This window comes from Lichenostomus cassidix, chromosome 23 (assembly GCF_008360975.1).
Source record: "Lichenostomus cassidix isolate B80296 chromosome 23, HeHo_3.0, whole genome shotgun sequence".
Lineage (NCBI taxonomy): Eukaryota > Metazoa > Chordata > Aves > Passeriformes > Meliphagidae > Lichenostomus > Lichenostomus cassidix.
Genome location: NC_139503.1, coordinates 967,122 through 1,027,912, shown reverse-complemented (window position 1 = coordinate 1,027,912; position 60,791 = coordinate 967,122). Strand labels below are relative to the sequence as shown.

Genomic DNA, 60,791 nt, shown 5'->3' with positions numbered 1-60,791 from the left:
GGGACGTCTCAGCTCCTTTGCCTACGGCGAAGGGCTTGGCAGGACCTCGGGAATGACTTTGTCAGTTTGCACACGGAATTCTTATTTTCAAGAGGCTGATGAAAGCGATACTGCTCCTCCTAATGAGTCTGAAGGTTCAAACATCCCTGGCCACGCGCTGGGGGAATGTGGGGGAGAGGAGAAATCCCTGCTGGGGCTGAGCTCTGGGGGTAGAACACGGCAATGCTTGAAGTGAGGTGTGATTGAAAAAGCTGATTGTGAGCAGGCAGACACTGGGAGGCAGCAGGGCTGAGAGGGTGCCAGGAGGGAGCTGGGCAAGGGCGAGTGGCGCCAGGGCAGGGGCAGCTTTGATCTGAGCATTCCCAGCCTCCTGGGCCATTCCCTTCCTCCTGGGGAGATGAGACCCTGGGCCATGGCAGTGGCACTGCTTGGTGTCTTAGAGAAAATTGGTGCTTGTAGCAGATGTTATTTGTAATTTTCTTTGGTCAGGTTTTCCAAGGGACAGGGGCTGGTGTTGCTCAGACTCCTGCCCAGCATGGACACTGCCCAGTCCTGCCTCCCCATTCCCACCAGCAAGGACCTTCCCTCCTCAACAGCTTCTCCTGTTTCTCCTTTGCTCCATGACGTTGCTGCTGCCTCTACCCAGCTGTGTTTCTGCTGCAGAGCAGCTCAGCCTCCTGCAGGGAGCCCAGTGCCTCCAACAGCTTCTCCCAGCTGCTCTGTGCACATCCTGCTGCGTGCAGCTCTCCCAGGAGAGCTCCAGCTCCTGGATGCTCCTGCTGCTGGTGTGGGATGCCAGGAAAAGGATGAAGACCCCCCAGTTGTCTTCCTGAAGCATTTCCTGCCTGCGGCTTTGAGCTGCTATAGAGGCTTTGCTGCCTTTAAACACAGAGCAGGAGAGCCCTGGGAACCACGTGGAGCTCCTGCATGGTTGGTGGAGGTTGTTTTGGGGTGAAGGTCTCATTGGGAAGAGCCTAATGGGATGATCTGGATCCCTGGAGTTGACTTTGGAGGCCATGAGTTCATTCCTTGTCTGTGCTAGGCAGGCTGTTCCCATTTGTAGTGAAAATGTGGGGTAATTAAATGTAGGGTGAACTATTCCCCTTTCCTTGATTGGGTTTGTTCGGTTTTGTTTTTTGTTTTCATTTCCATCAATTTAATTTCAAAAATTCAAAGTAATCGTTTCCATTGGAAGATTTTGGTAAGATTTCCCATCTGTAGCTACCAAGGACACTTGGAGGATCATGTCCCTGTGAGGTGTGAGTGGAGACCTTTGGAGAGCACAGCTTGGCTGCTGAACCTGCTGTGGCCCAAACTCACCTGTGTGGCTCCAGAGAAGAATTTCCTGAATTCTCCTGGCAGGAGGTTCCTGGGGTGAAGAGGGGAGCTGAGGTCACTGCCCTGCAGGCTGTGTGAGGACAAGGACAGCTGCCCTGAGGAAATTGCCTTTTGTTCCCAGAGCTGGTCACAGTGACTCCAGTTTATCAGCTTTTCTGGCTGCTGGGAATGAAGTTCCAGCAGGGTCAGAGCAGTGGGAGCACTCAGCCCCACTCTGGCTTGGAGCTGAGCTTTCCCACCCCACCTGGCTGGGTTGGTGTGGATCTGTGAGCTCCTGCTGGGGATGAACTGAGAATGGAGCCTGTGCTGCTCTTTTTGTCACTCAGGCCACCTGCCACCTCAGCCTGGCTACCAGGTGGTGTCACCTGTGGCACAGCAGCCAGGACAGCCCTGGCAAGGACAGTGCTGGGAGCTTTCACAGCTCCTGCTTGTGGGGATTGCAGTGTGGGCAGACATGTGCTGCTTCAGCTACTTCTGGCTTTTAATTCCCTCGGGCAATATCTCTTAAAGGGACTGGCAGTTCCTGCAGTCTGTGTTTGGTTGTTTTTTAAGGCAGTGGTTGGCTCTTCATCTTGCTGCACCCACTCAGCCAGGAATCAGATCCACCACAGCACAGAACGTTTACTGCAGGCTCTCTGCATGGGCTTGGTGGGTTTGAAGTGTTCAGGGTGAGATTTCTTTATGGGGCTTTAATTTCCAAGCCTTTTGTGGCCTTGGAGCCACAGTCAGCAGCCAGGGAGGAGTGTGAAATGATGCTGCTCTGACCTTTGGGTGAATTCTCTGTGAGATCCCTTCAGGAGGGGAATTCTGCACACTAGCTGGCAGCTCACAGGGTGGAGATTGTCCCTGGGTCCCTCCAGGCCCCAGAGTGTGACAGCCCAGCTCAGGGACTCTGAGATCCTTTTGTCCCAGTGGGCAGAAAGATGCTCATGAGCAAAGTCTCACAGCATGACTTGCCTGAGGAGGTTGTGATCCAGAGGGATCAATGTCCAAAATCCTTCTCAGGCTCTTTCTGTCCTTCCTTCTCCTCCAGCCCACACTTCCCTTATTAGCCAAACTTGCTCCTATTTCCCATGAAACTCCTGGGTTTGTCCTGGCTGCTGCTCTGCCCTGGGTCAGCTGGCATTTCATGTTCTCCGGGGCAGGCTGGGGTCAGCAGGAAGGTTGTGTGTGAGTGCTGGGGGTGATGAAAAACCTCCTGGGGGCTCCTGAGGGCACCTCCTGCTCCAGAGCTGAGCTGCAGCTGCTTGACTCTGCCTCCAAATGGTTTTCAGCCTGTGCTTCAGGAGGGAGAGGCTGCTGGAAGTGCTGGATGGCTGGAAGAGAAGATCCCGAGGATCCCAACGCGACTCTGTCTCTGAGCCTTTGAAGTGTTCTCTGCCATCCCTCCCCGAGCTGCACCTTTCATCCCTCGCCAGCTCTTCCCCAACTGGAGCCATGAAAGGGAAACTACAGAAGCCATAAATCCTGGCTGCTAACATCTCCAGTGGGGAGATTTCACAACGAGCCTGAAAGATAAGAGAAGGCCTTGAATCCCAGGCAAGTCGGGACTGGTTCTGGGAATAGCTGAGCTCCGCGGCGTCGTTGGGGGTCCCTGGGGCACTGTGGGTGCCTGGGCTGAGTCCCCAGCGTGGGGCAGAGCTGCCCAGCCCTGAGCCAAGGGCAAGGCTGAGTTTGGGGTGCAGTGTGGGTGAGCAGCCCCTCTGCAGGGCTGTCCTGCCATGGTTCCTCTACTCCCAAGGGTTGATTTTACCTCGCTGATAAAATCCCCACACATGTCCTCACTGCAGCAGAAAGGCCAGGAGGGAATCCAGGAGAGTCCTGACCCCCCAGGATCCCTGCTTTGGGCACAGGGGATGGAAGGTGAGGGATCTCTGTCTTCACACTCAGCACAGCTGGAAAGCTCCCAGCTTTATCAGCAGTGTTGGTTCAACAGAGGGGAAAACAGCCTGAACTGCCAGACAGCAAATGGGAGCAATTCCTGGGAATGTTCCTGGAGTGAATGGGAATGTTATTAGTGGGCAAGCTGGAATCAGTGCTGCACTCCTAATTGCATTTACTGCCCTGCTTGCTGCTGATGTGAGCCCAGCCAGGCTGTGTTTGTGTACAGAGTTCACATCGGAGCAAACCCTGGGCTCTGCAGGATGTGTCTGCACATCCAACTGTCTGCCAGGGGAGAGAATTCCTCAGCTTCCCATGCAGCCTTTTCCTGGTGCCCTCGCAGCTCCAGCCCAGCAAATCCCTCTGTAAGGCCAGGAAGAAGCCCTGGGTCAGTGGGGACACGAGAGGGGTGGCATTGTGGCACAGCAGTCACAGAAGGTCCCGAGGCTCCATTTCAGAGGATTTGTTTTCCCCTTGGCATTGTTTGTTCCCACACTGAGAGGGGGAAACCTGCTCCTGGAATGCTGGATGTGGATTTGGGGCAATTGGGAATTCTGGATCTGCCCAGGGGTTTATCTCCTGTGTGCAAAGGGCTCAGAGAGATCCCTGTTAGCTCCAGTCACTGTGATCCTTCCCTCTCTGCAGCATCCCTCCTCTTACAGCCTAATTTCCAGAACCAGGGATGCAAACAGGAGGGGAGATTCCCAGGAAGAAGTCCTGGATGTTCCAGGAGGATGGAGAGGAGAAACAAACCCAGGATCTCCTGTGTCCTGAGCCAGCAGCTCCCCGCAGAGCCTCCCTTCCCGGGATCCAGGAATTCCCAAACCCCAAGGTGTCCCCAGCTTTGGTGACACAGAGATAGTTCAGCGAGGAAAAGGCTCTGTCCCTGTCGGCCTGGTTTGGGAATGTTTTCCCGGCGCTGCCGGGCTGTGATGATCCCGCAGGCCTGCGGAGGTCAGCCTTGGCTCGGGGAAGCTCCTGGCAGCTCCTGAAACCCAGCCGGGGTCACCTCTGGGGCTGCACCTTCCACCCAGCCGGGCTTTGCTGGCTCTCCTGCAGCATCCCGTGGCTTTTTCTTCCTGATCCCCAGGGGAGAATGCAGCGAGATTGGCCTGACGTGGAGAAATGTTTGTCCCCAGATGCCAGGATGTGCCACACCTCCGGCGAGCTGAGCTGTGCCTCGTGGTCTGAGGGTGCAGAGATGACCACAGATGGACTCTGGGACTCCTTTTGGTGCTTTTTGGCGTTTTTTGGGGGGAATGTGCCTTGGATCTGAGCCCTTTGGGTGTCACCAGGGCAATCATTCTTCTCATTTCCCCTCCAATCCAGCCAGGAGAGCAGCTGCTGCCAGGCTCTGCTGCTCCCAGGGTCATTGTCCCCTCTGGAGCTCCCTGTGCTCCATCCCAGCCAGGAACACCTGCAGAAAGGTGAATTCCTGTTCCAGACGAGCTCCTGCTCTCTGCCATTCCCAGGTTTCTCTGGATGCCACAGAGAGCATTATTAAGGCAGATGAAAGGCCAAGAAACGAGTTTGCTGTGCTTGTGCTTGCCCAGGGCTGAGCCTTCTGCTCCTCCCCAGGCTCTCAGTGCATCCTTCCTGCATCCAAGTCACTCCTAGGAGTTCCAGGAAGGGCCTGTGGTGGGGATGATGGAGAAAAACCCCCGAGGGCTTTGCTGCCTGAGTGGTGGCCAGGCTGAGCCGAGTGACAATTCCATCTTTGCTCCCTGCAGCCTGTCCTACCCAAAAATTGGGCAGCTCATCCTTCCAGAGCCTCCTCCAGCTGCCCTGCTCTTTGCTGACTGTGCATTCCTTCTTCCACGAGTCACAGGGATGAACAACCCCAGCTGGAGTGTGGTGGGACTGGGCAAGGGGTGACATCCCCAGGTGACACGGTGTGACATTCCCCAGGTGACACGGTGTGACATTCCCCAGGTGACACGGTGTGACATTCCCAGGTGACACTGCCACCTTGGATATGGGGTTTGGGCTCACCCTGGCCAAAATGGGTGGGCAAACCCTTGGAGCTGGGCTGATCCTTTTCTGGAAAGGGAGAGGAGCCCCTGGCAGGAGGGATTGCTCTTCCCAGGATCTTTTTTCTCTCTCTGTCTGTTGCAGATCTCGAGGTTTTGCCCTGCAGGGGAAGTGGAGCAGCTCTGTCTCAGGGCACACCTGGAATCACTGCCAGACCTCCTGGCTCTGCACCTTCTCTCCAGACCCAAATCAACCCCAGAGCCACCAGGGATGTTCCTTCAGCTCCATCCCTCGGGATCTCCAGCCCCAGAGGCAGGAATGGGACTCCAGCTCATCCTGAGGACACCCTGAGCACGGCAGAGGCTGCAGAGGTTGTGCCAGAGCTTCCCCAAGGCCTCTCCTGCCCTGAGCAAGGAGCCAGAGCTGCAGGCTGCAAGGTCAAACCTGAGAGGTTCGAGTGGCTTTTCCTGGAATTCCATGGAGGAGAGGAGGGACTGGGAGCCTGGAGCAGGACAAATGAGGGAAAAGGAGCATCACCTGGGGAAACAGCACTGGGCAGAGGCACCAAAGCCCACGGAGGGCACTGCTGTCCGAGGGAGAGGAAACCAAAGGTGCAGGTAGGTTGAGGTTGGATGCCTGGAAAAGTCTCCAGTTGCTGGGAAGTGTCCCTGCTGGGGTGAAGGCCGTGCTGGAGCAGCAGACATCTGCTCTGGGTGAGCAGCAGTGCCTGGGGGCAGAGAGCAAACAGGTTTAGTGACTCCAGCCCTGCTGCTGTGGGATCTGTGGGATCATCCATCCCTGTCCCACCGAAAACACGCGCTGGATGTGGGACAAAAGTTCACATCCATATTCCTTGGCTTCTGTCATCTGCTGCTCCTGTTGAGAGCTGCAAAACAGCCCCTGGCCCTGAGAGGGATTATACAAATGAAGCTGGTGCAGGGCTGTAATTTCAGAGATTTTTTTTTTCCTTTTCTTTCTCCTTTACTAAAAAACCTCTTGTGCACTTTGGAGCTGGCTTGTCATATTTCTTGGAGTCTCCAGTGACTCCTTCATCCTACAGACTTTCTGGAGTCCTCCTTGTTAGGCTGAGGACTGCATGATTCATTGTGTGCTGGAGATTTAATACTGCACGTAAAACAGCCCCAGTTCAAATTTGTTTTCTTTCTTTCCCCCTCCCCTCTTTTTTTTTTTTTTTTTTCCCTTTCTTGGCTTCTCACTTACATCCTGGAATTTCTATTTTTTTTCCCCGAGATATAAAATAAATACGTTCCCAAATATGTCCAGGAGGAAATGATCCGGTTGGATTTTTCAGCTGCTGTTTCGAGGCCTTTCAAAACAGTTTGGTGCTGTTCAGCTTTCTCAAGGGCCTGCTGTGTGTTGGGAAGCTCCTCTCCCATCTCCCCTGGATCTCTGGAATTCCACGAGGCTCCATGAGTGGCTCAGCCTCTGCTGCATTTGGAGACGTTTATCCCCAGCCAAAGGCTTTTGGGGTTGCTTTTCAAGGGTGAGACGTAGATTTTTAATGCCAAAAGGGGCTTTTTTGGTGATTGACCCTAGCTGAATGCCACCCTTTAGGGTCACCAGCCCTGGGGTGACATGTCCCACCCTGGGGTCAGCCCTGTGCTCAGCAGCCATCCCAAGAGCAGTGGTTGGGATTGGGATTTTCCCAGGACAAAGTCCTCGGAGGGGCAGTGATGACCCTGGGAAGAATTAATGGAACCCTTTAATTAGAGGTTGCCTGCAGTGAGGTGTCTGTCCTACCCGAGCTCCTCTTCATCTGCATTCCCCAAATCCATGGTAATGAATTCAGGTCCCTCTCGGCCATGACTGGAGAATCAACGTTTCGGAGGAGCCCAAGGCTGGCTTTCCTGGGATTTGGTTCTGCTGATGCTGATGAGCTCATGACCTTGCTGCAGCTCTCCAGGAGCCTCATTTCCAGAAGGACCTCAGCTGTCCTGCAGCAGGGTCAGCCTGGAGCTCATTCCCAGGATTCAGGGTCAGCCTGGAGCTCATTCCCAGGATTTAGGGTCAGTCTGGAGCCCATTCCTAGATTCAGGGTCAGCCTACAGCCCATTCCCAGGATTCAGGATCCCTGCAGGAAGGTGGATGAGCTGCCTGAGCCCTGAGGGTTCTGCTGATCCTCTGCTGTTTCCCGGGGGGCTCTAATCCCCAGCCTGCCCCCTTCCCCAAGGTTTGGGGCACAGCTGCACCTCGGGATGCAGAACCATCACTTCAGCTCCATTTCTCTTCCCTCTGTGCAGTCTGGGATTCCTGACCGAGGAAAAAGGGTTCCAAAGGCCATGACCACCCCAGACAGACAGGAGGTCACAGCCAGGATCCTCCTGCAGGTGCATCATCCCCACCGCATCCCCACAGCGCTGCCGCCGCCCCATCCCAATCTGCAGCCATCTCGGCGGGGCTCTGCGGCTCCCCGGGCTCTGCTTCCATCCCTTCCATCCCTCCAGCCCCGAGCCGCGCTGCTCCCTGCGGTTTGGGCTACCGGGGGCTGCAGCTTCCCGGCGGGGTGTGGCAGCGGCAGGATTGCTTCAGCCAGCAGCCTTTAATCCGCTCCGAGCTGACTCAGTGCCCGCGGGGACTCAACTTAAGCTCGCTCCATCCGCGCTGTGTAAATATATATATAAATAATAAAAATAGGCAGTGGGGCTGCGGCGGCGATGCAGGGCTCTGCCCCTCCCCAGGCACCACAGGCGGCCAGAGATGCCCGAGATGGGGAGTCAAACAAACCTGTTTTCCCCAAAGCTTGGCCCAGACAGGGAGCCCAGCCGCGGTCTCTGCTCGCAGCTCAGCCGCGGCTGAGGCAACAACTCCTCCAACCCCCGCGATTTGCTGCTCAGACAGCTCTGCCTCTGCTCCTCCCAGCCCAGCTCACCCTCTGCCCTGATCTGGGGCTGCCAGCCTGTCCCCTCTGTCTGTCTGGGGACTCCAGCTGTCCCTGTCACCCCCGGCTTGTCCCCTCACCCCACAGCATCTCCCCAGCCGCTTTTCATCTTGTTTTTCCCATCTGCAGAGGGCGAATCTCTGAGCTGCTGTCCCCAGCAGAGCCACCAGCGCAGGTGTCCCTGAGGGCTGCAGCTCCCGAGCGCCAGCAGAGATGTCCCAAAGCTCCAAACCCAGGCTGCTCTGTGCCTGCCGAGCACACTCGGCTGCTGGCAGCGATGGAGCAACTCCCCAGCACACATGTTGGTGGTTTTGAGGGCTAAATTGGACCCTGAGAATTAGCAGCCTTGTAAGTCAATAACAACATGTCCTAATGAGTGCAAGATGTCCCCAGGAAATGAAAGCTCTCGCTGGACTGGGAGCCCGGCGGAGAGGAGCAGTAAACAAGCAGGAATGCTTCAGCTGGAGATGAGCAGGAGATACAAACTCGACATCTCGGCGTTGCAAACACACCCCGAGTGTGGGCGGTGGATGGGGGGAGCTCGAGCCATCGGTGGTTGTGAAACGCGACAGTGTCTGACTCCTGAATGTCCCCTGGGATGTCCCTGCTGTCCCTCAGCAGCACGGCTGGGGTGAGTCCAACAGCCCCGAACCTCCAGAGCCACAGCAATCTCTGTGCCCACCGGGCAGCCTGGACGTGGCTGTGCCACAGGGAGGGCTGGCTGTGGGGTGGCAGTGTCCGAGGCAGTGTCCCTGCTCTGTCCCACAGCACTCCACAGGGAGTTCCTCCCTGATCCCGAGCTCTCCTCTCCCACACTGGCCTGCTTGGCTCGCAGGAGGAACTCACCCGGAGGGATTCATCCTCCCGAGCTGTGACCAGGGGCAGCTCCTGGACAGAATCAGATCGCGGCAGCCCCAAAACCAGTCGGGAAGGGAAAAGTCCCAGTCTTGGGACAGCCCTGGAGCAGCTGCAGTGGTGTGTGGCACACCCTGGTGCCCCGAGCAGCTGGGCACAGCAACCCCTGCTCTGGCTCGGAGCATCACCAGTGCCATGTCCTCACGGGACAGGGGACTTTGTCCTCACTCGACAGGGGACTTTGGCCTCACGGGACAGGGGACTTTGTCCTCACGGGACAGGGGACTTTGGCCTCACGGGACAGGGGACTTTGGCCTCACGGGACAGGGGACTTTGCCCTAACAGGACAGGTGACCTTCTGCTCTGGCCATTGGCATGAGCCTCTCGTGGTCCCCTCTGGGAGATGTCACCTCGTGGTTTTGTCCCTCAAACCAACTCTTTCCCCAAAACCTTCAGGAACCCAAAACCTGCGAGATCTCACCCAGCTCCACCAAACTGGAAATGGGCTGAAATCACCCCATTGCTGTGCTTCCCGCCGAGCTGGACTCGGGGTGAACCCGAGAGCCCCAAGAGCTGCTGTTGGCCCGGGAAGGGAGCAGGAACGGCTTTGTTGCCCAATCCACGCGCATGGAAATGAAGTGCTTTGTGCGCAGAAAAAGCCCTCGTTCTGCAGAGCGCTGGGTGTGTGCGCGTGTGGGAGTTCAGACTCTGCAGGAGCAACCTTGGATGCCTGGAAAAACCTCCTTTGTGCATTTAATTAGCGGTAAATGCCATTTGCATGCGAGATGCCTCTCGGTCTGAAGCTGCTCGCTGATCAGCAACTGCAGCCCGGCTGTATTGTGAGCTTTGTTCGCCTCAGACCACAACGGCCCTGCCGGAGCGCTTTGCATTTCAAAGGCGGGCAGGTTGGGGTGATTTCACAACCCGGAGCTCGGCTTGCCTCGCCTCCCACTTTCCCTGCGAGCTGCGGAGGAATCAGCTCTGTGCCCGACAGGGATCCGGCCGAGGAGAGCCGAGCTGGGGTCTGCGCTGCTGATGTGCCAAGCAGACCCCAAAACACTCGGGGTTTGCGGTGAAAAGCGGCGCTGGGAGAGGGAAGGAGCTGCTCCGAGCAGGAAAAGTCCTGCTGGATCTCGGTGCCTGCAGGAGGATGCAGGGAGGGATGGAGATGCTCCATGGCTGGGTGTAGAAGGGAAATGATGGCTTTGGGGTCAGCGCATCCCTGCTGCCATCCCGCCCCGCGTTTCCCCCGCAGTGCCAGCTGTCCCCAGGCCGGGCTGTGACCCGCCAGGCTCCTCGGTGGCCTTGGCCCTGCAGAGCCCGGCCGGGGCAGCTGCCCAGACCTGTGTGTTTTTCCTGTGGTCACTGCAAACCCTTCCCAGAAACCAGCAGGGTGTGGGGTTTGGTCCAGGCTGCCTTTTGCCTCCTCTCTCCCCTCAGCTCCTGTGCCAATGAGCCAGGGAAGCTCCCCGGGCTGTGCTTTCCTCCCGTCCCGGCAAACCCAGCGGGGTCAGGGACAGCCAGGTCCCCTGTGGTCACTCTCACTCGCCCCAGACAGGACTGGGTGCTGCGGCAGGTCCTGGCAGGTGGGAATGGGCAGAGCAGGGCTGGAGCAGAGCAGAGTGTGAATCCCTGGGGTTTGGATCCCAGAGAGAGCTGCTCCTGTTCCCAGCTCCTGCTTCCCGACATGGCCAGAGGTGCTGCTGCTCCTTCCCCTGGAGATGGAGTGAGGAGGAGGCTGATGGCGAGGAAAGGAGATTCCCTCTCTGATGCCCAAATTTCCCTTCCCTACCCAAAGCCGGGTTGGGATCAATTCTGCATTTGTCCCCTTAGAGCACACAGGTTTGGGGATGTTCCCGGAGCGTGCTGAGCTGTGTTGGGACACTCTAGCCCGGTGGCTCCCAGGCCAGCCTGGCGCTGGGGTGGCTCAGCCCTGGCACAGCCCCGTGCCAGCCCAGCTCCCCCTCTCCATCCAGGGGCAGAGTTTCACCAGATCCGCCAGACGCAGCGAGATGAAAGCGACGCCTGAGGTCAGTGTGGGGCAGAGCTCAGAGCTGCACCTTTCCGTCCTCCCGCAGCCCCGCACGGCCATCGGGCAGCTTTCTGTCCGCTCCCCCTCTCCAGCTGCCTTGTCCATCGCTCCGAAACCTCCGGGGAGCTTTGATCTGCGCCTCGCCCCTCTCGGGGCCTCGGGCGGCACCTCCGGGAGCTGAGCTGAGCCGAGCCGAGCTGAGCTGAGCTGAGCCGGGAGCTGCCGCCCTGCCCGACCCCGGAGGGACAGCGACCCGAGCCCGAGATGCCTTTTGGCTTTTCCACCCGCTCCGTGCCCTCGTCGCTGCGATTCAAGAGGTGCCTAGGAGGCGGCCGAGGTCCCTCTGGTGCAGGGACAGGACTTTCTCTCCGGCGAGGTCCCAGCTGGTCCCAGAGGGGAAAAAATCCATCCCTGGTGGGAAGGGAGGATGGGGAAGGAGGCTTTCCTCCTCTGGGAGCCACAGAGTCTCCGGGGATGAGTAATTCGCTCCCTCCGCAGCTGTCGCAGGTCCCTGCAGGCTGGGAAAGGACTCTCTGTGCCTTGGTGGCCCTGGAGCCGAGGGACCAGCAGAGCCACCGGACAGGATCCCTGCAGCCCTGCCAGCTCCTCCCGGGCAGCTCTGGCTGCTCCTGCTGCTCCTGGGAGGCTGCGGCAGCTCAGGGACACCTCTGTCCCTCAGCAATGTCCTGCCTGTCACATGTCCAGTGTTTCTGTCCCTGTGTCCAGCGAGGCCAAGGCTGATCTCTGGGACTGGAGGGGGAAATGCTGAGTTCAGCCCTCCATCCCGCTGCGGATGTGTCCTTCCTGCCCCTGCCCTGCACATTTCTTACCCAGCGCTTTCTGGGCACCTCCAGAACCTCCTGCGGTGGCAGCTGGCACGGAGGGGTTGGAATTTCCTCCTCCTGCCTGGTCCAGGCCCAAAAAGCCTGGCCGACGTTTTTAATTTGTTATTTTTGTCTAATTATTATTACTTTATTTGCATTTATTTGGCTTTCCAGCGGGGCCACTGGCATTTGTAGGGAATTAAACTGGGCTTCCCGTTCCCAGGTTTTCCTCCATGAACCTCAGCCAGTCCAGACCTCCCTGAGCCTCACAAATCTGGCATTTGTGGATGCTCCCCTATCCCTGACCATGTTCAGGCCCAGCATCCCATAAATTATCATTATTTCCCTGCGTTGGTTTTTTATTTCATTTTAAAAACAGAATAAAAATTCCTTTGCAGCTGTGAAGCCTCACGGGGCTTCTTCAGCTGCTGCCAGCCAGGCAGCATTCCGTGGCCATGGAAAGCCTCTTGTCCCCAGGTTTCCTCCAGCACAGGCAGTGGGAATCTGGGTTGGAACCTGACTTCCAGCCCTTTCCTTTAGTCCCAGTTCCCATTTTTCTCTCCAAGCCCATCTCCCTGCGCTGCTGAGGCACAGATTTGTTCCCACCTGGGAACTCTGATCCCTTCTGGAGCAGCGCTGAGCTCCTTCTGCCTCGGGGGGGTGAGCCTGGGGAGCAAAGAGTTAAATTCCCTCCTCCCCCACCTGTATATTTTCCCAAGCCTTCCGATAGCAATCGGGAATGCAGGAAACGGCATCGAAGGGCTCTGGATTTGCCAAAATCGTGCCACGAGTCAGACTTAGAAAGCAAAGTTTATTTGTGAACTTGCAGCAGGCTGAAGTGTCTCCTGTGAAGGGCTGAGTTCTTTAAACCTACCCCAGGGTTGTGTGTTTTCGGTTTTTTTTTTTTTCCATTCTGCCTTTTAAAGTCACCGGGCTTGGGAAGAGGGAGAGGATTCATGACGAGGGGCTTGGTTTTAATCTAATAAGGGGTTTTTCCCCCGTAGGCAAACGCTGGAGCTCATCAAGGCACAGATCAACGCCGGGCTGGGCTATAGAGGAGCCTTTGACGCCTGACTGGGAGAATTTCAGCTTGTTTGGAGCCTTGGGAGGGAGCTGAGGGGCTCAGAATCTGTGGGATGCTGTTTTAGGATGCTGTTTTGGGATGCTGTTTTAGGATGCTGTTTTGGGATGCTGTTTTAGGATGCTGTTTTGGGATGCTGTTTTAGGATGCTGTGATGGCCCAGGGCCACACAAGGACCACAAGGTCCTTGCCCATTAACCCAGCCCAGCTCCACGTCCTAATTAACAATTAACTAACCTCCTCAAATCCATGACAGCTCCACGGAAGGTATTTTATAACCTCTCCACTCCAGCGGCAGCCACTGCGCCCCTCGTGCCAGGGGAACGCATTAAAACTCCTTAATTAGACATTAAAAAATTAACGATGTTTGCATTTCTTGAGGCAGGAGGGGAGCTGAGCGCTGGGTTTGGCTCCTGGCTCGGCGGCTCTGGGCATTCCCAGCTTGGAATCAGCGTGGCCGGAGTGAGGGGAGCGTGTCCTGTCCTTGTCCCGTGCTTATCCCGTGCTTATCCCGCCCTGGAGAGCTGCAGCTCCTCCTGCCTACGTGAGCTCTGACACACTGCTGCTCTGCTCACCTGCCGCAGCCCCGGAGCGGGGACGGGAATGGGATGGAGCGGGGATGGAGCTGGGATGGGAACTGGGATGGAGCGGGGATGGAGCTGGGATGTACTGGGATGGGCAGAGCCGTCACGCCTGCCACAGATCCGGCTCCAATCCTGGCTCCAAACCAGCTCCAGCTCCAGCTCCAGCTCCAAACTCAGCTCCAATCCCGGCTCCAAACCCAGCTCTTCCCGAGGCTCTGGGGCAGCAATGCAGGGCTGCAGCTGGGTTTGGCACTCCCTGCTCACCTCCCGCGGGTTCATCCCAGTCCCCCCGGGAGGGATCGGGGATGCAGGCAGGCTGGCAGCGCTGCAGGAGCTCCCGGGGCTCGGGGCAGCCTGGCAGGACACCCGCGGTGGCACTGGGTCACCACAGGCTGGGTGGCCCTTTGCGGGGCGGTGATTGCCGAGCGGTAACCGAGCCGGGCTGAGCAGGGCTGAGCTGCCGCCTGGGGAGGGGCAGGACGGAGATAGGGGCGAGCACGGCGTGTCTGGGTGCCACGGGCACTGCTCAGCCGGCCCGACCGGTCCGACCGGGCCGGGATGCTGCCCGAGCGCCGCACCAGCCGCCCAGGGCTGGGTGGCACCCGAGCCGCGTGCCCAGAGCCCAGCGAGGTGCAGCAAAGGGGCTGGGCTTGGGTTTTGCTGCGGGGAAAAGCGCAAAGGCTCCCCAAAAACGCAGCTCGGGTGGGGTTGGTGTGAGGAGAGCTCCTGGTGAGGTGACCGGGTGGTGACAGGGACTGGCTTGGACACCGCGCAGAGAGAAGGGGCAATAAAGCTCTGTGCAGAAGGGGCAATAAAGCTCTGGGGACATTCCCTGGCTCCGGAGGGGACACTGGGCTGTCCCGGCCTGGCGCTGGAGCACCTGCAGCACCCTGGGGCTCCTCGGGCATCGCCGGCACCAGGCAGAGTTGGGGACAATGGCCAGGAGCACCTCAGCTCCCTCCAACCCTTTAAACATCACCTTCAAAACCGCCGAGGCCAGAAACCTACTTTGCACTCACTAAAAGAAAAAAGGAATTAAATTACATTAAAAGGCTGATCTCCTATAAAAGGGGATTTAGCAAAGCCACCAGCTGGCGCATCCCGGAGCGGGGATGGAACACGGCAATAAAATCATCTCTTTAGGCAAAGGCAATCTCCACAAAGCTGGAGATGATTTAGAATGTTGGAAATGCCTCTCAGCTCCCCCCAAAAAGGGCTCAGGGAGGTACGTGGGTTCCTGCATGTGCCCAGTGACCCTGCTTCCTCTCCATGGAAAAAAAAAGAATAATTAAAATCCCCCATGAAGAAAATTCCTGCAGCGATTTCCACCCATTTCTTTTCCCCCCACGTGGATTATCTCCCCTGGTTCCAAAGCCACAAGAAAATATCCTCACATTTTTAAAGCGAAACCTCAAGGTAAATAAAGGAAAGGGTTTGGATCTGCATCCAGCCCTCGCCACTTCTATCAGGGAGAAAAACGCCGGCGCAGTTCCCCGCCGATATAAGATAGAAAGGTGGAGAACATTTTTTAAATGTTCTGAAAACATTCCATCATCTATAGGAATCAAAGCCCCATTGAAAGCTACAGAACCCCTCACATTCGAGGGTTTTAATGAAAACCAAATTTTTTTTCAGGCCCCGTGTTTTTCTTTGCGAGGATTTCCAGGGGAATACAACTGGAGCAGGGGGCGGACGTGGGGAACTTGGCTGGAGTTCCTCCTGCCCCAATAGGGCTTTCACTGTGGGGCTTTTTAAAATGGTTTAAAGATAATATGGCCTCGTATTTTTGGACTTGTCAAAGTGCTCTGGATCAGCGCTGGGTTATTTTCCACTGGAAAATAAATGATGGAGCAGGGGCAGGAGGGGAGCTGGGGGTCTTGGGCTCTTGCCACGAGAGGAGCGCTCCCGAGGTCGGGCTGCCGGGCGGCGGGCAGGAAAGCAAAAACCAAATGTTGGGCTTCATCTTTAATGGTGTGGAGCTGCGCAAACCTCCTGCCTTCCGTCCCGGGGAAAAACATCCCCCGAGCCGCCAACTGCCCAGCCCCGCGAGCGGAAAGCTCTGCCCACCCTCCTCGGAGAGCAGCAGGGGTTGTGTCCCCGAGAAAAAAATCCTGCGTGAAAACCCCAATGGCTTTGGGTCAGCTGAAAGGTTGCTGGTAACAAACACCTCTTCGGTTTGGGTTTCTTTTCCCTATTCCTTTTAGTCTATCCCAGCGTGGAATAGATTGTGAGGATGAGGAGATGAGGATGAGGATGATGAGATGAGGGGTTGGCAGAGCTCCCCACCAGCCCCATCCCTCACCACGGACCTTCCCCTGGGTCTCTCCCTCAGCCGCCAGTGCCCCAAAATTCCTGGACTCTATCCATGCCCAGAGAGGTTCCCTATGGGGTTCGGGTGAAGCTCTGTTGCCCACCCAGGAGGGGACAGAGGTGGCTTGGCCGGGGGGTTGCAGGCACTGGACCACACAGGTCCGAGGCAGCACAAGTCAGGGGTGCAGGGAACCCAAAAATCCCAGCCTGGGGACCCCCAGGATTCGCAGGAACATTTGTTCCCCTCGTTAACGTCCCCCATTAGAACAATTCATTCTTTCACTCCGGCTTAAACACCCAACTCTACTTTACAGCTCATTTCATTTATGACTGAGAAATGAAATTACTGTATCGATTTCATGGCAGACAGCGAAAGAAAAAAAACCCTGGGTGTTCCCGGTTGTAATAAACCCACCGTGTGCAAAGACAAACTGCAAAACCTGCCAAGGGGGTCTGGGGAGCCCCGGGAACTGCACCGGGAACAGAACCGGGAAAAGAACCTGGAATAGAACCGGGAACAGAACCGGGACAGGCAGCTCCCTCCGCAGCCAAACCCAGCTCTGCCGTGGTTGTTTTCCTGCCCGAATTAAACCCCTCGCTGTGTATGTTTGCAGGGACCCGGGGGCTTTGCAAATCGCTGGGATGGAAAGGAAATACTGCGCCTGGTAGCGCTGGTGTGAAATATCGCTGCTGGAGCGCCGCCAGAGCCCGGGGGGCTGGGGAAGGAGGGAGCTCACGGCATCTCGGGGGGCAAGCAGGGAATCGCCGTGCTGGGATGGAGACCCCGAGCTGACCCTCGGCCGGACACCCCATCGGCATCGCGGGGTGGGTGAGACAGAGCCAGGATTTGGGTGATACAGAACCAGGATTTGGGTGATCACACGACCAGGATATGGTCATCCAGCCCCAAAAGGTGGCTCGGGTTTCCTTGCCCTCCTATTCCCTGCACGATGGTGCTTTGGGCAGGAGCTCAGGGCAGTCCCCGCTGCTCCCAGCGCTCTCCCGCTGCCCCGATGCCATCCCGGCGATGATTTGGTCGCCCAACCAAGTGACCAGCGGCTTTTCCAGCCCCGTCGGGATGAAGGCTCGAGGTGCTGCCCGCCAGCAGCCCAGCGAACATCCCCCAAATCCCCAGCAGCCCAGAGAACATCCCCCAAATCCCCAGCAGCCCTGCCTGACCCTCGGGGGCTGCAGCAGCGCGGGGGGAACATCCCAACCCGCCCCGCCAGCGCTGCCCATCCCGGGCGGAGCGGCACATCCCGGGCGGAGCGGCACATCCCGGGAGGAGCGGCACATCCCGGGGGGACCCTGCGGTGCCCGGGCGGGGCTGGCGGGACGCTCCGGGTGCCGCGGTGCCCCCGGGCCGCTCCGTGCCCCGCCACGCCGCCCTGCCCGGCCCGCCGAGCCCACGCAGCAGGTGGCAGCCCGGGGCGCTCAGCTGGGCGCTGCTCCGGGACAGCCCCGCGCTCTCAGCCCGCCGCGGCTCCCCGCCCGCCCCTCCTGCCCTAATTAGAGCCCTATCGGCCCATCGAACGCAATTGCAGGGTTAATGAGGCCCCGCTCTCCGCCCCGCGCTTTGAAGTGGGGCTGCGCTGTCTGACAGCGGGGCGATCGAGGCGCTGCGTCGCTGAGCAGCGTTTTTAGCCTCTGTGGGCCAAGCCAAGAATAAAGAGTCGCATGAGGCTATTTTAATTTAAACTCTTCTGATCTCCCGGCCCGGCCCAGCCTCTGCGCGAGAAAACACCTTCGCTGCATGCCGGGCTGCTGCTGGCAGGAATGAACAGTTACACGGGGGCCTTGCTTTGCATGGGCTAAATGAAAATAAAATATGCGATTAAATCACGGAGCAGCACACGAGGCGCTTGGTGAGGGTTTCAAGATGTGGTTTTTTGGGCTGCCAGCAGCGGGCTGCAGGCTCAGGTGCCATCAGAAGGTGACACGGCCCTGCTCGGTGGCGTCTCTGATGTGGTTGGGGGCTGTGTCAGGACAGGCTGAAGGTGGGGAGAAGGAGCTCCCTGAAAAATGGAACATCCTGAACAAAACAGCTCCTGTGACCTTGGAGCAGTGCTTTTACTGCGTGGTTTTGTATTGCACCAAGCTGGAGAAATTCTGAGTTATCAGGAATGAAGGATTTTTTTTCTAGTTTTCTACTTTGGGCACTGGACCAGCCCTGCAAGCCCTGCTGCTCTCCCAGCTCCCATCCTCTCCCAGCTCCCATCCTCTCCCAGCCAGCAGGTCCTGCCCTGGCCATGGATTTGCCCTTTACAGCTCCGGGGTGAACATCTCCTGATTTTCCAAGCAGTGAGAATGGCACTGCTCATCTCCCAGGGCTGGGAAGGGCACAGAACCCAGCAGGCCTGCGAGCCTTGAAGAGCCTGTGAGAAGCAAAAAGTCTCATTTTCATGCCTGTCTGGGAATTAAATGGAGGCAAAAAAAACCCCCAACAACTCCTCTATATAAAATCCACGGATATAAATGTATATAAATATATCTCTCCCCCAAGGCGCGAGGTCCCGCTGAGTAAGTGGATGTGAATGACGTGTAACCCAACACTTGCCCAGACACCCTAATGAATTTTCCATGTTTTCCATCATTTCGCTTCTAAATAGGCAGCATTCACAAAAACAGCCACCCCAGCCCCACAAAGCCCCCATCCCTTCCAGCCCCGCAGGATTAGCCCCCCGTGGATGCCCACGGAGATGATGCCACAGTGGGAATTTCTCTCTGCTCCAGACGGGTGCCCATAGGGGTTTTTTTGCAGGTTCAGGGGGTGCTGGGTGGGTGCTCTGCACCTCTCAGAGCCATCTGGTTTTATTTCAGAGGATCAGGATTCCATTCCTATTTCAAAGGAACAGAATTGGGCCTTAATGATGCTGATTGTTAATTCGGGCAAGGCTCGTTGAGGGTTTGGCGTGGGCAAGGCGAGAGCCAGGATTCTTCCCCTAAATCCTGTGCAGCCCCAGAATTTGTGAAGTTAAAAGGTTATTTACAAAGCCAGTTTGGACACAACAGAGTCGCTAACACAGAGGTTGGGCTTTCGAGTTTGGCCTGGAATGAGAATAAAACTGAGACTTTTGTTAGCTCTGATCTCAAAGGAAATAGTCTTCATTTTTCCTAGGAGATTTTTTAGCCCAAACTCTGCGCAATTTAATATCCAAACGTTCAAAAAATAGCTTTCCAAGCTCTAGATATTTTCTTTTTCCCTTCCAGTTTTCTGTTGCAAAAGAAAACCCAAACATTCCTGCTCTGACTGCCCCACGCTGTTGCTTCCAGCCCTGTTTTTCAGCATGGCCCTGGAAATATCCCCTGTATAAAAATATCAGTCTTATAGAAAAATGATGACGATGATAATAATAATAATAATAATATTGCCCATATAAAAATTACACCTCTCTGGCCCTCAGGTGCTGGGCACATTTAACACCATCAGCTCCCTTGGCCCGCCATCAGATCAGGATTTTAGGTGCTGTTTTGTCCCCCTGGCACTGGTTTGGTCCAGGATCTTCCTCTCCATCGCCAAAACCACGCAGAGGGTTTGAACCCCACAGATCCATGGATTCCATGGATGATCCACTGCATGTCAGGACAAAAATGTCCTTTTTATTTGTCCTCTTTTTACTTCTCTCTTCCCACTGCAGCTTCAACGGAGGCTGCGAGAAAAGCTGGGCTCCGTTTGGAACGGAAAGTTCCCGTAAATAACACAGCTACACCTCGGGGTGTTTCCTCTCCCAGTAGCTGTGAAGAAAAGGCGGCTATGTCTCGGGTTTTCCTTGGAACAAATTCCCGCTGGCCAGGGCTGTGGAGCTGGGTACGAGCATTTATTGTGGTTTGGTTTGGTTTGGTTTGGTTTGGTTTGGGCTCTTCCTAATTTTTTTCCCCCCTTTTTTTCCCCCCTCTTTCCACGCAAACCCCGCTGCCCGCTATGCTCACGGAGATGCTGCAGAGGAGAGGCAGAGCTTTGGGAATGACCTTCCCGGGGCTCATGAATAATTCTGGCGTTGAGTTCCTCGGCTCCTCGGGAGCTCCGGCCCGCAGCGCCTTGGCACCGGAGCTTAGTGCGGGCTGGGAGATTTTTGGTTTTGCCTTTCAGCTGTCATTTGGGGTCTGGAGGCGAGCGCTGAGTGCTGAAGGCTTTGGGAGTTTGGGTCCTGCTGGGTTGGTGTGCAGCTTTTGCGGCTCGGGGCGGCTCTGCCAGGATGGAGATGCTGGGTTGGGATGCAGGGATCACCCCGCCAGGCTGCCCTGGCCAGGGCGAGTGCTCCAGAGCCCCCCGGAGAGATTTAAAAGGGTTTTCAGGTGGTTCAGGTCCCCCCAGCCCAGCCCATCCCTGCCTGCCCTCCCCCTGCTCACCCCTGTGGTGCCAAACTGCGGCCAAGACACCGGAGCTGGCACCGGGGTGCTCTGAGAGGGACAAAAATCACAGAGAGCAGCGTGAGGAGCTCCCCCCGCCCGGACACAGCCCCTGGCGACAAGTGACAGGCGGGAGGCAGAGGTGACACTCGTAACCATTGGTTTATTGTTCCACACGGCACGGACAGGATTACAGGGCGGCCCGAGGCCATGGCCATCGCAGCGGAGCAGAAGTGACCCCACACCAGGAAAGCACAAGTGTCCCCCGAGCCGTGGCTCTGTCCCCACGCCATCCCCACGGGATGCCGGAGCAGGGAGAACCCTCCGGCCACAGCTTTTCCAATGACTTCTCCAGGAGCAGATCCTCCTCTTCCTCTCCCCCCTCCCCGCCTCCCCCCTCCCCAGTGACAAGTGCTACAGGTTAAAAATTGGGCTACATATTAAATATAGGGCGTTACCTTCAAGTAGGGCTGGGGTGTTACACAAATAACCACATTTTTTGGTATCACTAGCATTTTTTTTTTTTAATGTCCATCGTAAGACACCGTTAAAAACCCAACGATTTTAGCCTTCTTTATCTACAAAGATCTCTGATCTCGTCTCCTTGGTCTGGTGCTGTTTTACCCTGCACATACAAGTATTAGAAGCATTATTAAGAATCGTATCCTTCAACACATTTAAGAATTATATTATTATAACAAATAAGACCAAAAATTAGATTTTATAGTTAAATATTCTGTGAGCCAGACAAAGGGGCTTTACTGTACAAGCGATTGTGCATTTTTTTTAAAAAGCAAATTATAGTGCAAAGCAAAAAACATTGGCCTGTCTCATGACCATTTGCATACAACAGAGGTGCATCTATTTACACCTTCACATGACAATATGTCATAAAAACAACATCGTTGCCATTCTTTTTATTATTTTCTCTTTTAAAACTCACTACAAACAGTCTTAAATTAACCTAGAACTACGAATGCCTTGTTTTCCTTTGTGCTTTCAACCAGTGGGATGGGCTGACAAGTGTAAAAAGGCATCAAAACACAGGCTGCCCTGTCCAGCTCCAGAGCTGGCAAGTGCTGGCACTAAGGCAAGTGGAGGTTGCAATTTTGCTGGGGTAAGGCTTTAAAAAAATTATTATTAATTATTATTATTATTTCAAAGAGTTGCTCTTTGTTGCTTAGGGAACTCTGAGTGGTCATGACAGCTCTGCAGGGCAGCCAGGGAGTGTTGCTGCAGCCTCGCCGCGGTAGTGCAATTACAGCGCTCTGGGCTGAGGGTGCCCAGCTGGGCTCTGGGGACAAGTGACAGGGCTGGGGTGGTGGCACTGAGGCACAGGGGCTTGGAGGCAGCTCTGGGGGTTCCATTTTTTTATGTTTATAGGAATTTTTTTTTTTAAAGGCATGGTTTCTGGTGGCACTGGGGCTGGGACTGTCCTCTTGCTGCAGGGAAGGCTCTGCAGGGCACTGGGTACTGCAGGTTTGGATTCCCTGGAAAACGGTCTGTGCACTGCCAGCCCTGCCAGCACGAGGAATCCCGAATCCAGCCCCAGTTCCCATGCCAGCAGAAGGCACAGCTGGCTCTGGGAGCTGACAAGCCCTGTGTTGTGCATCAGAGCCAAGTCCCTGACCCGGCCTTGGAGGAGCCACACCACCCCTGGCTGCCCACGGCCTCCCAGCATGGCCCTGTTTGCTTGCAATCTCTTTGGTATCAGCTGGGTGGTGCTTGGCACACCTGGTTCTTCCAAATGCCACCTGATGCCACCACCAATGGCACCCTGAGTGGCCCTTTGCAGCTTATTCCTCTCCAGTGAGATCACTGTGCTCGGGGCCAGCTGGGGGGAAGGAATGAGGGTGAGGGGATGGGAGAGGCTGCCCAGCATCAATTCACAACATTCCCACCTCCAAGAGGAGAAAGTGCTCCTTTCTCCAGACCTCAGTCAGGGCTTTCAGGATGAGCTGAAAGGTGTGAGTCACAATAAAAAGTTGTCTTAATCCTCTCTGGGTGAGAACATGGGAAAGGACCACAACAGAATTATGATGCTTTGCCACTCAGAGGGGAATAAAGCAACATCTGGAGATCGGTGGCAAGGCTGTGCCAAAGGCTCCTGAGGCCCTGGGAAGTGCATCTCAAACATCTGGGATTGTCCTGAACGCTGCCTTCACTTCAGCTGCCATCACTGAGGTTTGCTAAGGGGAGCAAAGAGCTGAACGGTGAGGTCAGGACGAGAGAGCAAACAAAGCAAAACATCTCCGTAAAAAGTACATCTCGTGTGTAAACATAGAGGGAGGGGTTGGCCAGGCCCGGGGTCAGCCACGTTACTGATTGACAGACGACGACAATGACACGAAAATGAACAATACAACCTCTGTCGTCAACAAATAATAACAATAATCACATCACAGCTCTTGTTCACGTGGCTGACTGAGCCCCAGTGTCCCTGGCTGTGCTGCAAACCCCACTGCCCTTTGGTGCTCAGGGACCCTTCACCAGCGGGGAGGGAAGGACAGGAGACAATGGGGTTTTTTTTCTTTTTTTTCTCCTTTTTTTTTTTCAGTTCAGTCCTCCTGCACTGGCAGAGAGATGCCTTGGACGACTCCCTGGTGTTTTCTGTTCTCTGAACCATTTTGCAGAGGAAGGGTGAGCTGTTCTCTGAACCATTTTGCAGAGGAAGGGTGAGCTGTTCCTCACTTTCGAATGCTTTGTGTGGGGAAGAGGTGTGAGTGAGATGAATGAGAAGTGTTCTCCAAGTACCAAACATCTGATTCCACACGTCCTTGGGGTTTTTTTTTTCCCTATGTACAATCCACATACCTAAAACACACGGAAGGAACCACATCAAGCGACACATTCAAGCCTCGTGGGTGTTCACCTTGAAATGTAACACAGCTCTCGGTCCATCTTCGCTTGATGTTTGCATGCAGAGGATCCTGGTTTGCTTTGGGTTTGGGAGACTTCGGTTTACCTTTTCCCTTGGCATCAACTTTGGTCACTCCCAAAAGGAGCAACGGTGGCTGCTTAAGTTAGAGAGAGCTGAGCTGCTCCTCAGTAGGGTCTCCAGACGGACTCATCCATCCTGCCCGTGGTGGTCATGGCGGTGGGGGAGTTACTGTGGCTGCCATCTGCATCCACACCGTCGCTCTGAGCGCCCAGGTTGGGGTTCATCAGGTTGTTCCCCGCCGAGGCGCTCGTGCAGGACGACAGCATCCTGGTGGGCGAGCGCTCGCCTCCCGCCACCATGGAGAACTGGTAGGAGCCCGAGGACGTCCCGTAGTACAAATGGTAGGGAGAGGGGTTGGCCTGGAAGGGCCCGCTCTGGTTCTGCGTGGAGCCGGGGTACGGGGGCGGCAGGTAGGTGTGGTGGAAGCGGGTGGTGGTGGGCATGCTGGTCATGCTGATGCCCCCGATGCCCGTGGCCGACGGCGTGGCCGTGTAGGGGAAGGCGGCGGACATGGCGCCCGGGTAATGCATCCGCGGGTCGGAGAAACGCGTCTCGGTCAGCGCCGGCAGCGTGGGGAAGGAGCGCTCGAACTGCCGCGGGTCCGAGAAGGGACTCAGCTCAGATGTGCCTGGTGGGGCAGGAGGAGAGGGTGGTTAGAGTGCACTTTGTCCTACAGCAGCACAAGGAATTAGAGGGAAAAGCCCCTCTTGGATCTGCCAGGGAGGAAAGCTGGGGGTGACTTAAATAAAAACCCTAAACTCGTTTGTTTAAGTTGCTCCCATTTCCTGTCCTAAAATTTGTTGTTTCCTATCCAAGAAGGGGACACGGCTAAGCTGACTTCTCTCAGGGGTCTATTCATCTCCAGCAGATTAAAGCAGCACACCCCATAAACACAGAAAAAATATGTTTAGCCATGACATCAGCTGTGTAGTAAATAAACGGAGGCAGGCCCCAGACGGCCGGGCCCTGGGATCATCCATCCCTGCTGTATACATACACACACTCACGGAGCCAGGCAGGAAAAGCTGGAGCCCAGACCAGCCTGCTAAGCCTTCTTGTGGGTGGCCTGTTCGTGCTGATACCATCAGGGGATGGAGCTGATAAACACACAGCTGAAAACTCCCAAGCCAGGAGCCACGATATCCCTCTGCTTGAGTTCTCTGTGTATTTTTCTCCTTCCAAGAGGATAAAGAGAGTGAGAAATTCAGGCTCTCTGCTGGGGGAAGGGAGACTTGGGGCAGCATGGTGGGGATGTTCACCAGATCCACTGGACAGTGGAGTCCCCCCCACATTTTCCTAAATCCAAAGGGGGTCGCAGCCAGCTTGGAATTGGAGAGGGACCTTGGCTTAGTGCTGTTGGATGTTGTTCTCCTGTGGGAATCCACAGCAGAAGCTCCTTGGAGGAGCTCGAGGCATTCCTGTGGCTCTCTCAGCTGTCCCAAGGTGGTGCCATTCCCTACAGAGCCCAGAAACCTCCAGCCTTGGTGCATCAAGGCAGAGAGAAATGAGTTTTGCTCTCCGAGGAGAGAGAAGAAATCTCTGTCCTTCAGACCTCCTCTGCTTTTCTCTTGTTAAGAGCAGGGCCTTTCTCCTTTGCTAGTGGGATGCCATCCAGCACCAAAAGTGACTTTTTTTGGTCACATCAGCTGGATTTGGAGTCCCTCAGAGCAAGAGAATGTGAGGTGAGTATGCTAAACACGCCTGTTGGTTTTGGAGATGCATATCCATACAAACACACATCCAGAGGATCGTGTGGCTGCTCTGCATGCACAGCGCTGTGTGTTTCAGATTTATTTATTACAATGAGCATTTTTAACTTCTCAGGGCTGCCGTTCCAGGCCCTGAAGCATTTCCCCGGGAGAACACACTCGATTTAATCCCTTCCAGCTACCCAGTGACACGGGCACGCTCTGGAGGAGCAGGTATGGAGGGGATTTGATCTGAACCTCCCTTCTGATCCCAGGTGAGTCCTTCAGCCATGGAAGGAGAAGGAGAGGGAAGGTTCCTCCCTCCCTCCCTCCCTCCCTGCCCTGCGGCTCTTTTGCGGGCGCCCGGCAGCGCCTGCCTTCCCACGCAGGCTCCACGGAGGGGAAAGGCGGGGGAGCACCTGGTTTGTGAACGTGGCTGTGGCTTTGGGGAGAGATAAGAGAGGAGCAGCTCAAAGCTGGCCTGACCCACGCTGCTCTGCACACACCCGGCGCTGGAAAGCGCCTGTGGAAGAGGCTGCTCAGCCACAAGGCTGCCTCTGCTCCGTGCTGGGATGGTTGGAAAAGCGCAGCGCTGGGAAAAGTGCTCCCAAGTTGATTTCACATCCCAGCAGGATGCTTTGCCCCATCCCAAAGCCCTGCTACAGCCACAGATGCTGCCAGGCACTGGGAGCTGAGATTTGGGGACCAGCTCTGCAAGAAGCAGCCTGACCACAGCCCTGTGGCTTTAGCAACCCAGCAGCATCACAGCTTGAGACAGGACCGTGGGACAGAAATCCTGTCTGCACCTTTTTTTCCAGAAAAGGTGCTATTTTCTGGATGCCTTCCCTTAAACCCAGCAGCCCTACACTGAGAAAAAGCAGCCTCCAAATCCCCCTCATCCCCCAAAACACCCAGATTGCTGCTCACTGCCTTCCAAATGACAATCTCCAGCGCTCAGACCGCGCTCCTTCATTACTTTTCACAGCTCCATAAATAATATCCCATAAAATGCAAATCGAAATCAAACCTGAGTGCTCGAGGCACATTTCCCTTTTCCTCTATAACACACTCAAAGGGGTTTTTTTTTAGAGGCTACATTTTATTGGCCTGAACTTGCACCGTTTGGCAGCGGGTCCCTGCTACTAATTTAGACAGGAGCGTGTAAGAGAGCGTTAATTACGCTCTGTGTGTGACAGGCCAGGCATGGCAGGCCGTGGGGGCTGGAGACACTCAGCACTGCCTGCAAATCCTCTGAATTCCTGCACAGGGCACTCTGCAGGGCTGGGATAAGTGGATTTGGATGCCACAAAAAGCAAATCTCTCAGTGAGAGCCCCTCGAAGGGAATCCACACCCAGCAGAGCCGTGAGGTGTCCGAGTGGCTGTGACCAGCTCGCTTTCAGCCCCGCTGCCCTTGTCTGGCCCAGAATAAAGCTCCAGCTTTCCCTGACCAGTCCCAGGCTAAAATAACCCCTCAAACCATCCCAAAAACAACACCCCACTTGAGCATTTTGTCTGTTGACTGGGGGGATCAACCTCCACAGACAGAGCGCTGTGTGATGGGCTCTGTTTGCCCGCAGTCCCACACAGGCCAAGCGCGTCCATTTGCTGACACCCCGGCGGGACAGCGGTTCCTTCCTCGTTCTCCCGCGCCGTGTCACCCCTGTGGCCCGTGTCACCCGTGTCACCCCTGTCACCCGTGTCCCCCCTGTCACCCCGGCCCGCTCTGAGGCGGCCGAGAGCCCCGGGGCCAGCAGGGGGCGCCCCAGCCGGGCGGTGTGAGGGAGGCGGAGGAAGGCGGGAGGGAGGCGGAGGGCGATGGCCGCCAGAGGGGGCCGCGGGTGTACTGGCGGGGCCTGCCATGGCCTCAGGGCCGGCAGCTCCTTCTGTTCCATCGCCTTCACCTCAGGGCTGAGCCTCTGTTCCATCTCGTTCCCCTCCGAGCTGTCCCTCCATCACGACTGTCTCTCCACCTCAGCACCATCACCTCAGCTCCCCCTCCATCCCATCTCCTTCACCTCAAGGTTTCCCCTCCATCCCATCTCCTTCCCTCAGTATTTCCCCTCCATCCCATCTCCTTCACTCCAGGGCTGCCCCTCCATCCTGAGATTGAAGCCGCACAGCTCCAACCCTGCCTTGCATGCAAGGAGATCGCTGAAACAACCCCAGTGAGTTCCAAATAAAACAGGGCCATTAACGCCCTCCATAACCACCTAACCCAGCAGCAAGAACCCTCTGTCACAGCCAGGATCAAACAGCACGCAGCTGCTGAGCAAAGCCAGGGAACAAGGAGTGTTCAGACCCTGCGTTCCCTTTGGAATCACAGCTGAAAATGGGCTTTAAAAAGCCCATCTCGCTGTCCCCTTCCCCTGCACATCTCACACACATCTGCTCCGTAGTGCTGCCTCCGAGGATTTACTACAGTTTTCCCTCGCTTGCTCTCCGTCCAGCCCCCATTTGCTTTTTTGGACCCTGGCAATCCGAGCTTGAGTATTTCAGTTGTCCAGTTGCCAATCAAAATATTTGAAGGAAATGTTTATTTTCTTCTCGAAATCACACCAGCTGCTGCACTAACTGAATAAGCCCATTTAGCTGTAAGAATTTAACCATTGTAAGAGTGAATTGAGTCCCCCAACTACTCCAAAATCTGACCCAATCTATCAGCGGAAATGTCAATGTTTTGGATGGGAGTTTGGGGAAGTGTGGAATGTGTATTAAATAAAAGCCATGTAAAGGTCAAAGCCCTGATTAGTAATGCCACTGTCTCCTCCTTAGGGCTGAGCTGCCCCGGGGACCACAGAGGCCAGGACACACCCCGTGATTTAATTGTGCAGCTGCAATTTGCACCTTTTGAGGACCCCCAAGTCCCCCTGCACGTGGGGCTGGATAGAAACAGCCTTTGAAAGCTGCTCAGCCCCTTTCCAGATAAAACAGCAGCGCTGCAGTGACACAGCAGCTCTCTCTCCACCTCGGAGACAATACGATCTTTTCTTGGGTGGGTGGCGAGGAGATAAATGCAAAGAGATGGCCCTGATGGGAGCCAAACCTCGGCTGGGTCATGGTGGCAAGGGCTGGCCTTGAGGTGGGAAGGGCTGGTTCGTGAGGCTGCCAACCACAGAGGTTTCTCTGGGTGTGTTCAGCTGCCTCCCTTAAGACCACGGTGGGTTTGGGAGCTGCCTTGGATGGAGTGGAACTGGTCCTTGCACCCTTGCTGGGTCAGGACGGGTGGATCTGCTCTGAGGTCCCTGGAAACCTTCGAGGAGATGAGGCAATGGAGCCTGCAGGTGGTTTTAGGGATTGATGTGCTTCCATCCCAGCGGAGCAGTGGGTGCTTCCACTCCCTCCTAACCCAGGAACACATCTGCTCTGCCTGGAGGGGGGAAAGGGCAGCAAAAGCAATGTCAGGACCTCTTCAGTGCTGCAGCATGGGAAGGGCTTGAGGGACACCTAAACAACCAGCTCACCCAGGGCACGGAGCAGAGCACAGCATTGGGCCTGATGTATGGCAGAATCATCATTATCAGATCATCTGGGGCCAGGCGGCAACGTGTGGAACCTGAGCAGCTCCTCAGCACCCCAAATCCCACCTCTGGTCCCACCTTAGACCTGTGGGGAGCACGCGGTGGCTGCTGAGCCAGTCAGCAACAAACCTGAGCTTGTGTGGAAGTTACGCAACAAATACACACAGAGAATAAAGGGAATTTAAAGGGAACTCGATAGTGTGGCGCTTTCCAAGTGTATAGAATATAAAATATCTTCAGCCTGGCTGTATATCACTGTTTTAATTCTACTCATATGTGTGCCTTGCAAAATTGTCATGAAATATCTACCCCGGGGGGAAAAAACCTCCTTTCCTGTCTTACTCCACAATGATTGACGACAATGTAAACACTAAATGATACTTTATGCTTCTGTATATAATACAGCAGCATGTGTGTGACGGAATGGGGACAGACATTCCCACTCTGGATATACCTCTGGCTGGCTTTTCTCTGCTCATTTCTGTGACGCTTAGACCTCCAAGTCATCTTTGAGCATTTTGCTGATTTTTTTCCTCTCTGCTTCCTTTCCCTTGATGACTATGACTCCATGTGGGAGCACGGAGAGGCAGGTGGCCCGAGAAGGAGAGAATCTCCACGGGAAGGTGCACGAGGTGCATCTGATCTGTGAAGGCCCAGCTCATCTCTAGAGAAGGCGCCGCTCTCCTCCCCACCCACACATGCAGGCACGCTCTCACGCCTCTGTCACGTATGTTAACAAGTTCATTTGTTTCCAACTAAAAAAGAAAACGGCCCCTTCCTCCCAGCCCACGTAAAATAGAGCAAAATATATTTTGGGGGAGGAGGGGAGGTGTTGAAAAAAAAAAAAGGAGGGTGTGAACAGCATCCGTTGTTACACGCCCATGGAGCACTGCTCTGTATCTGATAGAACCAGCTCACAAACTGGGTGCACGGACTTCCTCTGCAGAGTTTGAAAAAAAAAAAAAAACCCAAACCCCAAACCAAAACACAACAACACACAGGTCCTTATCACAGCATCGCCAGGCACCACCTTGACACCGCCAAGCACGTTTGCTGCTCGGTTCTGTGACTCTCCTCACTCACCGTGTGCTGCTCTGCACACACACACACTGCCCCAAACCCACCGGTGAGCAGCACGGGCTCCTCTCCCAGCACTCTCAATCCCACCCCAAATACGCTGGGCAGCGGCAGAGCAGGGAAATTCCCAGGTATTCCCAGCTCACTGAATCATGCACTGCATCTCAACCTCCTCTGCGAACCCTTCCAGGCCCATTGGGACGCTCCAGTTCGCTGGACCCATCCTTCTGGGGAGGATCCTGCTCCTAACTTCGCGTGGATTTATCCAAAACCAGTCCAGCCCCACGTCCTGTGCCAGCAGTGTCCTGCTGAGGCTCCATTAGCTCCTCTGCCTCGCCGTGTTTACCCCCTCGCTGTATTTACACAGAGCGATCGGCTCCGCTCCCCGCCTGCCCTTTGCTAGACTAAACAAGCCCAGCTCTCGCAGCTTCCTCTCCCGGCACAGCCTCGCTCATCCCGGACCCTGTGCCATCATCCCCCTGCCCGGCACATCCCGCCATCCCCGCGCTCCATCCCGCGCAGCTAATGAATAACGGTGCTAATTGGAGCGGGTGGGTGGGCTGATCGCCGGCGTTCCCCTCCGCCCTGCCTGCGCTTTGCTCTTTACCTGCATTCAAAGGGTATTAAAACAAATTAACAAGCCCTGACTACATAAAAGGAAGCTGCTGGATTTACAACCCAGCCTGCAGCTAGACCACCTTGCCTGCCGAGCAGGTTTGGGCCACGTCTGCCATGGGAATCCCACTGCGCAGGGCTGATGGCACAGGGGCTCCAGTGGCCAAGAGCCCAGCAAGGCAGCAGGACCCGGGCCGGGGGCTCCCCACCCTGCTCTGCGTCTGGAAATGAGGATCCCATCAGTGGAAAATCCCATGTTAAAGGCAGGAGGGCATTCCTGAGGCAAATTCCAAGGGACTCCTTGCTGCTCTGCAGGGATGCAGCACCCTGAGCTGTGGCTGGGGATGGAGGTGACCACACATCCATGGCACAAATGCAATGGTCACGAGTGCCTGGACTCTGTCCTGGGGGAAACTCCTGTCCAGCACTGCTCTGTGGTTCATCTGCGACAGTTCCATGCCAAATCCACTGAGGGGACATCACAAATATAAAGGAGAGAAGCAGAAAAGCAGTTTAAAGATAGACACAGAAGCCTGAAAGCAGGCAGGAAACCCATCTCGAGCGTGTTCCTTCCTTTGAGGCTGAAGCTGAATCCCACAATATGTTTTCTTCCCACTAATGCTTGCCTAGCTTCCTTTGGAAACAATTTAGTCGCTGCTCGTGGTAGAATGTTTTTATCCATTAAGAAACGGATATTTTAAAGAAACCATAAGTCAATCTGGACAGGGATTAGGAAGCAGCAATTCAGTGTATTTGCTGGGCCCATAATTCAGGACTTAACCTCAGAGCAGCCACGTTGCATTTCGGAAACAATAGGGGCACTTGCTGCCTATGCCAAGAGGCTTCTTAAAAGTAATGTAATACTTTAAAAATGTATATTTAAAAAGAAAAAAGAGAGAGAAAGATTTTACTTTAAATGCAAATGGTGAAGCATTCTGCTGATGATAAAAATGTTGCGCTGGCCTGAAATAATGGATTGGCAGTGAAGCTGGTTAAAGCTGAGCAGTTTCCAGATCAGGAGATCTGAAGCTCTTCACCAATGTCTCCCAAAACCCATTCTGCAGACACTAGGGCTAGGAGAGGCTTGCAAAGGATGCAGGATTTACTGTCCTCTCTGAGAAATCAAGGGAGTTTGACTTCTTGGAGCAAAACAAAGAGTGCAGAGGGCATTAATCAAAACAGCTCACTCTGGTACTGAGGAGATCCCATCTAAAACCCCTTTGGGATTCTCCTGCTGAACACACAGCCCCTCCATGCTGCTGGACAATGCACACAATTGCTGTTGAGTGGTTGAAGATGTTTCCACCACAGAACTCGAGCACAGGCCTGGCTGCGTGGGCGGCCCTGCTTGGCTGCACTGGGAACAAAATGGTTCAGCCTGAGCCGAAATGTGGGCAAGGGAGAGCACAGAGAGCTGGGGTGCTCCTGGGGAGGACGTGTGTCTGTCACCAGCTCACCTCCCCTCAGCCTGGGGCCCCCAGAAGCAGCAGAAGGCAGACAGGAGCAAGTCCCTTAAACATCTTGCTTCACTTCTGAGAGCTACTTGATGTTTTTCAGCTAAAAGTCCAAAGCTGACTGAAGCAGACACGCAAGGCCCTGGCTTCGCGTGCCCCGTAATAAGGAACCATTTCAAGCCATCCTAATGACAGCTTGGTGTCTCACTGCAGGGATGGCAGAGCTGGGACTGCAAAAACTAAGATTTTCCAGACCTCTCTGGAGCAGTATTGGGCCAAATCCTCAAGAGAGGCTCTGCTCAGCTGAAGCCAGGGAAGCAGTGCTGGATGAGGGTGAGGATGAGGATGAGGGTGAGGATGCCTGTGTGACCTGCCCTGCTACAGGGCCAGATTCTCATCACAGCTACAGCAGGGTGACCCTATTTACTCCCCAGAGCAGTGCAAGTGGCAATGAGATCTGCTGTGTGGCAGGTTGCCAGTGTCCATCCCATTTGGGGACAGGCATGGGAAGGGATCGATTCTCTGCCCCTCAGAGTGGGTAAGGCAAGACCAAAGCCACCAAAATACCCTGGAAGTGGCCGTGGGGAATCAGTGGGACAGCAGGATCTGACCCACTCAGCCTCAGAGCCACGCTCTCTCCTCCCATATTTCCTGGCATGCCCTTCAGAAACCATCAGCTTTCTCTTACCGGGAGGGTTTTGGTTTGAGACCATTTAACCTCAAGATGATCATTTTACATGGGAGCTATTTATAACCTCCAGGGGCTGCTTTACTGAAAGCCTCTGCGAGTGGCTGAGGGCCAGAGCTTCTCCCACTCCCAGCAGCGTCCTTGCCGTGATCTCCACCGCGGCCACAGCTTTCGCTCCTCAGGACACACATCTCCCAAGAACCCCAATTCTCCCAGGGATAAACACTCTGTCCTACATTCCTGTCTGCCTAAAAAACCCAAACTCCACATGGGGTCAGGGATTTGAGGTGCCAGGATGCCCCTGTGGTGGCTGAAGCTCGTTCTGAGCATCCCAGCTCCCAGCCTGGTTTTACCAGGAGTGGAGTGGGAAGTTTGTACAAACAGCTTGGTCAGCAGAACAGGGAGGCTGAGCACACAAGCGGAGGGAGCTGGGCACTGGTGGAGGGAAAACCTCCCCTCTTAATCCCTGCACAGGGATGCTAAAAACATTAACCTTGGAAGCACCCCATAAAAGATAGCGGGGGCCGGATGAACCCCAGCCTGCCCCATCGCCCCTCCCAACTGGTATCTCCTTCTGCTTTCCACTAATCGCCTCTCCTGTGTGTTACCCAAGAACGTGCCAAGTCGTGAGAATTACAGGCCTGTTAACTCCTGTGTTATTCTTGGCACGGGCTGGGCTCCACTTGCTCGGGTAAAAATTATGATCTTTGTGAATAAGCCGTGTGTGTGTGAGAGAGAGAAAGAAGGGTTTTTGAAATTATGATTATGATTGGTTATAGCCCGAGCTGTGTCAAAAGGACAGGGCTGAGATTAAAATTACTGAGCTGGTCCTGCTCCGAGTTACGCTGCTAGGAACCCACAGTCATTTTAAGACAGTTCCTCCAGCTCGGGAACGAGGGAGCCAAGAGCAGAGCGTGCACAAACCGCCTTTTGCAGCATTCCTGGGACTTCGGATTCACTCCGCAGGAATGATTGCAGAGGGCTAATTTTGTGTGTCTCCACTCCTGCTGTCACTTGACATTTGGGAATTTGGCAGGGCTGGTAGCTTGTGGCCAACTTCATTTTTTTTCTTGTTGAATTTGTGTCATCACCTGATTCTTTGCTCCAAACGACGCTCTTTGGGTTTCTGGCGCTGTAGGGGGCTGTGCTAATTTAAAATACAAATCTTTTTTTTCTTCCTCCAAGAATCTCTTTCTTTATGATTGCAGCCAGTGGGACAAGCCTAAAAACTCTTTCTCTCTCTCTTGCTTTTTTTAAACAAAAATCAAATGATAATCCTACACAAAGCGCCCGTGTTCTTCTCATAAACCATGCTAATATCAATGAAAATTCCAAGCATGAAGATTTGCATTTCAATGAGAAATAAATTAAATTTTCCCTGTAATTTTGGGCTGGGAGGAGCGGCGCAGCTTTTACGGTTCGGGTAACATTTTCAAACATGTTTTTGCACCCAAAACCCCCTCTTTGCCAATGACACTGAGCCTTTCAAACAACCACGGCACCTCTGAAAACGCAACACAAAGGCTTTGGGAGCTTCTTCTATGAAGCCTTCCCAGAAGGGCCACTTCTCACCAAAATTCCAAATACAGACAGCTTTAATGCTAGCCCTTGAAGCCCTGTTAGTATCTCTGCAGATTTCTGAAGGAAAAATAAGAGTGAGACTAAAAGCTCATGGAAAAGGAGCACGGAAAAGGACAGGAGAATGGTCCCTTAATTCATCCTGGTGGCTTCTGCCTGGGCAGAAGGTGGGAGCAGCACAGCACCTGAGATGTTTCCAAACGCAAAGCTCAGTTTGGGCCTGAAATCCCAAGATAGCAGCCTGATCTCTCCCAGGTAACTCCAGTGGCAATTCCTCCCCCTGCCCTGGCAGATTCCTGGGGAACGCCCAGGGACTCTGCCGCTGGGAAGAGCAAAGGCTGTGTGTGTGAGTGTGAGTGTGTGAGTGTGCAGGTGTGCAGCCACGTGGGGAATTCTGCAGGAGCTGGGCGAGGAATCACCACCCTTGGCACCCACACAGCGATAGGAACCGTTGGGATTAGCATGGAAGGCATGAACCTCCCTGGCTGCTGCACAACCCCAGCGCTGCTGCTGCCTTCAAAGTGTGCTGCTCTGATCTCCCTCACGCTCCTGCTGCTCAGCTTTCCTCAGAGCTCAGATCTAATGGTGCAAAGAGCGACTCAATGGGTGCAAAAAGGCTTCCAAGGTCAAGAAATCCACGCAAATCCCTCCCTGACTTGTCTTCCAGGCTCCTTAACCAGAGCTGGACTCCAGATCTAAAATCCCATCCTGAGCTGTTCCCACTCAGCCATGAACAGAGGGTTTGGGGTGTGACACTGGGACACGCAGGCAGTTACCTTGGATTGGAGTCTGAGCCTGGGAGCCGAAGTGGCTCGGGGTGCTGAGGGATCCACGGGGGTTGGGTGTTGTCGGGGTGACTCTCATGGACTGCCGCAGCCTCTCCAGCTCTCCGTAGCGGTCAGTGAAGGGTTTGGCTTGGTCTTCCAGCTTTTGTCTGTGCCCTGGAACATGATAAAAGAGTCTGATATCTGATCAGCTCCCCGTTGGCTGCAGCACCCTGGTTACTCACAGAGCCAGCAGAGGCTCTGTCTCTGTGGTTTGATGTTATTCACGCCGGACAATGGGTGCAGCCCTGGCAGAGAGCAGCTCCCGGGGCAGATGGACACAGAGTGACCCATGAGGGAGGCCCCAGGCCAGCCAGGAAATCTCCAGTCAAGGAGTCTGGACCAGAATGCCCCTTCCTGAGTGACCAACCTCCACCAGCCCTCACTGACTGAACACGGAGAGGAACCAAGGCAGGAGAAACCCCTTGTCTTGGCAAAATGGGGAAAAACAAAGAAAACACTGACTTTTAAGTGTTTTCTACAGCATTTGCTCATTGCACAAAGAATAAACTCTCCTCTTACTCCAGCCCCCTCCCAGCTCTGCCCACCCAATAGAGTCAGAGCCAAGTGGGGCTGGAGGAGGCCCAGCAGGGATGGGATGGGATCAGATCAGCCCTCGCTGCTACCACACCTTGGCCACCTCACTTTGCTTCTCTCTGTTCCTCTTTCGTACCCATAAAACGGGCAGACTAATCACCCACCTCCCCCAGGCAGGGCAGCAGCTAATGAGCATTTGTAAAGCACTCCCAGCTCCTTAGGTAGCAGCTGCTGGCACAGGGCAATAATTATTAAATTTATGCTAATTGTCCCGAGGCGAGAGGCGCATGAAATGCACTTGATACATAACTTTCACATTTTCCTGCATTAATCATCGCCAAACGGCTTCGCTCTCCCTGGGCTGGATTCCAGTCTCAGTTACACCCGCACAGAGCTGGAGGGGCTCCAGAGGAGCTTCAGCTTTGCATCAGCATGGGGTTCAGACCTTGGGCTCTCCTTGTGCCCTCCCTGCTGCAGCTGGAGTGCCTGCAACACCCCAGCTCTGTGCACCTGCATGAGGGACCTTCCCGAGGTGACAACTGCCTCATCCCAGGGCTCAGGGCACTGGAGATGTGCTGGCAGCCGGGAGAGAGGCTGGGAAGGAACCCTCCTGCAGCACTTCAGAGAGCTGGGCCTTATCAGATCCTCCAGCCCAGCATCCACCGAGCCAAGCCGAGCTCTTGGTGGCTTTCAGAAGAAAAGCAGCTCGTTTCAAAGGCGATAAACACAGGCACCTCTCCCTCGCACCCCCCTGCCCTTCCCCCTCACATCTGCACAGCTCTGTGAGCGCCGTGTCAGTTTAGAGCAGAGTCACAGAAAGTCCCCAGACTTCCCCCTCTTTAACTCCGATGTCTGATATCTCCTGATCTCCCTTTCGCTTGGCTCAGGCTGCACTTGCCAGGCTGTCTGAGAAGGAGCTGGATGGCTCGGGTGGGAGGGAAGAGCATCGACTCCAGAGGGGAACTCACACTCCCTGCAGAGCTCCATGGGTGTCCCACAGCAAACCCCTCCCAGCCACAGCTCCGGAGGGGTTTGACCCCCCTCTGCCATCTCCACACCCAGCTGAGCCCCACCATCCCCTCCAAGCTCCGTAACCCCCAGGATTCCAGGGATGCGAGAGTCCAAACTGATGGAAGACGTGCTGGCAGCAGAGAGGAAAACTTGGCGAGGATGAGCCCAGCAGAAAGCAAAACCCAGCGGTATTTTGAAAATGTATTTTCCCTGCTGTGTGAAGTAAACCAAGGAAACCTCAAAGCAGCACCATAAACGATCTCTCCTCATCTCTGTGTGTCCCCAGACCTCAGGCACCTCTGCATTATCTGAGGCCTTTGGAGCCAGGAGCAGCATCCATCACATGGTGCTTTCCCCAGGGGAAAAGCCTGTGCACTGTCTTGTTTTAGTCCACATTTCATTATTTCACTACACATTTATGCACAGAAGAAGAAAAATAGAGTTATATTTCACCTTTAACCAGTTTTTTCGGGCAGAGCTTAGCAGCAAAGCCAAAACTACTTCAAAGACCAAGTTCCCCAGAAATCTAATGGAAATTAAATTCCCTTCCTCTGTCTCAGCACAAACCCTCTCCTGTGGTGGCATCTGGCATGTGACAGGCAAAATCCTGAAAAAATCTATCAAGTGATCTCTGTGCTGATAATGTTTTTAAAGATTATTCAGCCGTGCAGCTCCACCAAGGCTGTGTCAGGCTGCACTGTGGCTCCTGCAGTCCCTGCACTGTCTGAACATGGGCACAGCCTCGAGCTGACAGTGGTGCTGCACTCACACCCTCTAGAAGGGGCTGGTTTTGTGGGAACACCCAGAAATTGCCAGCAAAAACCCCAAAACCCTGAAACCATCCTGCTGAAAAGAAAGTGGAAAACTTGATGCAAGTGGAAGTCAAGGTGTGGTGGGATCAGGGCTCTTTCCAGCTCTCCTAGACCCTCTCCAGCCTGTGTCCCATCATGGGACCTGGCAGCCCCAAACCGTGTGAAACAAGGCAGAGAATGAGTTAAAAACCACCAGCTTGGCCTGCCAGCCCTCTTTAGCTCAGGCTGTCTCCCCAGGACTTCCTGCCGCTTGTCACTTAGGGCTGGGGACGTCAGACTTTGTCACGCAAGAGAGAATCGCTGTTAATGGGTTTCTTTCATCAGAACAACCTGAGCTTTTTAATTTCTGCAGCGGTTGGCTTCATTAAAAGCCCTTCCCCATCTGCCCACAGCTGTCACGGAGAGGAAACCAGCGAACAATGGCTCATACCTTAGAGAACAGGAAGGTGGTTTTACCTTAACCCAAGCACTGACTCAAAGCCTCCCAGAGCCAGTGGGTGGATTTTCAAACAGCCCCAGCCCTCATCCCAAGAAATCTGTCCACGAAGTCTGAATCACCCCAACCTGTGAATTTTGGGGCACAAAAGCTGCTGTTGGGGCTGGAGATTCTGCACTGCGTTTCCAGCTGGGTTGCAAGTCAATATTTATGGAAACGGCAGAGCTCAGTAGGATCAAATGCTGGCAGCTCCTGACCTTGGGCACTTCTTGTCAACAGCGCGAGGGTTTTAACGCTGGATTGGGTTTCGGAATCAGTTAACTCGGGTATTGAACATGACATGATGTAAACATTGACAGATCACCTACGATCCCCATGTAATAACAAGATCTGTATCAGCACATCAAACAAACGATCCCATTGAACACTTCCCAGCTGGAAGAGCCGACGTGAATTTGACACTTTAGGCCGGTAATAAGAAGCATACTGGAAGTTTTGGGTGTTTCCTTGGAATGCAGACAGCGAAACAGTGTGTGCCACACGAGCTCAGGCCCTCAGAGCTGTGATTTAAAGACATGCTTTCTGCATTAAAATATTTCAAAGACCGAACAGAGCCTGCTCTTCCTTCTAGGAGTGTGCAACCTGATGTGGCTTCCCAAGCTGGGACTGGGATGAGGTTTCCAGGCAGTGAAGGGGGAGTTCCACAGTGCTGGCCAAAAGCAGCTGACTTCCCCAGATTACTGAGATGCAGAATATAAGGTTGATCAAAGGTAGAAAGGAGCTCCAGGAACTTCACGGCTCAAGTGACACCAAAATCCCAGAGCTGAAAGATTTGATTCAAAAACCCCTCTCTGGGGGTGAGTGAGCCCCGATCCCCTGGTTTCTCTGTGGATGGAGTTACAGCCATGAGAGCCAAGGAGCTGCACATTCTCCTCCCACCCTGCTGGGTTCAGAGCTGGGTGTCACGCTCACCCCAGCCCTGGCTCAGCCCTCAGCAGATGTTGGGAAGTGGTTTGGCCTTCCCCAGGAGCTGCGGAGTGCTGGCGGCAAGCTGGGCTGGGGGAAACTCCGAGGGGAGTTTGACACACAGCATTCCCTCAGCTCCAGAGAGGGTGGCACAGCTGGGACACAGCCAGAGCCACACTCTGCCACCTTCAAAGCAATTCCACCATCCTCCCACCAAGGCTGTGCCCAGATATTCCCAGCCCAGCTCCAGGCTGAGCCAAGCTCACCAGCAGTCCCTCCACACAACCCCACTTAGGCTTCGTCTCTACACGTCCCTCACAAGGCACCACAAGAAAGCAATCAGCAGTGGATAAAATTCCGTCTCAATGTGCAAAACACCTTTCAAATCCCTCCCGTAGCCCTGGAAATAGGTACTTCAGAGAGACATGCCAATCCTCCACAGAGGCTGGAATCTTTTCCCAGCCTGAGTCTCGGCTGGGCTATCAAGTCCCAGCATGTGCTCCAGAGAGAAGCCACATGTGAGACTCCTGTGTTATGGGAACAGCAGGCCTGTCCCTTACAGCAGCTGCTGGCCTGGTTTTGTCTTTGCACACCTCTAGCACAAGGCAAGAACATCCCTCAGGTTTTCCCTGGGTTCCCACCTCCAGCTCTAGGCTCGCCACGGGAAATTCCCAGCCGAGAAGAATTCGGTGGAGCCCCACTGCCAGGGAAGGAGGGAGCTGAGGACAGCGCCGAGCTGGGAGCTGGAAGGGAGCTGGAAGGGAGCTGGAAGGGAGCTGGAAGGGAGCTGGAAAGGAGCTGGAAAGGAGCTGGAAAGGGCTCAAAGATGACGCAGGATGACGGAGGTGCCCTCCGAGCCCCGGTGAGAGGCAGCAGCTGGCCAGTGCCAACCCCAGCGCTGAAAGTCAGCGCCGCGGAGTTCACAGGAGGGAGCAGGAGGGAAATGTTGGGAGGCACCGTCCCTTGTGCTGCCGAACAAAGTCAGGCACAGATAACTCATTATTCACATGTTTGAAGTTGGCCTGCTTACGCCATTTGGAAGGAGAATCAGTCACGGCCGGGCTTTGCTTTGGTTTCCTCTGGCTTTTCGTGAGACACTGCTGCTACTGTCTTTCTGCAGCTCGGGGAAAGAGGCGAGTGTGGCGCAATGCTCCCCGGCCAGCATGGCCTGGCACAGCCTTCACACCAACAACCAAAGGAAAATCATATTTAAAGGGGTGGGGGAGAGGATTAGGAGAAGAAAAAAAAAGAAAAAAGAAAAAGAGACTGCTAATTTATAAAGCTTTTTTAGCTGGTGGTGGTCTGAGATGAATTGGCTGCCTCTAAAAGGATGAAAATAAATATCCCTCTTTTTGAAGGAAATAGGCTGGCCCCAGGCCAGCTGGCAGGAAGCACAGAGATATGTTGCATTTACAGTAGGTTTTTTAGTGTCTGAAGCTCCAGCAGCGGCAGAGATGTTCGTTCTAGGCAGGCTGGTATTGATTAGGAGGCTTTGGGAGCCTCTAATCTCCTCTCACTCCTGGGTTAGTGCTGAGACTTCCCCTCTGCCTCTCTCCCTGCCCACCCTGTGCCCACCCTGGCAAGGCTCTGATAAACCCTGTCGGGCCTTTGATTGCGCTGGGAGCCCCCAAAACTGAGCCCTCTGGAAGGAAAACAAAGCAGGGCATTAATTCTCACATTTAAACAGAAATCCAGAGCTGTGCTTCCAAAAGCTCCCGGGATGCCAGAGCTGTGGCCCCTTCCCAAATCAAAGGGAACATCACGCCCAAATTTCCACGCAACTGCAGCTCAAATGCCTGAAGGCCATGCAGCTCCCCATTCCCAGGGTGTCAGCAGGGACACAGAGTCTTTCTGGATTTGCACAAATATTTGAAGCCCTTCAGAGCACAGGGAAAGCTGAGGGCATTCTCAGCAATGGGTGAAATTCATCAGGTTTAAGCACTCAGCCCACTCGTGCCTGGTTGAAAATCCCCACCAGCACTTTCCTGCATTTTTCCATCCATAAGAACTGTGAAAATCTGCCCCCGAGGCTGCAGAGTCAACAAGGTGGGGGTTCAGAGTTGTGATTTACAGATGTGAAAGCTGCAGCCCGTGTGTCACAGAGCAGCAGGTGGGTGCACATCTGCGGGAAATCGGGCAGCTTTCAGAACAGGGTGCAAAAACCACCAGCCCTGCCGGCCTCGCTGCAGTCACTCCCAAGTCCAGGAGGGCAAAACTCATTTACAGACTGTGATTTGGTTCTCATGGCATCAGACAAACTCCCTGATTCCCAGATCTCTGAGCTGGGTGCTGGGGAGGAAGCAGGCACCTCTCAAGGACATGCAGCTGGTATTGCCTCAGCCCCGGCTGAGATCAGATTTTCAGATCCCATAGATCCCTGGAGAGATGCCAACCCCAGCGAGCTCCTGCTGCTATCTAACAACTCGGACTGGGACCTACCAGTCCAGCTGGTTCCTCCCAGCTCACAACCTGTTCCATTAGGGCAAACACATCACATTCCTCGGGGTGACACCGGCTGAGGACACTGTGCCCAGCGTGGGGAGGACCAGCTGGGTTCAGACCTGTGTGAGGAATGTGCCGCGGTTCAGCTGATGGAGCTGAGATGTCCCTGGCGCTGTGGGGAGGCAGAAGCATTTGCCAGCCTGTCCTGAGCCCTGGGGAACAGACCTGAGCTTTCCCAAGGTCTGAGGGTGCTGAGCTCTGCTTTTCCCCTTTGCCCCAGGCCAGAGCTGGAGCTGAGCCCTGGCACCTGGATGCTGACATCCCTCGATGGCAGGACTGAGCTCCCAGCTCCATCTCCAGAGCCTGGCTGGTATTATCCCTGTGCTAATTACAGCTTTGCCCTGGAAGGAGCAGCCCCAGAGCGATGGCAGCTGCTCAGCACCCCAATCCTCCCTGCATCGCTGCTCCCAAAGCCACTGGGAAAGGGGCTGCTGCTCCCTTCTGCTTTTGGGATGGACAACCTCCCCCTGCCATCGTCCCCACAGGCTGGGAAGGACACCAGGGACACTCTCTGCCTGCTGTGCTCCTCTTCCTCCTCCCCTCTCTCCCCCTCCCACTAGAGCAGCAGAGACACTGGAAAGAGTAAGAGAAAATAATGCAAACTCATGTCTGAGCCCCTTCCGCTGCAGGAGGTGCTTTGTCTCTGGCTGGCTGCAGGACAGGTGACTGCGCTCCGGCAGCGGAAGAGAAGGGTCTTGGGAGCTAAATTTCATCTCACTCTGAGTCAAATCCTCTTCCTCCCTCCGCCACATCATTAAAGTGATTGGTTGCACTGATAAGCCCTTTCGGGAGGGAGAAACAAGATGTGTCCTGCCTGACATCTGATGTGATCTTGTGGTTTTGTTTGATAGTTGTGCTCCTTGAGCTGTTGTCTTCCCTGAAACGAAACTCGCCTTTTAGCAGTGCCTATTTTCTCTTCCCCTCTCTGCTTTCCAACCTGTGACACTTCACTCTGCCCTCCCGAGCTCCTGAATCCTGCCCGACTCATCATCATCATTATTATTATTATTATTATTATTATTATTGTGTTAATAACCCTGCAAATCCTCCTTGATAGCTTCCCCATCCCCTGCTGCCCACCAGGAATCACAGACAGGTAAACTGAGGCAAAATACTGTCCCTTTGGGAAGGAGTGGAGGTCACAAATATTCCTTTTTGCTGCCACCTGCATCCCAGCCCAGCCCTCTCACCCTCCTGCACAGCTCCCTTTGGATTGTGCCACTGGGCTCAGCAGGAATTTCTTTGCTCCATTTGAATTGCATTTGAATTTCTTTCGCTGTGTATTTGAACAGCACAACCCCACACAGAACACCACCAACACCCTCCTGGGCAAAAACCTTCCATGAAAATGAAACATCCCTAAATGACCACCAGGAAACCCTTTTGCTCACTTTCATCTCTCCCAAATCCACGATCAATGTCCATTTCTCCCATTCTGAGTTATTCCCAAAACCCCCCAGGCCAGGTTTGTCTCCTCCACCCCGGCTGAGAATCATGCCCTGGGGTTTTCCCAAAGCTTTCAAAAGCAGGAGGTGTTGCAACCAATCCCAACAAAGATTCCTTTGTGGAAGGCAAGCAAAAATAATTTCCCCGTTCTGACTCCCAATATTGCTGCACTCAGAAAACATTGGCCATTTCCAAGCAAAATGATTTTGAAGTTATTACCCAGCGGGCGATTAGAAAAGAGAGGTGGAATTTACTGCATGTGGCAAACGGAATAATTAGAGGAGTGGATTTGCTGGAGCCCAGATCGTTTCAGCTGCTCTGTTATTTAGGTTGAGGCAGGATTGCAGCCTCGAGCTGTGCCACCAAAGGCCCTGCTGATGCAAACCATGGCTTGCAGCGCTGTCAGACAGCTTTATCCCTGCTCTGCTCTCCCCAGGGAATCCTCTGCTGTCCCCTGGGACACCCCCTCGTCCCCCTGAACCCACAGAAGCCAAGGCCAGGCTGGTTTTGCCCCCGAGGGGTTTTTCTCCACCCTCAGGAGATGAGCTCTGATTCCCCCCGGCAGGATCAGCCCCGGTGGGGTTAACTGGGAAGCAACGAGGGGAGGAGGTGGTTGAACATAAATGGAACATAAAATGAACATAAATGGAACATAAATGAAACATAAATTGCCTTCCCTGCGTGTATCAACAGCAGCCCCACTGCCTCAGCACCAAAACAGAGCCCTGGAATGGCCCTGGAGCATCCCAAAGGGGGCAAATTCCTGCTGGGATCGAAACAGAGATGGGAATAGCAGCAGAGGAACCTTCCGGGCAGCAAGGGATGATCTGGAGAGGCTCTGCAGGAACTGGGAACCCCGAGCATCCCCCAAAGGCTGCTGAATGAACTGGGAGCCTCAATCATCCCCCAAAGGCTGCTGAATGAACCAGGGAGCCTCAAGCATCCCCCAAAGGCTGCTGAATGAACTGGGAGCCCCGAGCATCCCCCAAAGGCTCCTGAATTAACCGGGAGCCCCAGCGGTGTCTCCTCCTCACTCCCACCCCGGGGCTGCAGCCACCACACTGGGAGGGATGCAGCCTGCAGCTCCTCCTGTGCCTCCTGCCCACCCCTCGCTGCAGAGCCTGTAGTTAATGGGATGTTTTGGGGTTTTTCAGGGATCTGGAAGGTGGAGGATGACATGGAATGATGCATCACTCGAGCTGCTGGCTCAACCTCAACAGCACAGAGAAAACACCAAGGAAACCCACTGACAATCCCTTCATTCCCCCTGGGGACATTCCATGCCTCGTTCAGGACACCCCAAAGCTCAGTGCTCCATCCAGAGCCCTTCCACTCCTGCAGGCAGGGCTGGGTCAGCACAGGGAGGAGCAGAGACCCCTGAGATGCACCAACTGCATCCCACAAAACCTGCAGCACAGCTGGGATCAACCTCATGGCTCTGAGCAGCACCACCCCACAAATATCCATGGGACATCCCAAGGAAAGCACCATGGCAGATCCCTCAGCAGCAGGAGTGATCCCAAAGCTCCTGGATGGGTTTGAGTTTCCTCAAACAGCCTCGACACTCCCAGCACTCAGTCAATAGGGAAGCCATCAAGGGCCACTCAGGATTTCCTCCTCTTCCTCCCCAGGGAAGCGGATTGGTCTCCAGAAGTGGGAAATCAGCTCGTTTGAAGTACAGAATATTAAATTAGAACAGCTTACAGCAATTTTACATGGACAAATCACCGTCCAGGAAGTGCCGAGGTCATTTATTTATTGAAATTATCTTGGATTGATTCTGTTCCATCTTTTTTTTTTCATCTCTTATTTTTTACTTCTTTTTGCCATTTCCCCTATTTTTTTTTTTTTTTCTTTCTCATTCCCAGACAATCTGGGAACTGTCTGTGTATTTATTTCTAGCTAAGGACAAGCAGGGGAATATAACAAAAGGCCTTAATAATACCCAAAACTATCACCCCACGGGAGCACTTCAGCACCAAGTCTGCTTTTAATTACAGCAAACATCTCCAGCTCAAGTTTTACGCAGCCCCACGAGGGAGCCTTTTGGCCAAGATAAAGATCTGAAATCGTACAATGCTGGCACAGCCCACCCTGTCCTGGGTCTCCACTCCCCTTCTGAGAGGCACAAGACCCTCCAGTAATTTATTCTCCAAGCATTTCCCAAATCTCTGAGGATAAAAGGTGCAAAATCCCCCCAGGCTGAGGAGCAGATTTGCTGAGGGCTCCCAGCCCTGAACAGATAATTCATTTTACTCTAAGGTAAAGGAACATTTTCATATTTTCCTCCAAAAACTATACAAATATGGAAAGGCCTGAGAGATGTTTTGTTACAGGGAATGACCAGGAGTCAGAAATCTCCCCAGAAACCATCACTGCTCTTCCAGAATCCAAAACTCAGCATGGAAATAACCAACTCTGCCATTGCACAAACAGGGCACTTGGCACTTTTCATGAAAAGAGGATGCTGCTGCTGAGGTACAATATTGCACCTCTCTTCCCCTCCCTGAGTAAAACAGAGTTTCAGTTTTGCTGTTTCTGGGAAGAAATCTCAGCCACAGGAGATGGGGAGGTAGTGGGGATCACTTGTTTTCCAGCACAATCCTGTGCTTCATTTTTCCCTCTAGCTTCCAACTGGAGCTTCTACCAGGGATAAAAATGGGAAAAAAATAATCCCTCCTAGTGGATGGAGTCCCATGACTGGGAGTTGGAAACAAATGGTTTTTAAAGTCCTTTCCAACCCCATGATTCTGTGAAAAACCACTCAGCACAGAGAGAAATGGGTTCAGATGCACCTTCACTGCACTGCTGCTAACACAGCCCACTCCACGCTGGATTTACAGACAAGATTTCCCTCTCCAGTCCATCATTTTTCCAGTTTTTCGCTTTTTCACCTCATGTTCAAGTCAAGAATTCACAATGCATGAGGTGCTCAGCACCTCACAGCCACCAACAGCCAGCACTGCAGGGACAGTGATGCCACCAACCCTGGCAGGGACAGACAGAGGGTCCAACCCCTGGTCATCCCAAACTCCTCATTCCTGAACATCCCAAACTCCTCATTTTATGAACATCCCAAACTCCTCACTCCTACACATCCCAAAATCTTCCTGAACATCCCAAACTCCTCACTGCTGCTCATCCCAAACTCCTCACTCTTGAATATCCCAAACTCTTCATTCCTGCTCATCCCAAACTCCTCACTCTTGAATATCCCAAACTCTTCATTCCTGCTCATCCCAAACTCCTCACTCTTGAATATCCCAAACTCTTCATTCCTGCTCATCCCAAACTCCTCACTCATTAATATCCCAAACCCCTCGTGTCCCAGCTCAGAGCACAGGGCTGGGCTGGGATCCCTCGGGGGAGGGAAATCCTCGCTCAGCTGAGGCTCTCAGAGGTTTGAAAGCAGAAGAGCTGAGGTTCCTGGAAACGCCTCGGCGCCGGGGGAGGTGAGAAACCTCCTCACCGCTGGCTACGTGACAGGGGACAGTGGCTGCTGGGGACAGCCAGGGCCTTTGGGGTCAAGGAGCCTTTTTGGGGGACAGAAAAGTGACCACAGAGTGAATTTGGGGCTGTGCTGGATGGGCCCAGCCAGAAAAACCCTGCACGGTGGGAGAGGGGATGGGAATGCTCCTGCCACAAACCCCCTCCTCCTGCTCCCAGCCAGGCTGGGGACACATTTCTGTCACTCACTGTGCTCACAGCAGGCAGGGACATGACCAAAGCAGCGAATCTCTGACGCACATCCCCAGAAATGAACAGGGCAGAGGCAGCAGCTAGCAGCACAGCCACTGGGATGGCAGAGGGGGACACAGTGACCCTCAGGGGGATAAACCCTCTTGGTCTCCTTTTCCTCCTCAACAAGGACAGCTGGGATGGGGTGGGAGTCAGGAAGAAGGGATTAAGGGCAAAAGGGAATTAGAAAGTGGGGGGAGAGAGGTTAAAGATTGAAAAAAGAAAAAAAAAAAGAGGGGAGGAAAGGAATTTAAAAGGAAAAAAAAGACTTTGCACAAGAGCTCTGGGTGGAAAGAGGTTGGAGATGTGAGAGTGTGAGAGGGAGCTGGGAGGGAGAAAGGAACAGTGACAGCTGAGAGGGTGAGAGTGATGGGGAGGAACAGGAAGAGGAGGAAGAGGAGGAAGAGGAGGAAGAGGAGGAAGAGGAGGAAGAGGAGGAAGAGGAGGAAGAGGAGGAAGAGGAGGAAGAGGAGGAAGAGGAGGAAGAGGAGGAAGAGGAGGAAGAGGAGGAAAAGGGAAGGGAAGGGAAGGGGAAGGCAAAGGGGAAGGAGAAAAAAGGGGAAGGGGCAGGGGCAGGGGAAGGAGGCAGCAGGTGGGTGTGAGTGGGAAGCCCTGAGGATGCTCCCATTCCCCCAGGAACCACTGGACATCCCTGTCCACTCCCAGCCATTCCTTCCTCCACGATCTCCCTGCTGGGGATTATTTTGTGGATGCAAGAGGCTCTTTCAGCTCAGCTCAGCTCAGCTCCAGGCTCCTGCTGAACGCAGGGCTGCAGAAAGGGGGGGAAAAGAAGGAAATTCCACAGGAAGTTCAAATATTTTATTACTTCCTGTTTGTACAAAGTATGTCAACACTTGGCACCCGCTGTGCTATTTGTTTAGAGCTAAGGTGCCAACTTGACAGAATGGCCTTTTTTCCCCTCCAGGTCTAACCCAGGAGGAGTAAAAAAGAGCTGGGAGGGAGCAGGACAGGGGAATGAGGCTGAGGAACAGCATGGAGGAGATGTTTAGACATCACTGGTGTCACACCTGGAGCTGCTCCACGCTGCTGGGGGTTCCCAAAGGAGAAAATTCCCAGTTCCTCCACCCCAGTCTGGTCCCTGGCAGGGCTCTGCCTCTCCCCCTCTTCCCTGGCGTTTCTCCCCCATCCCCAGGCGCTCCCAGACTCCTCACAAGTTTTTTCTGGGCACGGCTTGAGTCGAAATCTTCGCTCAAGGGCTGAGATGAAGCGATGGGCCAGGGGTGGGAGATGAATGGGATGCTCAGAGGTGGAGCCCAGCCGCATTTCTGGCCCCAAAACCCCACAAGGACATTTGCTGGAGGGATTCTGCTGAGGAGCCACTGCCCAGGGCTTTCCCAGGACACCAAGACAAATGGGCAATTCTTCCCACAGTAAGGAAGGGTTTTTTCCTCTCCACCATCCCCACATCAGCCTCCAGCCCTGCCCAGCACAGCCACAGCACCAACCTTCCCATCTTTTGAAGCCAAGAAGTGGGGAAAAAAATATATTTTTATGCCCACACATGTATACGTTAAAAGTGTTTATAATATAGAAATAAACACCTAAAAATGGCAATTGCAGAGCAGCAGCAGTGGTGTTTGGCCCAGGGTGGGGATCACCCAGCCCAAGGCTGGCACTGCCAGGCTGCTGTGCCCGGGAGACACCCAGTGGCAGGTGAACCAGGAAAACCAACTCGGCTTTCCAGGATCACCTCCCAGCTGCTGTTTCCACCCCCGCAGTTTCTGCAGGGCGGGAAAGGGGAAAAGAGAATTATTTCATTATTTTTTGGAGTTTTCGTCTTCGTTCAAAAGTGTGGCCAAAAAAAGAGATTTCTTTAAATTTTTTTTTTTTTTTCTGCTGGAATTTCATCGACCATGAGTTCAAGCCTCAGGGTCAAACTGGGAGCCAAAACATGACCTTTACTGCCAACAAATCTATGATTGTCTGAAAAAATCCCAAACCAGCCACAACTTGGGTCTAAACTTCTTCAACCAGCAGTCTGTGGGCTGGGGGGATGCAGGGATGGCAGAGAGATCAACCTTTGGGGGCCAAACAAGGCAAGGCACAAACAGCAAATAAATCACACAAATCTGGAGAAGACAACACTTCCAGTTCATTCTGAGGTGCAGAAATCATTACAAAAAAATAGAAAAAAACCCAAAAACGGGCAGGTGCAGGGAGGGCATCCCTCGGGCAGGACAAGCTGCTCCATCCCCAGCTTTGGCCTGATTGCCATTCTGATTCTCTGCATCAGAAAATGGAACTGGAAGCTGGGCAGCAATGGGGGGAAATGCAGAAATTCAGGAGGAGCAGGTGTGATTCACGGGGTTTGGCCAAACCCAGCGTCAAGAGTAGCAACTATCTCGCCTTGTATTATTATTTATGTATTCCTGATGATGATAATGATGATTATTATTATTATTAGAAAGGCGATCTGATGGGGCTGATAAGGGGCTGAGGCAGCAGTCAGCAGACCTGGTTTCTATTCCTGACACTCCTGGCAGAGTTGTGAAATTCCCTGCCCAGCCCCAGCGCCCACCACGACCCACAGGTGCTCCACACCAGCGACCTGCCTGGTGTTTCTCAAAAAAAAACCCCAAAAACCAACCCCACAACAGCAGCGCTGGATTTCCTGCATTCCACCTCCTAAATCCAGCCTCGACAGGCTCCGAAATAAAACCGAGGGGGGAGAAAAAAACCCACCGAACCCCGATGCAAATGCAAGCCCCTGGCCGAGGGAACAACTTCCACCTGGCCTGCCATCCAGGGGCACCCATGGCGCGGCGACAGCAGCAACAGCTAATGTTTTGGGAGGTGGTTTTTGGAAAGATCAAACCGCTCGCCTTCAATGTGGGCACTGAGAGCCTGGCGCTGAGGAACAAGCTCGGCTTTATGAGCAGCAAGAGGTGGAACCCCCGGGGATAGAGTCCCACCGCACAGAGAGTCCCACGGGGCGGATAATCCTCGTGGCAGGAGGGAACTGCAGCTCCGCAGAGGTTCCCTGGCTGGCTGGCAGCGCCAAGGGAAGCTGCGAGCAGCCGCCGCCGAGAGGCAGCCAAGGCAGGGCAGCTCCCGGAGCCTCCTCAACCACGAGGCACCATCCTGCCCCCGGGAGAGCCTCGCCGAGCACAACACAGACATTCTGCGGTCTCCGAGTCTCTCTGGTTTCTCCAGGCTCAGCCCCCAGCCCAGCCTTTGAGAGCCCGAAAGCGAAACCAGCGCGGAGCCGAGGGGAAGGAGCTCTGCGGCGGGGCGAGCAGCGCCTCGGCACCGGGGAACCTGCAGCGTTTTTGGGGTAATCACCGCGATCAGCCCCCGAAGCCGAGCCCAGATCTCTGAGTTCGTCATCCCCAAACCCCCTGCAGCGCCAGCTTGGCTCCTCTGCTCTTTGCCGTCGAAGCCCCAAAGGGTTTTCCCAACATCCCAACGCGGAGCTATGAAATTATCCTCCCAGGATGGGTTAGGGAGCTCGGCGGGGAGTGCTGAACCATGGTGGGATAGGGAGGGAAGGAGGGAGGGAAACCCGAGCAGCCAAATGGTGCCACCCGGAGCCATCGCTCAGCTCCGGGAGCTGGCTCTGCACCCTGAGCCCCCTCAGCCCCCTGAGCCCCCTGAACCCCCTCAGCCCCCTCCCCGCTCCTTTCAGAGCTGCCAAACCCAACCCTGCACTCACTGCGGGGCTCCCGGGGTCCATCCACGGTCACTTTGATGGCTCGGTGATAAGTGGCCACCTGGGTGGGGTTGGTGAACACGGTGATGGTCAAGGTGAAGCTTTTCCCTGAGGAGGGGAAGAAAAAAAACCACAAGATGAGAAGTGAGGATCTTGCAGGAGAGAGAGGCTGCAGCCGGAGCGGGCTGAGACACAAACGCCAGCACACATCATTGGTTTAACGAGCCGCGATCGCCCAGACACAGAGCCCGGGCGGCTCCCGCTGGGGCTGCGGCAGAATCAGCCTTGGAGCTTCTGCCGAGCGCAGCCGAGACCTTCCCGCGTGGAAAACTCACTCGTTCCCCTGCCCTGCCTGTCCCCGTGGGGATCCCTCCACCCGCAGCTCCTTCCTGGGCTTTTCCCGCTCGGATCTTCCCTTTTCCCCGGGGTATCCCAGCCCTGAGCCAGCGCTGGATGCTGGGAAGGAGGGATTTGGGGTTCGGAGTCCTTGGGATGCTCCTGAGGTGGGATCAGCCTTGTCCCTGCGGATGAACCCGCTGGGAGGGAGCTGCGCTCGGCCTTGGCCGTACAGACACCGCTGAGGGCCGAAAAGGGGGAACTGCAGGGTGGGAACTGAACCTGGCCAGCTTGGGCCACCGAGAGTGGCCAGCAGACAGGCAGCTCTGAGGGACTGTCCCTGTCCCTGTCCTGTCCCTGTCCTGTCCCTATCCCCTGTCCCAGCCCTGCCCGCAGAACAGGAACCTGCAGCTGGGAAAGGCTTTGGATTCCATCTGGGAGTTCAGAGATGCTTTTGAAGCACCGAGCTTGCCGCCTTTCACAGAAAAATAAAAAAAAAAGGAATAAAGCAGTGAGAAGCTCTTGGGAGCCAAATTTTGCAGCAAGTGCCCCTCTTGCCCCAGCAGAACAAATTCCCATCCACAGCCTGGAAACGCCTTTATGATCCCAGAGGGTGTTGCACACTGTGACCCCAAACCTTCACCTCCCGCAGCCTGGGCACCCCATGCCAACCCCTCTGCCCTCTCCCCGCCAGGCTGCGGCTGGAATTCCATCTGGGAGAACAGAAATCCCCGCGGGAAATTCTCCCACAGCCTCCCCGAATTCCGAAAACCCTTGGGAAAAGGAAGGACGCTGCACAAAGCACTCTGCCCGAGCCTCAGCAGCAATCCCTGCGGGATTTCGGAGGTATCAGGGATTTCAGAGGTCTAAACCCCAGCAGGAAATCAGGTATAAACCTCAGCGGGATGGATTTCTGCTCCTCCAGCCTGTATTCCACAAGTGAAAGCAGTAAGAAAGCAGCTCCTTTGCCTTTTCCCCTGCAGCCATCAGGGATTTTCAGATCAGCATTTTACAGAGTCAGACCTGAGAATAGCCGCAGCGAAGCTAAACAGGATTTGTACAGCAAAAAGGAAAAAAATTGAATAAACTGAAGGGAAAAAATTGAAATTATCTCCCCCGGAGAACATCCTGGAATGATCCCAGGTGGGGAATTCCTCCATGGAGCACGGAAAGGGCAATGCTGGCTCCAAAGCCGACAGCAGCAGCGATCCAATCCACACCTCGGCTTTTCAACCAAAAAATGCACAAATTTCTGCACAAAAAGGAGCATTTGGGAGGGCAGAAGAAACGGACTGACAGAATTTGGAATCCCCGAGGATCCAAGCCATGCTGCCAACCTGCAGGACGAGCCGAGCTGAGGCTGCTGAGGCCACGGAAAAAACAACCAACAGCGAGGGTTTGCTGCAGAAACCTTCGCAGGAGCAGAGCACGGGGAGAGGAGGATGAGGAGGAATGATTTCGGGAATTCCTCAGGAGCAGAGGGAAGGATTTGCAGGCAGCATGAGGGAAAACCTGCCTTGTGAGGCACAGAACCCCAGAGCTGTGCGCGGCGCCTCTGCCCCTTTATACTGAATTAATTCGGATTTATTCTATTATTATCATCATCATTATTATATTTAATTTTTTATTCTCGATGGGAAACAACCTCCCCGCCTCGGAGTTCCTCTCTGCAGACACAAACCCAGCCCGCTGCAGTTCTGCCTCTCTCGAACTCCTGCCCTGAACCGAAAATGACGATTCTGACCATTTTTACTCATTTCCCGCCTTCTCAGGAAGCCGAGCTGAGGTTTCTCATCCCCCGAGCGGCTTGGGGAGCAGCCCTGGCTCCGGGGGATGCTCCGGGGGATATTCCAGCCGGGAAAGCCGGCAGGGGATGCAGCAGGGATTACTTTCATTTTATCCACTGCAATCTGAGCAAAAAAAGTCAGATTTTTTTTTTTTCCCCTCCTCTTTGTATTGCACATGAAGATGCGAATTTATATTTTTATGGGGGGAAAATTAGGAGCAGCTCCTCCCGGGAAAGAATCCCTGACACCTCATTACTAAAAATACCCAAATGCGGCTCATTTTAAGTGGTGTTTTGCGAAGGAAAATCAGGTTTTGCAGCCTCCCGCAGCGCACGGCAGGGCAGGAGGAGAATCCGTGTTTACAGATCCACACCTCCTCGCTCCGGATTTACACAAACATTTGTACACACAGGCGGAAATATTCCGCAGCGACCCCAAATTCCTGCCAGGATAAATGCAAGCAGCACGGGGCTGTCAGGGATGGAGCCAAGCGAGGCAGAGCGAGCGCGACACGCGGGATAAAAACCTCAATAAAAGCGATTTTTCACAGCAAATTGCTCTGGAAGAGCCTCGTGGCGGCAGAGCAGCGCCAGCCACGGGGAGTGCGATTCGCACAAAACCCCACCGAGCCCGGGGAGCCCCTTGGGGTTGTTTCCCTGTGAATATGACAAAGCCTCATCCCACACGAATATGTTAAAAAAAAAACCAAATTAAACTAATGAGTGACGCCCGTTAGAGGCAGCGGAGGTGGTGCCGCTGCTGTAATGAGCTGCCCAAGGAAGGAGTTTATTCACCGAGCGCTTTATGAGACCAAAACTGCTCATTCAGAGCTCGAGACTGCAGAGGAAGCAAGTTAATAATGAATTCAAGAGTCACGCTGAGATTGGGTTGCGTTCAGTTTGGAAATTTGCGCGAGGATGGGGAAATTAAGAGGGGAAAAAAAAAAAAAAAAGCCCAACCAGCAAGAAAAGAGCCTAAGAGAATAATTGATTACAGGAATGAAAGCTTAATTCATAAAAGAAAAACATTTTCCATCCATCAACCTGCAACCAGTTAAGTGGAGAGTTTTGAAGAAACTGCAACAGGGAGAAGGAGCCAACAGGAAAAAGGAAATGTATGAAAGAATGTAAACTATTCAAGTTTCATAAAGAGGAACAAGTAAACAGTTATTACATGCAAATAATTCCTAACATCACTGCTTTTAATTAATGCAGAGAAGTCAAAATATATCCGACGCTGAGTGTATACATTTGAAGCCTCGGAGAAACTGCTGCCATATGGCCATGGAAATACAGAGTTCTCATTGAGGGCGAAATGCAGAACCAAGTGCTTCGATCCGCAGCGTTTATTGGTGGCGAAAAGCTGAAATTCTATTTATACTCTCAGAAATTCAGGTACAGGGAGGGCAGGCAGAGCTCCGAACATTTCCAGGGGTTTGTTTCCCTCTGCTCGGATGGCACAGAAGGGTTGGTTTGGAAAAACGCAGGAAGGCAAATTGCTCTCCTGCTTTTCTGTGCCACAAGCGTGGAGAAAACGAGCAAAATGCTCCCCGAGCACCCTCAGCTCACCACGCCAGCCCTGCAGGCCGAGCTCGGCGTTATTATTTCGCTTTAAACTCATGATTTGCACGATTTAAATCGAGCTGCCAGGTGGGTTTTGCCCCTGCAGAGAGGAGCTGCTGCTGCCTCCCGAGTGATGGCAGAAATCGGGCAAGATTCGGGCTGGAGCTGCTTTATTTTGATTGAGATAGATTTGTAAATATTTAGATCTATTTAGGTCTGTATTTTAATTTTTTTTTTTCCTCTGCGCCTCCCATTTCCGACGCCTCGGCGGAGAAGGAGAGCTGGGAGGAGCTGCCGGCGGGGCTGAGGCTTTGCTGCATCTTTCCTGCATCTTTCCTGCATCTTTCCTGCATCTTTCCTGCATCCCTCTCATCCCTCGGGAACCACTTTGGGGCTGGGGAGTTTCTCCCAGCAACGAAACCACCGTTGAAATAAAATAGAATCAATAGAAATTACGTAGAAAAAAAATGGGAAAAAAAAGATAAAAGGAAAAAGAAACCAACAAAATCAAATTTAAAAATGAAAATTACGAAAGAAAAGAATGAGATTACCAAAAAGAGAGTAATATTTTTCCTTTTCCTTTTTTTTTTTCCTATTAAAAATAAAAACAAAAAAAAACAAATAAAAAGGCCAACCATTTCCTGGCCGGTACCTACCCCTGCCGCTTCTCCCAACAAATCTGAGGTCGTTAAATCTCGCCACTTGGTTTTTCATCACGGCCGAGGCGTTGCGCAGCTCCGCCGAGTAATTCTCGTCGTTCCCCGCCATCACCGTGACCACGGTCCCGTCGGGGACATCGCCGAGGGCTACCACCTGGGGCAGGGCCAGAGCGTTTTAGGCTAAAATCAACCTGCAGCGAAGCCAACCTGAGCCACTCTTCCCCCCTAAACCCGCACCGAAAAACCCCAAAGCAAAACCAAAAGCAAACCCCGCGGGAGGCTGAGAAAAGCGGAGGGGGAAACGGTTAAAAAGGGGTTAAAATCAGCCGGGGGGTCGCGGGGAGGGGGGAAAGGAGGGTCAGACCACCCTCGGCCCCGCCGGAGGAGCTGGTGAGTTTATTTGGTTGGGTTCGCGGGGAAAATGAAGCTCTGCGGAGAGAGGGGAGGCCGAGAGAGGCCCGGGAGCTCCGGAGCGGCGGGGGAAGCACCGGGAGCAGCCCGGGAGGCACCGGGAGCAGCCCGGCGGGCACCGGGAGCAGCCCGGGAGGCACCGGGAGCAGCCCGGGAAGCATTGGGAGCAGCCCGGGAAGCACCGGGAGCAGCCCGGCGGGCACCGGGAGCAGCCCGGCGGGCACCGGGAGCAGCCCGGCGGGCACCGGGAGCAGCCCGGCGGGCACCGGGAGCAGCCCGGCGGGCACCGGGAGCAGCCCGGCGGGCACCGGGAGCAGCCCGGGCGGCGGGGAGGAACCGCAGCAAGCAGAGCCCGGAGCTCCCGGTGCCGCGGAACCCCCGTTAGACCCTCTGCCGTCCCGCCCGGCTCCCCTCGCCTCTCCCCGGCCGGGCTTGGCTCTCCCCGCTCGGCTCCGTTCTCCCCGCGGTGCCCAGCCCGGGATGCCCGGGGAGCAGCTCGGCATTGGGGCTTCAGCTCCTCGCTCGGCTTTCCGCAGATTAAATCTCTTCCCTGCCTCGCTCTCCCTCTCCCAGGAAGGTAATTAACCTCCATCTCATTAAAACTTCAAAGTTTCCCGAGAGCTCCTAACTGTACGGAATATCTAAGATGCCGTGACCGCGGGGCAATGCGGAGACTTGATTAAAAATAACAAACCGGGCTATTTGATGAAAAATAATAACCCGCGCTGCCTCGGCGGCGATGTGAGGAGCGATTGAAGGGGAAAGGGCGAGCGGGTGGGCAGCGCCGGAGCCCCGCCGATCGCGGCCAGCCGTCGGGGTTGGCGACTCACCTTGAAGGCGACGGGCAGCGTCTTGTTGCACCTCCAGTGGGACGGCAGCACGGAGCACAAGAAGTTGGGGCTGTCGGTGCGCACCAGCTCGCCGGCGTGGTCGGCCAGGACATCCACGACGGAGCGCACCTCGGGCCGAGCCCGGGCTCCCGGCGCCGGAGCCCCCAGCGCCCCGCTGTTCTCGCCCATCTTACCGCAGGGGAACGCCGTGGACGGGGGAGTGAAGCGCCTGCTGGTGCTCGGGTCTACGGGAATACGCATCACAACGGCGGGCGTCAGGGAGCCGGGCGGGACGGGCGGGCACCCGGCGGGGCTCGGCGGCGGCGGGCGGCGGGGACAGCGTCGGCCGAGCCCCGCGCTGCCTCGCTCCGTGCCGGCGGAGCGCCGTTCTCGGCGGGGCGGCGCGGGGGATCGCGTCCCGCGGGGCTCCGGGGCTCGCTGCCGGCCGGTGAGCTGCGCTCCGTGCCGAAGGCCAGTGCCGGCGCGCTGTGCCCAGCCCCGCTGCCGAGCCCCGCTGCCGAGCCCCGCCGCGCCGCCCGGTACCGTATTTACTGCCGGCCCCGGCGGGGCGGGGCGCCCGTGACGGACAGGCCAATCCACCAATGGGAACCCCCGGGGGCCTCTGGCCCCGCCCACCCTGGGCTCCCGCGGGGCGAGGGGGCGTGGTCACAGTGAAGGGGGCGTGGCCATGGCAAAATACGCGGTTTTGCCCATGTGGGCGTGGTCTCTGCACGCCCCGCCCCCGGCCGGGCTCACGTCGGGGCTCCGGTGGCTCCTGGCCGCGGCCGCGGGGAGGTTTTGGGGTGCGGCGGGGTTTGGGGCTGGAGCCGCCGCCGTGCCGAGCGCCTGAGGAGTCAGCTCCTCCCCCGCCGCCCAGCGCTCCCGCAGCCGCCGCCCGCGCCCTCCCCGCGGGGGTCTGACCGTGCTGGGGCGGCGGGAGCGGTGGCCGCGGGGACCACCGGCACTCCCGTCCCCGACGGGGCCATTCGCCCCACGGCCTGCGCTGAAAACCGCGGCTCCCGAACCTCCGCCTTCTGCCCTCCCCAGAGCTGCGATCCGCCTCATCCCGGCGGTCTCGGGGCGCCCGCAGCCCCCGGCGGCTCCGGCAGCTCTCCCGGGGCTGCGGCTGCGGGCAGCGCCGGCGGCTCCGGCCCGAATCGTTGGCGAGAGAATTCGCGGCGAAGCCACCGGTTCTGCGGGGCAAACACAACGAAGCGGAGGCTCCCTGCGCCCCGCGGGTGCTCCGGCTGGGGCAGAACCGGGGCAGAGGAGGAGGCTGCTGTGCCCGCGCTGCTCCCCGGCTCTGTCCCGGGGCTGAGCTCGGTCTGTCGGTGTTCTCAGACCGGCGCTGTCAGTCCGAGAGCAGCCCGCCGGGCCGCGGCGTTCCCAGCTCTGCTCTGCCCGCTGTGAAACGCGAATTTCCTTCAAACAAATCAAAACAAAGCCCAACACCAGAAAATCCTTTTCTCCTGAACTCCCTTCACTCACAATGAACCTTTTCCCCGAAGCCGCCGTGCCTCGAGGGGCGAGCCGGGCCGGGCTGCCCAAGCCCCAGACAGCCGCCGTGTTTCTCCAGGAGGAAAACAATAACAACAACAATAAATACATATTTTTATAAAACCAGAGCGGTGGATTGCTCGTTACACAGCGGCAATCGCCGGGATTCGCGCCGGGCCCGCCGGAGCCATCGAGCGGCCCCAGAGCAGCCCCGAGCCCCGCCGTCCCCCGCCGCTACCGGAGCTCAAATTCTGCCCTTTTTAGGTGAAAGCGGCCTCCGGTTCCGTTCTACTTCTCACCCCGCGTTGGCCAGCGGGGGGAACACGCCAAGCCCCGGGGCGCGGGCAGAGCTGCGGGCGGGCCGGGGTGTGCCGGGCTCGGGCCGGTCCGGTGCCGGTGCTCCCCGGTACCCCCGGTGGGCACGGAGGGGTGAGCGGGGGGCACGGGAAGCGTGCGGGGCGAGGCTGCAGTTCCGCCGTGCGGCCGCGGGTTGGCACCGGGGCTCCGCCGGGGCGGGACGGACTGACGGGATGGGATGGGATGGGATGGGATGGGATGGGACGGGAGGGACGGGACGGGATGGGATGGGATGGATGGGATGGGATGGGATGGGATGGGATGGGATGGGATGGGATGGGATGGGATGGGATGGGATGGGATGGGATGGGATGGGATGGACAGGGTAGGATGGGATGGACGGGACGAGACGGGATGGACAGGACGAAATGCTGACACCCCCGGGATGCTGACACCCCGCGCCATTGACGCCTCCCGCCCCGGTGCTTCTCCTGCCCCTTCCCCGGGGCTGCCCCGCCTCGGGCTGTGTCCCGGCAGCATTGAGGTGTCTCCCTGCACCAGGACTGGTCGTTACCTTCCTTCCCTGATTTATCCAGCGGCTGTGCCACAGCCCTGCCACCCACACATCTCTCCGATCCCTTTTTCCATTGGGAGCATCCCGAATTCATCACCTGGGCTCCTCAGAGCACCACCAGTGCCTCCCCGGCTCACTCCCACTGCAGCCCCAGGTGTGCTGGGTACCACTTCCCTCTCCCTTCCCCAAATCCGCTCTCTCCGCCGCTCTGCCCTCAGCCCAGCCCTGCTCTCACCTCGGGGCGCAGGCTCACCCCACAGCCCACAGCTCGGCCCTGCAAAGCCAGCTCCTGATGGCAGCAGTGCCAGCTGAGCCCCGAACCGCAGAGCTGTGACAAACCAGGCTCCCCGCAACCCCAAAACTGCCTGCAGACCTCCCGAGGCGCAGAGCCCAGCAAAGCAACCCCGCGGCCTCTCCTGCAAGAGGTGTCCAGCCAAGCAAAACCACCCCAGAGCTCGGGAGACCCGCGGAACTGTGCCCAAAAAGGAAGTTTTCATGTGAATTCTCCTGTTCCAGAGCCTGGAGCAGGCGGCAGAGCTCCCGCTGCTCTGGTCCTCCGCAAACCAGGAGATGTCGACACGTGGGGATTATCCCTGCAGCGCCCTCCCCGCGCTCCCGAGGAGGTTAATAGAGTATCAGACCCAGGATTTGCATGGGCCTCTTTACAAACCCTCCAAAGCTACTGTGCGCATCGCGGGGAGGTCAGCAGCTCTTTAAATCATCCCTCGCTGGGATTACTTCCCTTACAGGCTCCTCTGTAGTTTTTAATTCGTTTGAGCTGCTCTTTTAGCGGCAGAGCCGCTCCTTTCCCCAGCCGAGCGGCGAGAGCAGAGGCTCGTAGGAAGCTTTCTATTAAAAATTCATCGCAAACTCTCAGGAGCTCGGCGCTCAGTAGGGCCAGGCGGGTGTCTGGATCTGGTTTGTAGCGCAGGGAAGGGGATCTGAGAGCAGCACGCAGGGAGGGAGCGTGCAATTCATTCATAAATCAAGCAGCAGATGCTGGGGCCGATGGGGCGCGCGGCGGTGACAGTTTTTAACCCCTGAGTGTCGCTGCTCCGAGGGGCTCCCAAGGGGCAGCGCCGGGCGCTGGGGAGTCCTGCGGGAGGAAGCTGCGGGGCTCGGGGGAAGGGATGAGGGGACAGTGGGGGAGAAAGGCAGAGCTGGCCAGCCGTAAATCGGGGAATCCTCGTATGGGGAGGGAGCAGCGGCCAGAGCAGCCCGAGAAGGCTCCGGCGGGGCTGCCCCGGGCTCTGCTCGGTGCCGGCCGTGCCCTGGGGATCCCACGGCCTTGCCCAGCTGCCCATTGCCGTGCTGCGGTTCGAGCTCGAATCCTGAGCCAGGACATCCCCGGAGCCGCAGCTGCCCAGTTCCCCAACCCTGGCCCGAGACCCTCGCTTGGGGCAGCAGCAGGAGGAGCGGGAGGAAGGTTTTAGGCAGAGTTTAGCTCCTGGCATGGAGTGCCGTCAGCAGGTAAAATCAATGTGAGATTCCCACCTGGCTGCCCGGGGCCAAGATTCATTCAGCGTCACCTGAATGAGGTGAACACAAAAGGCTGCAGTGAAGTCCCCAGTGGCACCCCTGACAGCTCGGGGCTTGCCTGTGCTCCCAGGTGTCCCGTTTGGTACCTGCGGGGTTTGTCACCAACCCTCATTCCCATCCCGTCCCTGGGGACACGGCGGTGAGAGCACAGCCACAGCAGTGACATCCCAACGGGGTGCCTCAGGCCGTCACAGGAGCAATCCCGCTGCCCTCGGGGGGTTTGTCACCTCCCGGGGAGGACATCGGGACCCTCCGTGCCGCGGGTGTGGCACCAACCAGCCGGGCGTGCGCAGCGCCGCGGGACGAGCCGCAGTTTTGAAAAGCTGCTTGGTGACTCGGGAGCACGAGTGCCATTGACGTGGATGCTGCGGCTGTGAAGTCACGCAAGTGCCATTCCTCGCTGTCCGGGCGGCGATCCTGCTCTCCCCGCGACGAGCAGCGCGCTCGGGGCTCACATCCTCCGCGCTATTGATAGCTCGGCCGCGCTGCGCGGAGCGTGGGTCCCATCTGCCACTTCCACCCCTTTCTGAAAGACCCTAATGACTGTCAGATCCTCTCAGTTCTTAATTAATTTCAGAGTTCGACTGCAAATAGGAAACAAGGCAGCTTTTGCCCTTACGCATATGAATATTACTGTTCCATTTAATGTGGTCGGGGGCGGAATGCTGTTATTCATTCCTGCCTGCAATAAAAGCCACATGTTTTTAAAACTTTGCACTTGAAAAAACTTTTAGGAAAGAAATCAAGTATGTTTTGTATGCATGGCATGAGATAAAAACTGGTCATAAATATTCAAAGAACAGCTAGAGCTTTATGCTTGATTTAAACAAGTGAACAGAGGAGTCGGACGGTTGGGGTGAGAGCAGAATGAAAGGCCGACACTCCTCCAAAAATGTGCTTAGGCAGGGAAAAGGAGCCATTCATGCAAAGGTTATGGAGCACCTGAGGACACCCCATCCCCTCCAAAAATGCCCAAAGGTGCGGAGCACGACTGGAAACTCTGGGCTTTGCTCAGAGCTGCTCGAGCTCGTGGGAGTTTCTCTCTCTCAGGGGGTTTCGGGGGAGTTTTAGGGTGGGGTGACGCTGCCTCTGCCAGGTCCTGCAGGGAATGAGGGATCTCCTTGCTGGGAACACCTCCAGCATGTCCATTCCTGGTGGAAATCATTCCCTGGGGCTCCTGGGACCCTGGAGAGACCTTCCCTGGAGCCCAAACCCACCCGGGGTGCTGCCAGACCCTCTGAGCTCAGAGCGCGACAGGGGGAGAAATAAAAAAAAAATTCCAAAGGAAAGAAAAAGGGGAAACGTCTGGAAGGCGAAAAGAGGAACCGAAAGGCACATGACGGCGAGAAAAGCACAACGGCCGCAGAAAAAACAGCGTTTGATTTGCGAGCGCGGGGAGAGGCGCTCGGAGCGGCTCTGTCACGGAAAGGCTCCCGGGCAGAACTCCAAGGCGCAGGGAAATCCTCCTGCACGTGCTGAGCAAAGCTGCTGCCGCAGGAAAACGGCAGAAAGCTGCTCATCGCCTCGCAGAATCCTGGGGTTGGGGTAAAGCTGCGGGCAGAGCTCCCCGCAGCCCCGGCGGGGTGGGAAATCCAACCTGCTGGCCCTGGATGTGGCTGAAGGGCAGCGGTGATGCCCAGAGAGCATTTCTCAGTGCTGCTCCCTGCAGCCT

The 60,791-nt window shown here is 55.3% G+C and overlaps 1 protein-coding gene across 1 annotated transcript; it reads right to left on the bottom strand.

The window, feature by feature from the left end:
* Window positions 1-22,776: 22,776 nt before the first annotated feature.
* On the bottom strand, window positions 22,777-55,733 carry RUNX3 (RUNX family transcription factor 3). The gene is made up of 5 exons (XM_085081466.1): window positions 55,213-55,733; window positions 53,969-54,125; window positions 49,631-49,735; window positions 34,462-34,626; window positions 22,777-23,694 (listed from the first exon to the last, which is right to left on the bottom strand). The coding sequence occupies exons 1-5, from the start codon at window positions 55,471-55,473 to the stop codon at window positions 23,171-23,173; spliced, it is 1,212 nt and encodes a 403-aa protein (XP_084937592.1). The 5' UTR covers window positions 55,474-55,733; the 3' UTR covers window positions 22,777-23,170.
* Between the last annotated feature and the right edge of the window lie 5,058 nt (window positions 55,734-60,791).

Bases quoted from the DNA above. Each gene is read 5' to 3' on its own strand.
- RUNX3 (XM_085081466.1), bottom strand. From the start codon at position 55,473: ATGCGTATTCCCGTAGACCCGAGCACCAGCAGGCGCTTCACTCCCCCG. The intron at 34,627-49,630 runs GTGAGTGCAGGG...ATCATGTTCCAG, and splicing joins TGGACCCCGGGAGCCCCGCA to GGCACAGACAAAAGCTGGAA. The intron at 23,695-34,461 runs GTAACTGCCTGC...CTGCCCCACCAG, and splicing joins GGCTCAGACTCCAATCCAAG to GCACATCTGAGCTGAGTCCC.